This window comes from Rhopalosiphum padi, chromosome 4, assembly GCF_020882245.1.
Source record: "Rhopalosiphum padi isolate XX-2018 chromosome 4, ASM2088224v1, whole genome shotgun sequence".
NCBI classification, from domain to species: Eukaryota; Metazoa; Arthropoda; class Insecta; order Hemiptera; family Aphididae; genus Rhopalosiphum; species Rhopalosiphum padi.
Window position 1 is genome coordinate 38,620,524 of NC_083600.1, and position 72,089 is coordinate 38,692,612.

The following is a 72,089-nucleotide window of genomic DNA, read 5'->3' on the forward strand; positions in this document are numbered from 1 at the left end:
TTTCTATAGAATATTAAAAATCGCTTTAATGAAAACATAGATGGTCAATTTGTAAATGAATCAAAATTAAAAATTAAAATCTGTTCAAGCTAAGTTCTATACAGGTAACACATTTGTCAGGCGACATCATATTTTTTAAGTTACTTGAAAATACTAAATAGTGACATTATTAATATGCCTGATTAGATAGCAAAGTACTGACATATTAATTTGCCTATATTGTTCTCCTTAAAACACAGCTGACTGCAATCAACCTCATGATATAGACGATATAGGTATTATCGATGTCGTACCTTTGTATCAAATACAATTTAACTATACAAATAGTATAATTAGTAAAAATAATCGTTATACTCAAATAGTTCAATCGTTGTCCAATATCTATAGTTAATTTTGTAAGACTGCATGTATTTATATCGATTATAATAAATATAATCGATATAATGTATTTTGGTTACTGATCCATATAAATATATGATTCGAAATCCAATTAATACGAGTATGTTATAATTAACAAATAATGTATACGTCATAATCTTAAATTTATTATAGAGAGCTGAGTTGAGAACTGACTACAGTCTTGGCCCTTGGGTAGTCGCACTCAAAATAAAATACGTACATAGTCAACCTAATCTTGGATTTCTCGAAGCTGCAAAGAGCACACTCACACAAACATACTGATTAGAACCGATGGACTTATAGGAGTATACGAATATAATAATAATATCATAATAAACTCGGTGTACGTTTAGTTTTCCCATATTTTCCACAGTGTCCTCTTCGGATAATAACTTGTGAATTATCCCGATATACATATAATTTATATATTTTTTGAATACATTTTAATCGTAATAGATTCATCGATTGTAGGTACAGCGTATACGCCTGTCGTACGATCAGATAATATATATTGTATAATATGTAAAGTACGGGAAAAGTAATACGAAATGACGCGGTGCGGTCCACGATCATAGACAAGAGACAGCGCATTAGAGCTCGTGCGATGACGACACGCCCATACAATAATAACAATATTATATTATGCGTTTGGAGGACATTTTTCAAAAGTATACGATGCAAATAGTGTCGGCGCGTTGTAGCCAACGACGATGGATTTCGTACGTAAGACACGCGGTGTAGGCATATTATTCTGCGAATAAGGCGTGTACGTATATCATAATATACAATATAATATTATATTATGTGAAATCTCATTACGTTAATAACGACGAAGGCGACATCGTGAAATCGTTGCTTAACGTGGTAGATATTATAGTGGCCATTGACTGCCCGAAGGGCTATACAATTTCTCCCAACTGTGAAACAGTTAGCACCTCAAAACTCACTATGTCGTACTTATCAAATGCGCATGGACACTTGTGATGTTATATATTTATAATTGTTCATAAAATATATCAAAGACAAAAAAAAAAAATATCAAACCTGACATTGTCATAATATAATTATATGCTTGAAAACATAATATCCAAACCGGTTAATATTATTATTATATTATTATTTTTTGTTTATGCAATATATTAAGTTACATACGTGTTTAATACTAGTTATTCGTGTAAATAATAAATTCTATGTAAAAATAGACACAAAACATTCTTCCGTAGACGTCTATCAAGTTTGGATTATGTATATTATGTATATTTTATTCTATTTTAATATTATAGAAACGGATTGTATTTACCATGTTTTTACTGAAACAGTATTGTTAAAATACTCACAAAAATGTTTATAAAGACAAACATTTAAATTTACTTCAGTAAAAATATGGTCTACCTGTTGATGAATATAAATCTTTTGATCTAACGTCCCGAAGCTTTCTCTCGACTCAGTCCCATAATATTATATGACCATATTAGCGTCATGACAATTTGCCTACATCATACGCCTTAAAACACGGAAGACTTCAATCCCCTTGCCGAAATGATAAATACAATATTGTCGATCGTTCGGCGTTCACGATACAAGTCATAATAATAATAATATTATATTATGTTACTATAAATCACCGCAGTGCCCCGTGCAACAAACTACCACACATACTTGGAAATGTATTGTTATTAGGTATCCACTCAAATATAATAATATTATAGTTATTATACACTCTACCCATATATTATATATTTTATGATATTCTTACACATTACACAACAGTCGCACATACGTGATGGTTTATGTATTCATTACTCCGAATCGAATTACTCGGTGACAGCATACAGCAGATCCCGGATCGAACGTCGCAAGAAACGAGACAAATTTAAAAAAAAAAATGTTTAATATACGTTTTTAAAAATAATTTGATGATGCACTAAAATAAATTTACCTTTCTTTTGTACAGTGATTTTAGCATGGCTGTTGGGTACCTACAGATCTGTCGTGGTTGTTGAGCTCTTGACCGTTACTAGTGTATTCCTCGACGAAACTAAAATGTATCATTGAAATTTAAAATATTCGTGAGATAAAATGATGTAATGTTTCAATTTGGTGATTTTTTTCCGATATTATTCGAAAACAGAAAAAACAAAATACGACTTTTAATTAATAGTATTTTAAAGTGCCATTTATCTTTCTAGTATAATATTGTTTCCTATTTTACATTAATTCAAAATTCACTCGTCGTGCTGATATGCAATTTATGTATTATATTGTTGTGCAAACAATCTATTATTATTATTATTTTTATCTTGTACTTGCTATCTTGTAAGCTTATCTTTAACTTATTTCTTATATTAATATCGTCTGTAAGTATATGTATATAATTATATACCAATTAATTGTCGAGCTGTAATAGTCAGTACTGAAAGCTAATAATAATATATATATTATTGTTAAACACGACGTGTCAAGGCGAAAAAAAGCAAATTAAAAAGACATAAAAATGAATCCGACGAAAAAATTAATATTATTTGTACTATGTAAACCTACATGATATTATATATCAGCTCATCGTATAGGCGTATATATTATAATTTATAATGTGCCGCAGCCTTGGTATAATATTATATTACTCACGTAGGTACACGTTGTGCCTACTTACCTATTACTCACACAGCACAGTGGCACAGGTCTTTTGTGAAGGGGAAATATTCAAAAAATGTTGGCGCTTTTCAAAACTTGACGTCGTCGTCATATTATATATTATAATATAGTGTGGGTAATTAAGTTTGATTGCGCGCGCGCCGCGTCTGTCCGACCGCACCGCGGCGGGCAATGTCAAATTAACGACGTTTGTATACGCAGGTCCGTTTACTTATTCATAAAATGCGTTTTGTCCCGAAACGAGTGTAAACGAAATATTATAATAATATTGTAATAAACGAGCATTCATTATATATTATACTCGCTGCGGCGGTGGTATATAAATATGAGCGCTCGCGCTTAACAGAATCCGAGCCGACGTCGTCGCGGCGTGTTTTCGACGAAATGTTCGACCCCACGAACGCCTCTGCGTAAAAATAATATGATGGAATTAGGACGTTGAGTGTGTTTAGAAGATATCGCTGATGGTGGTCGGGCAAGCGCGATTTTACAGTCCAACAAATGATTAGAAAAATAAAACAAATATATATTTATGTGTGTTGCAGATTATTGGAAAACGATATAGCTACTAAAGAAAATAAACAATTATAGATACATTATTACAACTGTTTTGTTGTATGGAATGAATAAAAAACACAACTATAATAATATTCGTATGAATATGAATCTTTATGCGACGTGTTTAAAAATGTACACAGTTTATATTCAGTTTAACAGACAGTAATAACGTATAATCAAAGCAATTGATGATTTTTTTTTTCATGTCGATTTCAGTTTCGTAAATATACATAACTACGTGTCTTCAGTTTTTCACTAACCCAGCTCAACTTGCGCATAAACTCTACGTAACTGAATTACAACAATTTAAAAAACTGAAAGAGAGGGTTAATGGACGAATGGCAACGTATATATTATATCATAGAAATGATTAATAGCACATATTACGCATTGAGCACAAACGTGCACAATTTGGAAAATCGATCGATTTCCATAAAAAGTAATACAATTATATATAATTCTTACCATAAACGCTATATGCATCATAGTTCACGTTAATAATAATATTATGTAATTATTAATATTAAATAATAAAGATAAAATATAATACAATATACCACTTAACATTAAAATAATTTTAACAAGTAATAACTCAAATAAATATTATAATAATAACAATTATTTTTATAGTCAAAACTACAGTGTAATATTATATTGTTTTAAATAACTTGTATGAACTATGATGCTGATTTGATATACTAAAACTAAACCACTAAAGGGCAAAGATTTAGATTTGTTACGCTGTGACAGAAAAAACGAGCATACCTGGTAAACAGTCGAACTTTGGTCGATTTATTTTAAATTATTATCTAAAAGAGAAAATTTGTACTCAAAACTCTGATATTTAAATAAACTTATAATAACGTCAAAAAAATACGTTAAGAAAAAAAATACTCATATATTTTAGCTAGACACTATTTTTATCTCAACGGTTATGGTTAGAGTTAACACGGTATGACAGAGCGTATAATATATATAATATTGAAATTCACAGGTGATCACACGTCCGAGAACTATTATAGGCACTAGCCAGTAGCCGCTAGCTTAACACCATCGCTATCAAGCAACTGGTGCATATACTGAAGATATGTGAAAAACCATGCCCCAATTTATTTTATTATTTATAGACGTTTGTTACAAGTTTTAAAAATTGAAATGAATTCCAAACCTTTATAAATTGGAGTCCAATGCCACCTGTTAAAGTATAAGTCTGTATAATTTAAAGATTTATGATCTGAATATTTCACAAGGCGTAAGTTTTGTTATTTTGAGGCAAGCTTTAAATTTTGTATTAAAAATGCTTCAGCCCCAATGCCCATGAATAATATTTTAAATTTTAATGTTACACATCATCTAAAGGGGTATTGCATAGGCAATTTCAATACAATCCAGTGAATTTTTATTTAAATCTCAACTACTTTAAATACTTATTCAGAAAAATTAAAAATAATACATATTTTATAGAAAAATATAACAAATATTCGGGAAACGAAAATAAACGTGTGGTTTCTGTATTGGTTTTTATCTTATCTTAGAATGGATTTTAAAATAACTAATATTATAATTTTACTTATTTGCCATCCAAAATGTCACAATATTAAGAGTAATAAATACATCGGCTTTAAAAGGGGTTCAATATAGACTATTTTAAATAATTTTAATATTTAAATAAATAAACATTAATTTAAAGTAATGTACAAATGATCCAATGACTATGCTATTATTAATTTGGTGTATAATATAAATATTACAAATCTATACAAAAAAGAAAAGATAGGTTTAGACCTTTAAAAATGCTGCACACTACGGTCGGTCAAATATCGACACACGTGTGTTATTTAAGACGTATCCGTGTCAAAATTATTGCAGTGTCACCTGCCGGGTCCGATGGCGAATCTAAGCCGTACAAGGGTCCACTAAAAGTCTAAAACACACACAAAAAAGTCATCAAAATCGGTTCGACCGTTTAAGCTTAGTGAAATACACACATTTAAGTAATATTATATAATCTTGATCTGTGTATACTATAATTATGGTGCATTTGAGATTTTCGACTGGACGGTGCCATCTATAGCGTTAAAAAAAAAAAATAATCATAAAAATCGTATTGTTTTTACGGACAAGCTATATACAGTCATCGTCTTTATAACACAGCGAATTTCCCACTGTACATGTACATCGAGCAGCTCGTTCGTCGTTTGTTATTATAATGACTATACCTGCCGCTCCGACACACGAGCAATATACACCTCCGGTAAAAGACTGAAAACGCTCGTTTCGAAGGAGGAGGTGGTGGTGGAGAAGGAAAATGGGGGAAAAAAGTAGTGTTGTTATATAGTCGCGCTAATGAGTTATTATTTTTTTGCAATTCGACGATTCATCACATCGTCGTGTGTGTGTGTATAATAATATATACATATGTGTATTATAACATCGCAGGTGTCAGGTATTTATCGTCAACACAGTACCATAACCATATACATTGTCTTATACATATTATATGTACACCGTATATAATATTAACATGTGCATCATAATAATAATAATAATATATAATACGACGACGGGTACGAGACCGCCGCGGCAACGTCAAACTTTCCGAACTTGAAATTACCATTATTATTATTATTATTATTATTATGTATAATATAATATGTATTATTAGGTATATATACGAGAGTACGGCACGAGCTGTATAATATTACAGTTTCCGACCTGTCGTCTTGTTGTTTTTTTTTTGTTTTTCAAACACCACGTACACACAATAAACACAATAATAATACGCACTCGCACACACACACACACACTCCCGTTTGTGTAAGTAGGACGTCGGCGGCGGCGTCGTCAGGCTTTGTAGTGTAAATCAACGAAGGTCGCTCGCGTCTCGCGTCGGCGGCGCGGTCTTTTCGCCCGTTTGTGTTTATGCTAATTGTCTTTGCCGCCGCCTCTACAATATCGTATATTATATAGACGAGCGAGAAATAAACAGTCGCTGCACTATCCGGCGGCTGAACACTGTGTACTATACATAACTACATTATCATATTGTGCGCATATACTCACAAACAGTACTCATCTGTACACTATACAGGGTGTAAACGCTCTTTGTTATTCAATTACGAGACAATATCGTTATTACTGTTATTATTTTAGGTACATTTTTGATCATCATTCGTGTTCCGAGACATTTAAGATATTTTACTGTGAATTTTCTGATTTTTCGTATACGTACGGAAAATAATCAGATTTAGTACGAACACAGTTAAATATAATTACCTTTATACGCGATTAAAGACACGAGAAAGAAAAGTACGAAATTTCGTATGTGCATAATAGTTAAACGCAATAATAATACATTTAAGTTGAAATTATTTAGTTCAAAAACTTTTCGACGAAATTAGGGTTTATCTTGAGACGATTTGTCTGGTTTTGTATAACACACGGAGTCGGAGTGATACATCTCACTGACTATACGTTTATACCAATATCACATGCACATGCCACGCCGGTGTTTGTGTTTTTTAAAAATAAATTTAGTTTAAATATTTCGATATAATAATATATTTTTTTATGTTGCTTGTTATGAAAATACATCTGACGGATTTTTAAAATGTTGAACGCCAACCAAAAATAGGTTTTTTCTTTGAAAAGTTTCTATTCCAAAGTTATGACGAATGTGAAATGGCACGTCAACAATTAGAAATTATTTCAAATTTAACTTTATTCACTTTATAATAAAATATTTATAGTTAACCGTATACCGAAAAATATCGTACTTCTGATGGTGAAATCAAAGTTATAGGCTGTAATAAATTAAAAAAAAACCACTAGGGTAAAAAAAAAAATGATTTCTTTTTTAATTTTGATGCAAATAATACTAATTCAACATAATCGAATTTATTCTAGTCAAAAGTTGATAGGTAAAAACTGTACATTAATCTTCTCATTAATTGATTCTATATTTTCAAATCCAATAAAAAACACCTTGCTTATATTATAATAACACGATAAACATCGATAACTTATTATCTAAATTAACTTATCGAGACCCGTATTATTACATCCCCTCTGGCTCTCCCTAATTAATTATGTCTACCCCGCAAACACGACCAATGTGTGAAAAACATAATTTTTTTTTTCAAAACACAAACATATTATACTTGACGTGCATTATATTATAGTCACACGTCGTAGCATGCATATTGTATTACCTATTATACTGTCATCCGCACAAAAGCCGCACGAGCTATGCCAACTACGTTTTGTCCACGTGCTTTGAATCGTTGATCGATATGATATTATGCGCGCGCGCAACACGCATAGACAGCATCGCGTGTATACTCGACCTGTCTAATATTATTATAATATTGTATAATAATAATATATCGTGAGCGTTATTGCGGGCACTCTCCGGTTGTACACTTCTCGTCGTCGTCTTCGTCAGACTCTCGTGCGATAGATACCACACTATATAATATTATGTAATAATATTGTGTAGGTATACCATGACCTCGCTCTCGTCCAAATATAATAATATATTTCGTTTAGTGTGACGCCGCCGATTCGTAAAGGTATAATGTCGGAGACGCGAAGACCACCACCAAAGCATCACTGCAACCGAGACAGCGACAGCGGTATGAAAATAATATGGCCACTGTTGTACTTACGTCACAATATCATTGTGATCGATACAGTTGCAATGTTTAAATATACCGGTATATTTATTTATTTATTAATTTATATAATTTTTTTTATATTTGAACCAGAATCTTCAACCTCGGGAACCCTTATTTTCTCCGGGGCCGGTATACAATATATAGGTAATGTGGTACATGCTTTTAATATCTTATACGTTTAAATTGTATTTTACTATTGTAACCCGTTTTAAAAACAAATACCCGCACAGTGTATACCTATAATAAATACTAATGTCACGCAGATTATTATAGCTCGGCAATTCTCAACTGTTTGAAAGTGTCATCTCCGGGTTAACATGACTTATTTATGCAATTTGAAAATGTTTTTCTTATTACAAATGCACATATTACTTTATGTGTTGTCGGTCATAATCAATCAGTTGACGGTCACCAAGGGGGTTGAGATCAACGAGCAGAATCTCTGTTATAGCATAATATAATATAATAAGATATAACCGCAGTGTTATTTTAATATTTCAAAACTAACTTTAAGTAAGTATATTAATTGACATGTTGTAGTTATTAGATAAATTATAGGTTTTGAATTTTAACACACAAGACAAAAACTGTAAATCGCGCGTGTAAAGGATGTTACATACTCGCATTTTTAAGGGTTTGATATAGGCAATAATAATGAAATATTTAAATTTTATACATTATAATATTTAAAGCATCTTATAAATGGTCTATTTATTTAGTTATGTCAATTGTCAGTGCTATACTTTAATTGTTGGTTCTTGTGTAATATAATGAGATAAAATAATATAGACAAACAATGTAGCTATTATGGTAAAGTAACCAGAATTTTTTCATACAATGAACTTTATAAGTTGGCTAGTGCAATATGTTTATTCTTTTTTATACGTCATTTATACGAACATTTGAAAACATTGAACTATTAAGGTCAAGTCGTAGGAAAACACATTTCGTTCATTAGATTCACGGCGTGCACTGTGCAGTAAGTACTATAAAATACTATTAAGCACATATTATTGTCTTTGTCTAGATAACGAAATAAAATAGTTTATCAATTACACAGGTAGGTAATTATTTTAGTCTTATTTATCAGTCATTACACAATTGGGAAATAACGTATGCGATAAGCACTTATATTGATAACAATTAAAAAAGTATTTTCCTAATGCATTTTTAAACGATAATTAAAACTCAATCAGTAAAAAAACCAAACAGTAATATATAAGTCAATATAGTCAATGAATCACTTAGTTATTCGTACTATGCTAGAGAAAAATATTACTAGTTACTACCTATTTAGGTATTATGTTCCATATTTTTTGTCCATATAATATCAATCTAATCGGCTATAAATGAGCTTTAAGTTTTCTAAACCTATAATAAGCTATATTATTATTTTATATATACTATAAACTATTTTGTTTATCTTTAAATGTCGAATATTATGAAGTAATTATCTATGTATGTGTTACACATTACAAAGGAGCCAAAAAAGTATTTTGTCTATCACGGAGTAAACACATTCATTAAATATTTTTATCAACCAATACAGTCGAGTAAATATAAAATTCTGTACAATAAATTTGACGATATTATTATTAATTATTACAAATAGTATAATTGATGTCAGTGAATTGAATTTATTTTGGTATACAATTCGATTTGACCTAACAAAATATAAATTAATTACTGTAGTTATAATAGTTTACATTATTATTATGATTATTATTATTACGGGAACAACAACATAAAATCATAAAGTTGAAATTAGTGCACAGGTCCTTCATTAAACGTGGGCATTTTAAATCCTTTACACACAATACCGGTACATCATCTAAAAAAGAAGAAAAAAACAATAGGATTATTTTAAGGAACGTTTTTAAAAAATTTACTTTAAATCATCCTAAGGCTTAATTTTACGTAGTAAGTAATCAAAAACATAGTTAACCGCCCGGCACACAACAGTATGCCGCAATTCAAACAACATGGTTGTACCTTGTGTCGTTTGAACAGCACACTACGCGGCTTGTCATAATATAATAATAAGGGGTGTTCCGGCTAAATGATTCGTAGATCGAGTTTTTGTTTATATGATATGTCAAACATATAAATATTGGAAAGAATAAAAATATTTTGAATGTAATAAGATTCTATAAGACATGTTATTTTTCTACCCAAATTTTAAACATTATATTATATATTTTTATTTTGTATTTACCTCCAAAAACATTGGGACACCCGCAACACGTCCCGTGTATTATTGCTGAATCGTCTTGACACTTCCAGTTCGGACAAGCTCTGTCTGCGCAGTAATTCACTGAAAAAATATTAATTATTGTCGGCATTAAGTATTTGTAATTATATAAGACACACGCCTCACTGGGCCGTGAATCGTAGATTAGTATAAGAATATAACAATTAATAACAATAATAATGTAATACACTCGTATTAAATTGGTTTTCTAGATAAACGAAAAAAAATGTTTCCTTTTTTTTGTACAAATATTATTATATTATATGAATATGCATTGTAATTACATTTTTCAGAAATTAATATTTTAATATTTTTGTGTTTTGACAAGGCGACAAAAATAAATTTCAATAGAAAATTACAAAATCATACAAACGATCGAACACATTAATATTTCAAATTCTCCATGAATAACATTGCCGGATACTTTCATAAAAATGAATTAATCAAAAAAGTATTAATAGATAACTATTCGGTAAGTACTGTCTCAACATTATAGGGGGTCCTCCCTTTTAGCTATTATTTTTTTTTTCAATCACACCTCTGTGTTTTTTGTATTATTTTGTTTTTGAGTGTACATTTATTTTCAATTTAATCCTTGTTCTTTGACATCGATCATAAAAAAACAATCACATTTTTAACCAATAGTCAAGTTAAAATAAGCAAAGTACCTTTAAACTTTATACTTACGTTTTTCAACGCGTACTTTGCTTAGGAAGTTAAAAAAATTAGTTAAATCGCCCACCATTGCAAATTTTTATTTTAATATTATTATATTATAGGACACAATCGCATTACCTCTGTATATATCATCCATGTGTAAAATGCATCGGTTGTCCGGTTGCATGGCTCTGCCGGTGGCGTTGGACGCAGTATACCACGTGTCGGCGGACGATCCGGACGCGTGGAGGACGGCGAAGAGAAAAACGAATGCGAAAAAAGCGCGAACAGCCAACCCGTAGGACCTCATGGTGAAATATGAACGGATCGTGGAATGACGGCGGTGTCTTATATATATCTACACACCGCGGTCTGCAGCTCGTCGTTCGCCCCGTCTGCATGTGAGCCGTGACGTGTCACCGATAATGTGTATAATACGATGACGTTATCATATAACGGCGATTCGGCTGGCGAAAATTCAAGAATTCCGATAAAAGTTTACAATACAGTTTTATGCAGTGAGTCGACGGCAGAATTCGCAAAGCGGAAGATTGATTCGCGGCAGATACTTCCAGCAGAACAATCGCGCGTAGTCCTGTAATAGTTTAAAAAATAAATAATTGACCATCACGCAGTTGCATTTTCTTGTTAAATTTATGGTTTTTAGTGACCTTAGATATTAACATTTTTGAATTTTCGTGATTTTATTAATACAAAAAGAAAGGCCGACGGTCCCTTGTGTACGCCATCACATTTGTGAGAACTTTCAGCGCGTACAGTCTACGTAATAAAAAAAACGTAAAATTAGATTTTTATGGCAAAATCGTCTAAAAGTGACAAAGGCCGATAATATAAAAAAAAAATTTCTAAAATTTTGCGTTTTTTCGCACAAAAACAGTTTCGACAACACATCTAATAATGCGTGTAAAGTTTCGGCGTTTAAAAATAATTCCTTCAACACAGAAGTTAAATTATTAAATAGTGATTATGTCTGTTGCTATTATAGAATATTTTTCGTATTTACACAAACAAAATACATTCTACTAACCACTAGGACCATACTGGAACTCTGGTCATACAAAACACAAATTGTTATTAATATAAAAATTATTACGCAGAACAAGTGGTCGGAGATTTACACACATCGCCGAAGTACCTATTACTAATCATTAGTTAATAATATGACGTGGCTATACGTGCCTCGGCGACTCCGCCGTGTTGTTAGTACAGTATAGTAGTAATCGTAGTAATAATAAATCATTAAGATATCCCGGAACAAACAATATTATAATATTGTATACCTAACAAACAAATGATGCGTCAAATCGGAAACACGTGGTACACACGAACAAATAGATAACGCACAGTCCCTTCCTGTCAAATATACGTATTGTCCGGTATGAATAAATTATTCGTTAAAAATATAATAATAATATGTTTGAGATGTACACAATTTACACTTGTCTATATATCTATCTGATAATCTATATTATAATATCGCATCGTCGGATATGTCTGTGTCCAATCACCATTTACCATCATATCCGGAAAATGCGCGCAGAGTCGGCGGCACCGCAGCTGACGTTTTTACACCGATCAAATCACCCGCCGTACCGTCACCTCCGCGACAATAAATCGCCATCACGCGTTCAAATACGCGACGAGACGACGGACCACAGGCGAGTGTCACGTACATATATTATAGATAGTATTGTATACGCGTAATAAGTACTACACCGATATTACATAAGCCGCTGAAAAGTTCACGCATTGGTATATAATTCTACGCTATACATATTATTATATTGTGTTTTACCAGTGGCGTGAGATCGAAATGTTTTTTTATCATGTCTGTCCGTCACCGTGACATATTATCATACTATTTTATTACTCTGGGCATTTATGAATGGTTTGAATACGTCGATAAATTTCGTAGTGAAATCGTAGATTATCAATATACTTTTATTGTTTTAAAACACTTAGCGACGGTCCTTTAATCGTTCTAACATACTCGCTGAAGTCCATCAAACACCCTACGCACTTAGAAAAACGTAAAAATAATTTTTGTTGAAAAAAACGATTAACAGGTGGCCGCAGTCAATATATTAAGAAGAACAAAATTGACCATTTTTTTTATGCCTAAAATGTTTCAGCAGTACATATTAACGTGTGCGGGAAGGTTCTAGTGTCAAAACTAATTCCTTCAAAACTATTTAATGAATGTGTTTACTCCGCGATAGAAAAAATACTTCTTTGGTTTCTTTGCGATGCATAACACATAAGTAATGATTTCATAATATTCGACATTTAAAGATAAACAAAATAGTGTATAGTTTATATAAAATATTATTATTACTTATTATAGGTTTAGGTAGTCATGGCAAAGTACCCGGTAAATATATTTTTGGTAAACTCCCTTGTTATTTACCCGGTATTTTGGGTAATTTAAACAAAAATTATTTAATAACATTTCGTTCATTTACGAACAAATGTAAACAGTGTGGTGATCCGAGTCAAAATACCCATATTTAATTAAAGACATTTTATCTTTTATGTGGAAAGTTGACAAGAAAATTTTTATCAAATTAATAAAAAAATAAATATTTTTAAACAAGAAAAAATAAAATGTTCATAAGGTTATTACTGTTGTTATATTATCTAAAATAAAATATAAATTAAATTTTACTAAAAAAAACAACAAAATAAACACGAATTATTCGTAGTTAAACTCATTTACTGCCGATTAGATTGATAAATGGAAAAAAATGTGGATTATAATATATAGGTAGTAATATTTTTCTCTTATATATAGTACAAATAACTAAGTGATTCATTGACTATATTAACTTATATATTACTGCTTGGTTTTTTTACTGATTGGGTTTTAATTATCGTTTAATAATGCATTAGAAAAACACAATTTTTATCAATGTATACGTGCTTATCGCAAACGAAAATTCCCAATTATTGTGTAATGGCTGATGAATAAGACTAAAATAGTTATGGTAATACCTATACCTATGAAATTGATAAATTATTTTATTTCGTTCTCCAGATAATACGTCATCTACGATGAAGTCGATTTCCCAAAATTGATCTTCTACTTTCTTCGTGTGGCTAATGAGAAATTCTTCCACACGTCTGCATCTACACGCGTTACAAAAAGATCTGTTCAAACATCACGTTACAGAAATTAAATACATTCTTAAACACATTTTTAGCCTCATTACATTTGTAGTAACTAAAGCAGCAGTTGGTTCACCTAAAGAACTATATCAAGAGCATTCAATCTTTCGTCGCTTTTTAGACACTTTCCGATAATCTATAAATATTATAATATGGCACCGTCAATCATGACTGTGTCCGGTGGCCGCCGATGTCGCACACACTCGCATCACCATATCCGGAAACCGCTTGCAGAGTCGACGACTGCACCGCAGCTGAATTTTTATTTCGATCAACTCACCCGTATCGTCTCCGCCGCGCAAATAAACCGTCATCGTCATTGCGACATGTACAGGGCCCCGTTGTCGCCCATACACGTACCGCTATCGGCTCAATCACTGTCATCCGTCGCTATCAGCGCTTGATCGCGGCCACATGTTGATCGTTTTTTCAATGAAAAAAACTAATTTTACGTCTTTTTCTAAGCGTGTAGGGTGTTTGATAGACTTCTGCTTATAGTATGTTAGAATGATTAAGGGACTGTCGCTAAACGTTTGAAAACCATAAACAAGTTTTAATAATCTATGATTTTACTACGAAATTTATCGGAAAACCGTTTTTTTCACACAATTGCCGCCTAAGAACCGAAGTTTATTAAATTTTATCACGGTGATAGACGGATACTATTTATAGCCTTACGTTTTCACTCGGTACGACACTATAAGTCCTACTAATAAATAATAATTACTCCAATTCCCCACGTGTTTTCGCGATATCCAAATAATCGCTTAACTATAACATCCTAATATGTTTGCATGTCATCATATTTATAGATAAACTTTAATAATATTTATTGTATACGCATTAAAATCATCCATAATTTACGCGCGAGACTAACCAAATAATATAATATGTCACGGTGATTGACAAACACGATAAATACTTCGATCCCACGTCGCCGGTACTACACTATTTATAATAATATGTAGTGTATAGTCGAATTATATATCGTTGCGTGAACTTTTCAGCGGCTTATGGTAAAGAAATAATAACGTGATAATTATGTATAATATCGGTGTAGTGTTACGCGTATAAAATACTATCTATATGTACGTGACACTCGCCTGTGGTCCGTCGTCTCGTCGCATATTTGGACGCGTGATGGCGGAGGTGACGGTACAGCGGGTGATTTGATCGGAATAAAAACGTCAGCTGCAGTGCCGCCGACTCTGCACACAGTTTCCGGATAATATGGTGGTGCAAGTGTGTGCGACATCCGCGGCCACCGTGCACAGACATGACCGACGATGCGATATTATAATATAGATTATCAGATAGATATATAGACAAGTATAAATTGCGTACATCTAAAACATATTATTATATTTAACGAATAATTTATTCACACCGGACAATATACGTCATATTTTACCGGAAGAGACTGTGCGTTATCTTTGTTCGTGTAGTGTATATCCACGTGTTTCCGATTTCACGCATCATTTTGTTTGTTTGGTATATAATATTATAATATTGTTTGATGAGGTATATCTCAATTGGATATTATTATTATTACTACTACTACTACTACTACTACTACTATTACTACTGTAATAGCAACACGGCGGTGTCGTTTAGCCACCTATAGCCACTTATTATTAACTAATGATTAGTAATACTCCGGCGAAGTGTGCGGTAAACCTCCGACCGCTCGTTCTACGTTGTTTTAATAATTTTTTATATTAATAAAAATTGTATTTATAATCGTATGTATGACCAGAGTTCCAGTATGGTCCCAGTAGTTAGTAGTATGTATTTTGTTTGTGTAAATAGGAAAAATGTCAACAGATTCAATCACTATTTAATAATTTAACTTCTGTTTAAAGAGCTTTTCAACCTATCCACACCCTAGTGTCACCAAGTTGCATGCTAAGGTTACATTAGACATATTTATTAGCATAATACCTATATCTTAAAAATATAATATTATGTCATTATGACACGTAACATATTTTTTTTAATCTATCAAAATTAAAAGTGTATGAAAATGTATCGTTCATATTTCAACGCATTTTTTTTTACTTAATATCGTAAGTCTTATTAAATGACGCATACAATTTTTTATGAGTCAAATAAAATTTTAAAAAACAGCGTATAGTTACCTGTAAATTATACTATTTAATTTGATTAATATAATTGTTTATAGTGTTTATACATAAGTCATTTGATGATAATTATACTTCATAAAAATAAGTATATCTTTTTACTATAATATCTATTATTATCAATTGAAAGGTATAATTATCCCCATTATTATAATGATATTATGGAAATATATATTTACTATCACAGCTTTGTGCTATATATAATTTGTAACACATTATTATTATAATATTGACTTGAACTGATGAAAATAATTCCTTTCACGTAGGTACATACCTCGATATCCGTATTGTTTAGACACAGTATTAAAGGTTAAAAACATAAAAAGTTGCAACTTAACATTAATTTAACTGGGGACTGTATAATCTTTTAATTTGTTTAGTAATGGTTATGGTTCCTTTTCTTGAGAATACCTCTTACTGGTTCCTGTATTTGGAAATAAAAAACTTAATTAATCCATTTCAAGAAAAGAACAATTCTGCGAATTGGTTACAGACGTTAAATTGCATATGATTACATACTATACATAAGTTATTCATAGGAAGTGGGTAAATATAAATTTACAGTGAACATTTTACATGGTTGACTATATAACAATTTTTTCTGATGAATAATATATCATTCATAAATTAATTTATGTGTATTATAAGTTGATACAATTTATCATACAAACACTTTAGAAGAAACATAACTGAAGTACCAGAAAATAACAAAATAATAATTAAAATTAATTAAAATACAAATTTGACATTATATTAAAGGTAACAGCGCCTACCATCAACTGAAAGAACATCAATGTTTTTGATCAAAATTATGTAATTGAGTGAAATATTAAATACATGTATTTATATTTTTATACTTAATATTAAAATTAAGCATATTTTATAAGAGTAGGTTACTTACTTAAATATAGTAATAATTTAATAACAATTGCTAATAACAGAATGTTTACATTTAATTTTTATTTTTTTTTAATGTTTTCATTTAAGTCATACAATCGTTATATAATAAATATTATTAACATGTATTTATCTTTTAAGTAACAATGATAAATAATTGATGTTTGTTCTTAATTATTTACAAAATATTAAAATTACAATGTATTAGCATTTACCTATCATTTTTAGTTAATATTACATAATATCTGGTGTGATTTGATTTTGTTTTAAAAGAACAAGTTTTTCAAATAGCTCATCGCAAAGGTTGTAACGTTTAACTGCCATTTCGGACATTCCTGTAGAAAACAATCTTTTAACGTGAGTGCTTGAGGGCATTGGTGTATTATACTCAAAAAAAACCTTCATGACATTTGGGTAATACGGTAACATACTTATATCATTAGATGGACTATTCAGATACATTTGTAACTCATCTTCAGAGAAACTTTTTGGTTTTTTATTTGATGGAAGACAAAAGAAATCTTGGGTTATGTTAAATTCACTGTCAGTAATATCCGCACATGGTGTTTCATTTTTAGCGTTTGCTGTACTATCGAACAAAGCTTTCAAGTTTGCCTCAGCTAAGTACTGATCATATCTATTAAGCCAAATAAGTTTAAATTTTGGAATTAAACATGACGCTAATATTAATTCTTTTTTTTTCCAAATGTATTCGAATCTTTTTTTAATAGACCCTATGATTGTTTGTAGAAGTTGCTCACAGTAAATTAATTTTCCGTTTTCAAATTTTTTCAATTTTTTTTCCAATGCATAAAGACTTGGTAGTAAGTAGCCCATGTACATACACTCTTCTCCTTGTAAAAAGTCTAAGGTATCAGCTATAGGAGACATTACATTACAATACTCATTTATGAGCTGAATTTCTTGTGGTGTGAACCGTTGTATTTCGTAACAGTCCAATACCTGATTGATCTTGTCTAATCCATTTGGTGCATTTATTATATTTTTTAAATGTAATAAAATATCATATATGCATTTCCATCTAGTTGTATTTGGTGTTTTAAAATTAATTCCCGAAGTTTCCCATATATTTTCATTAGTTGAATGTGATATGTTTTGCTTATACCACATTGATGAGCATTTTTCAAGTATTTTACTGTACAAATGTTTAAAACCGGTATTAGAATTTATCATTTTATTGATATCAGAATTCGCGATAAGGTTCAATGTGTAACTAACACATCTATAGTGAAGAGGTAGCTGAACAAATATGTCGGCTTCTTGCTTAATAGCAAAAGTAGAATTTAATATGTCAAATAAGTCAACAAATTTATTTTCATTATCTGAGTCTGTGATATCATTATCCGAATGCAAATTATTAATAGAATATGTACCATATTGCTCAATAAAATTTGAACCATTGTCAGTGGTTGTTGAAACAATTTTATTTTGAATTTTATATATAGTGTAAATTCTATGCAATGCCTTGACAATAACATCATAAGTATGATGACCTTCAAGACGACAGCACGCTAATGAAACCGATTCCCTCTTGAAACTTTTAGAATTTATCCAGTGGCAAGTGACACCGAGATAACTATTTTTTCCATTTGTCCAACAATCGGCTGTTGTGGATACATACAAAACTGACGATAATGTTTTGATTATATTATCTACCATGGACAAATAAAGATTTTCAATTTTTAATTTTAAAGTTCTGCTGGTCATAATTTTTAAATCATTTGGTAAACCTAATCTAACCAGATTCAAAAATGATGGATTATCAACCACACTCAATGGCTGGGTATTATTGACAATAAATTTTAACAGCAAATCGTCTAATTTTTGCTGAGTAACACTTCTCTCTGACCCACAACGTTCGAGAGTCAACTTTTGCAAGGAACTTTTGTTTTGGTTAGTATCTAAACTAAAACTTCTTTTTTTATTAATTGAATTTTGTTTACGTTCGTTTAAATCATTTTCGAAATCATTGTTTTTGTTATCATGAACCTTCTGAAACATAATATTAAATAAAAACAAAATTATTATACAATTTATAACTTATTAATACATCCACACATAATTGTTTATAAGTACAATTAATCTAATAATTATCTATCTTAAAAAACTAAAAAATGTCCAATAGACTATAGTCATAATGAATTTCAGTTGTAAAAACTAAAAATTAACACATAAAACAATATATTATATACATACCAGTAACTACTATATTTTGTATATCATAAATTTAATGGGAAAATTTCCTGAAGTTAAATTTGTTTTTGCCCTTATAATAATAATATTTATATATATATATATATATTAAAATAAACCACAAAAATTAAATATACGTCCTTAAAAATATTATGTTGTTTGTTGGTTATTAATGTTTTTATAATTTACCGATTGATTCATATTATAACAATAAAAAATAATAAGTTTTTATATAATTATTAAATTAAATTTTAGATTTGTTTGTTAAAATATATTTATTTCATTTTCAAATTATAATTGTATGTTATCGAAACTAATTAATGACATTTATTTAAATCAAGTATAAAAAAAAAATGATGATAATATGTATTTTATTTATTTGTGCATGGTGCACTATCGTAGTATGTAAGTACTTATATTGTAGCACTTGCTAATGTATATAGTATATTATTTATGATAATGAAAAAAGTATTCACAATATTTGAAGAAATAAAATATATTATTTATTTAGTGTGCATCATGGACGCACATCGAAGATCAATCTATTTGTTTATGTACATATGTATTTTTAATTATACACAAGGAATATACTAAATATTATTTAGATGATGATTTAAGATAATGATAGATGTTATATATTTATAAGAAACAAAAATAAAAGTATCACAATAGTTTTAAAATTCTCTACATTTGTATATTTTATGTATTAAAAATAGCTAGCCATCAAGTGAAATAAGTTCAAAAATACTAATTCCATTAAATTATTATAATATAAATATTTCTTTAAAAATAAAGTCAGAATTATTTATGCGTGGGGTATTAGCTGTGCAATTTTTATTGTTGTGTAAATGAGGTTTTCGAAAACGTGATTATTAGAATTGATTTATAAGAAATATAAAATAAGTAGTCAATAAAATAAAAGTTTTCCGCTTTTATTATTATGATTTGTACATCACAGGTCGTTTAGGATGTAAAGGCCTTAATAAAACTATAATATATGCTTTTTAGCTTTTGCTTATAGTACGATTACTGATTTATGATTAGTAAATCCAAGCATCCACTAGTAAACGGGCTTTATCGGTAACATACACATTTTTCAAAAATATTAACTGATTACGGTTAATCATGGGCGTAGGTAGGAAATATTTTCGTAGGGGGTTTTTGTCTAAATCTATATAAATATTATAAAATTATGAATAATTTATTTGTACGTATTAAATAATACAATTGTTTTATTTAATTTCGGGGGTGTTTGAACACCCAAACCCCCCCCCCTTACCTACTCCCATGCGGTTAATAGTAAATGTTTCATAACATACTTTGATGTGTCGTTTGAGGTTTGACGGTGAGGTTTTTGATACACTGAGTAATTTAGACGAAGGTCTGCATAACACACATTGTACAAGAAAATTATTTCCTCTATTGCCTTTACATACAAAGTACTTTTCTATTCCTGGCCAGGGCATGGTCGGCATCACTACAATACAAATTATAAATCAAATTATTAAATAATGATTATTGGATTCAATACCGTTATATTAGCTTATTACAAATTAAGCTTGTAAGTATGTAAGGTACCTAAACAAAGTACAAATGCAGTATAACATATGCCATTATATTTATTGCTCATTTAAGTTATTTTATCTATAGTTCGAAATTTTAAGCCGAATAAATTATAAACTAAATATGTTGTAATTGTTTAAGTAACAATATTACAAATTATAAGTTTTCACTATGATACTTACTAGGCTCAGATATATTGCTTATGTTATTAGCTATTACAGGACGAAGGCGATCAACAACATTAAAGCTTGAAACAGTGGTTCGGTCGTTGCCCTCATAGGATCCTATAAACATTTTTTTTTTATAAGTCTTATTTCGTTTAAGTTTAAAACATATTTGAATTTAATTAAATGTTTATACTTTTATGGGAATTTGAAGAAGTACTATACATTTTTCTTTGTAATAATGGATCATACACGTCTTTTTCGACTTCGACAAAATATTCCGCTTTTTCTTTGCATGGCTTTAAATAATTGTTCATATCTGATTAAACATTAGCGTTAAGTTAAGAGAAAACTAAAATATCAAATTCTCGACAAACAAAACATTCCGATCGTCAAACTATAACTGAGCGCCTATTGTATCTTCTAGTTCGGCTTAAATTGGATTGTTCAAATTTGTCACGTGAAAATGAAACATTGATACTTGTCTTGACAATATTCGGTATCATTAACAAGTATAATAGAATGATGTCATTTTTGTATAGGCTTAATTTTTAGTCGTTATCCGCAATCCTATACTGCTCACCGACGAGTGTTGACTGTTGAGTGTTGCTGTTTATTATTACGATTAATTATCATTTATCACTCAAACGTTATGATTATCAAGTATCCGTGTCAACAATTTTTTATATCGTTATTATTCTGCGATATTAGGTTTAAGATATGAAAGCATATATTTCATACGAACATATGGCTGTGATGTTGTATGTGTCAATAAGATATATTATATTATATTTCAATATATACAGAATATACCTACTATTTTACGTTGCATCTATATAGTATGATATACGATTCCTAATTGTTATCTGCGTATATAGTATTATGTTTGGTAGATAATAAATGCTAAATTGTATCTCTAGAGACTGAGCTTATTTAGTATTATGTATTTATATGTACGAGTTTTTTTTTTGTACTGTAACGTTTATTGTTAATATCAAACGGTTTTGTTGTTTTAAGTTTGTTCAAATGCAATATTTAATGATGTGTATACAATATATTATATTTATATATATCTAATAATGTTCTACGCGTGTGAAATAAAACGTGTTTATAATACAAAAGTATCGTCGGCGAAAATGTAAATAGTTAAGTACAAGTATCAATACAATATTATACTATGATATAATATAATATGATAACTCGCTCGTTCTTGAGAGATCCCTTGCCGCTAAGATTCAGAGGACGGCGGTCACTTATACAACCGGCTCTTACGCAGTATCATTGGCCACAGACGGACCAGTGAAAACCTTCATAACGTGGATTCGCATCGTGGGAATGTTGTAACGGTTATGTTTAAATGCAATATTATATTAAGTGTAGTAAGTAATTTTATTAATTAAATTTATATTACTTGAAACTAGTGATGGGTCGAACTGTTCGAATCTTGAACCGAACCGAACCGAACCCTTGATGTTCGGTTTGATTCGAAATTCGAACTCGGCACGAAAAAAATTCGAACCGAACTATCAAACATCTTTTACTGTTCGAAAATCGAACTTGAAAATATTTGTCGAACCTGACTTACTGACCACGATAGTTCAGAGACCAAATATTTGTACAATTCTTCAAAATTTATTTAAAAAAAATAAAAATTGATAATCATTTTTTAGAAATAATTAGACTATTGGCGATAGAAAGTTATAAACTGTAACATTCACCTTATGTATCATTTATAATAATAATGATAAAAAATATTGAGTTCGAGTTCGAGTTCGACTTAAAATGATTCTAGGTTTGTTTCGGTTCGGTTCGGTAGAAAATATGAAGGTTCGGTTCGGTTCGAGTTCGAAAAAATAATTTAAAGTTCGGTTCAAGTTCGGTTCGATTTAAAAAATCGGAGTTCGACCCATCACTACTTGAAACATTAGATATTATTTATTTTACTCAATGATTTTTTTTATTTAATAAAAATAAAATATTTATATATATTTAAAGAGAAAAAAAAATTTTTTTTTATTATAGCCTTACTATGAAAAGAAAAGTAATTACAAAATATCAGCGTATGAATACGTCGGGAACCGGAATGATTGAAATCGAGAGATTTAAAAAATGTTCAAAAAAAAAATGGCTTGAGGCGGATAGTCCCGCTTGATTTTTTAAAATCTCCCTGCCCAAAAGTGCTCAGAACATACATTATGGTTTTTGAAAAAACAGTGTTTTTCGTGTTACAGGGAAAAAAAAAATGGCTTGAGGCGGATAGTCCCCCTTAAACTTTTAAAATCTCCCTGCCCAAAAGTGCTCAGAACATACATTATGGTTTTTGAAAAAACAGTGTTTTTCGTGTTACAGGGAAAAAAAAAATGGCTTGAGGGGGAAAGTCCCCCTTAAACTTTTAAAATCTCCCTGCCCAAAAGTGCTCAGAACATACAAATACATACTACTGCCTCACTCGTTTATCTGACTATCGAGTAACGATCTTTTTCTATTGTAGTATTGTCAGACACGAGACATAGAAAAATGAGGCTGAGAACCGAACAAACAAACATGCCGATGTGCAGCCAGTATTCGTCTGAAAAATAAACACAGAAAATACAAAATACAACTGTACATTTCTCGTAAATAATAGGAACACTGGACAAAACGAGTGAAGCTTTAAATATTATACAGTCTTAAGAGAGCGTTTTACCCGCATCGGTTGTCTTATTTGTCTTCCTAACATATTATATCATAATAAATACGTATGCGTTCAGCGGAACACGTGTTATGTTGTAAGTTTTAATATTGGAGTCAATTTACGACTTGCCTATTCTACGACCAAACTTAAAGGTAAGAATATTATTTAGGACATGTCGTATGCTCTAATAATGATATTATCATATTTAATTGATTTATTGCTATTTAGAACACCACGACTTTCAAATGACAATAATGATAATATCAATAAAAGCATATTATGACGTGTCCTAAATAATAATATTCTTAACATTAAGTTTGATATTAGGCAATTTGCCTCCAACATTAAATATAACAACACAATATGCTATTATGATGTAATTTAATAAAGCAGAGACAACACATGCGAGTATAACGTCGTGATATTTCTGTGCCCGGCGTAAGATTATAATGCGCGAGCAGCATAAACTTTCGAATGTGGCGCAAACGCGATCGGTCGTGTTTTTAGTGCTTTTCCAGTATACCGTTTGGAAAAAATCAATAATCTTTACCGAAATGAGGAAAAAAATATAACGCTAAATAAACAAAATCAATGAACAGGTTGTTCATGACCGTCATGTATCCCGCGATGAAAGATTCGGGCAACGGGTACATCAATTCGGCGCCCATCTCGTAAAATAGGGGCTGGCAACCCCACGTATACGGAAACGCTACCAATATCACGCATTCCAAAACAGCTGAAAACACACATAGAATTCGGTCAGAGTTAAAAATAAAATATTGTGACCGTTATCGCGGAATCTTTTATGTGCTCGAGGACACGTACTTAACGTGAGCTTGGTATTGAAGCTAAACATCATCATCAGCCAAAAGACGGAGAACGTCGATATGAAATGGCAGCCCAGCATGATCCTTTTTTTATATTCGGGGGACCGGTCCGCCAACCTGCTGAACGCCAAGTTCAAGGCAAACACGTGTATGATCATGTAGAAACTGCACTGGATGGCGTATTCCTTGGGGGAAAAAAAAATTAGTCGTATAGCCGACAGACTTTAAAAATAATAAAACAAAAAAAAATCAATTTTAAAAAACGACGGATTACGGGTGGTGCGCGAAGTCTGTGGAAATTCGGCGGCATAAGCGACGCCCAAGGAACCGACATCGTGCTGGACAAAGTGAACGCCAACACGAGATACAAGGCGTTGCGATTCCTATATTATAAACAACAGATATGAGAATACAAAACAAAATCATCACGAATCGCCGTCGCCGTGTGGTTAAAGCACCGCGACCGGAGACGACCGACGTACGTGACGAGCGTTTTAATCGCGTCCAGAAGTTTTGCGTTCCGCCGCGAATTCGTCGACCGGTCGCATTCGTAGTACGACGAATGGTTGTGTTTGTGATTTCTGGGAGGGAAGAATAAGTACACCAAGACCGTCATCAGACCGTTCAAAATCAGACCTGTAATCATCACGCGTATTATGGACGTGAAACTATAATATTATATAATATTATTAACATGCTTTGGTAGTATTCCGAATACTTTTTGAATACTTTTTTTTGAAAGTATTCAATACAGTATTTTGAATACTTTTTACAAATATTCTTATAGAATACTGTTTTACCATCTAATCACACTAAAAATAATTTCATTACTTCTTCTGCCATAGAAATTGCATATGTACTTGTATATATAACCATATAAGCACTGTGTATATTTACATTCAAAATATTTTATAGTAATATATTATTTTGTTTTATACTATTTTTAGTGGGTAATGTTATTTCAAATTTGAAACATTGAATTTGTAATTATTATTATTATTATTTAAGCCACAGCAACTTGGCTATTGGCTTAAATTAGATGATTATTGTACTACTTTTTATAATTAAGTATTAATTAATAGTTTTATTTTCGTGAAGATTATTATGTTCCTTTATTAGGTTTTACTAAAAAAGTTACCCACTTTATTACTTAAATGAATCATAAAATATTAAAATTTGAATATAATTTATAACGAATAGATTGGACAATGTTCACTTATAAACACTGAAGTGAAAAAATTATATACTATTTTTGTTATTGAAATCTAAATCTACTGAAAAAAGTATTTGAAAAATATTCGAAATACTTTCTATGAAGTATTCCAAATACTTGGGAATAATACTATTATCATAAAGTATTTTTTCCAAGTCTGAATTTATTTAGTAGTAATTATCTTACAGGCGTACAACATTTGCATTATGCGGATCTTCATAATGAAAGCTTTTTCCGGTCCGTCCCTGGCCACTGACACTACGTAGGGACCGATCACATAAGTGGCCGCCGATCCCAGCATCCTGACGGCGAGACAGACACCTTTAAACAAGCAGACGACCCGCCCGGTCAGTGACACCGTAAAACATTTAATTCCAAGTATGTAGGTGGGTATATTATATATTAAATGAATGCGCCGCCGCCGCCGCCACTAACCTGTAGCCATGTTCCTCTCGTTCTTGGGGAACCACAACGCCGACATGGTGATTATGAGAGGCGTCATCAACACGCCGCCCACGGACAAGAATATCGCCGACATGTGCAGACACCTACAATGACACGATAATATTGTTACGATATTCAGTGCGATGAATGGTTGTAATCGTCTTAATAGCTGTGCCTACGCGTTACGAAGGGAGCGCGCTACTGTCCATACACATTACATAATATAATATCGTGTACTTCGTCGGTTGTACAGATTTAGCACGCGTTAACGCTCCCTACTATATAGATGTACCGATTGTATAATGATAAAGTAAAATTGTAATTGATTTTTTGTTCGACGGTTATAATAATAAAATCTGAAAACTCGTTATCGATAAGTGCGATTGTTTAAATTTCAAATAAACCTCGAAATACATGAGTAAATATTTATTCCACAATGGTATGTATACATCATAGTGACTGTACTACTGTAGTTACTTTAGAATCAGTCAATTAATTTTATAATCACGTCAAGTTCTATTTTTTCCCAACAAGAATACCATAGACTGAAAACTATAGTTTTTATTAAGAAAAAAATAATAATATAATCATAAACATTATTAATATTTGTTATAAGTATTAATTTAAACCTACCTTGTATTTTAAATAATCGAATTGTATAATGTACTATTCCTGAATTTTAACTGTGATCAAATAATGATTAAAAAATTTATATAAATAAAATTTTTTATAAATATTTTTATTGAAAATGTTACAGCCTCGCTCAAACACATGTTATATAATTTAAAATCTTTGAAAATATTCATAACACTATATCAATACCAAAAAAGTAAAGGACTTTTATTTGTAGGGTCTATAATTTGATGCCCTCCCTTTTTATCAATCACTCATATTAAATATATTACTTTTATAAATAATATTTCTGTTTTTTTTTTTTTTTTGTATAATATACTTTTATGAAATTCATTAATCGTTATTTGCATGAATTGTAAACATTCAGCTTAAAAATAAAATTTATCTAAATTATAAGTTATTCTTTTATTTTATTCAACTATAGTAACTGTTACAAGTGAAAAATAAATGAAGTAACCCTTAACATTAAATTTGACTTATATTTTCTATATTAACTTAACTCGACTAGTCAAAAAAAAATAGTTGACTTGCTCAAACTTTCACACTTATATTATTCAATACATATTATATATTATAAGTAATTTGCATTTCGTCGTACAGTTTAAAATCTAGATGTCACAATCTATCGGTTTTTTCACAACTATACAATTGTCAATATTGACAATAAAACGGTTGATACTTAAGCGACAAAGAAACTATCTTAAACAGACGTACACGAATCAAATATGACAGACTGCGACCTAAATTTATTTAAAAAAATATTTTTGAATGTTTTCCAAGTATGATTCTTCCCGACAATTTTACGTACATATACAAATTGAAAAAAATGCGAAGTATGCACAAATATGCTAAACATTGCTCAAATATGCATTTTTCCTAAAATATACAAAAATATGCAAATTTAAACTGAATATTTAGTTTTGCCATTACATAAAACAAATTTATAAACAATAATTTTCGACCACAACAAAAAAACATTCAAATGCAAGAAGTCCCGAACCCTGATTATAACATATACCTACTGCACATAATCCTACTATATTACATTCGTACGACTAAATTTTAATATAAATATTACGTGATACAAACTTACAAGGTACATGAGTACATGGACGGCATGCATCTTATTGCCGAGCCCAACGTGTAAAAGCAGCACGAACACAACAGGCTCAATCTCAACCCTGTGGTGATAATATAATAGTGATATTATATTTAGTTATTCGTGATAACGATAATAATAGCAAACGTCCAAACGGACGATAATATCTAATATTATTATACATATTTATACATATAATAATATGTATTACGTTTACTTACCGCATTTATTTATTGCCACACATGCCGGAATTATCAATATTGCAGTAATTACAGTGCCCCATATGGGCAATAACGAAATAGATCTTCTCGTCCAATTGGGAAACGCCAACAACGCCGATTCGTGTATGGCACCCCAGATGGACTGAGAAAATACCTAAAACGGAAGTAAATAAATCAAACTTTATGGTCTGCAGAGCATCTATTACATTATTTATTAAAATATATTTTAAAGTTCTACTGCGTTTTTTTTTCGAATGACACGCGACCGGTACTTACGTATTTAGTAATATAATAATATAATAAAATCACGTTTTTGTATGCTACGAATAAGTTGACGTGTCTATTTGTCTATTAAAAATATACCTATCGTTTATATATATATATATAATATATATATATATAGATTTTATGGTAATAATAATACGCCTCATTTTGAAACGCGTATGGTACATATTGTCATACAACTGAATCAAAAGAACGTATTGGAAGTGATCCCGCGTATTATAATAACTATAATATTATAGTTGAGCGTATGCGTTATTTTATAGTATTTGATATTTCGATAATATCTCACTACGTGTTATGGACATCGCGCGGCGTTAAATGTTTTCTTACTTGAATTAAAATCGGTATGGCCATCAAACTGATGACGAAAAATCGCATAGATCCATCCTGCTTGCAAACTGTAGACGTTGAAACCGGATAGTCCGATAGTTCCGAAGGGATAAAAATCGTCGTTTCGGAATAGGACCCATTCTTGAAAAAAAAAAATAAGACACAAAACAAAAAAAAAATATTGATTAATACTGTTCATAAATTCTATACTAAATACCAATTCAAATATTGTAAATTGGTCACTGCAGCTATGATTTTATGTAGCTTTTGCGGTGAAGAAGTTAAGTGGGTTTTCACTAAAATATACCTACATAGTCGTTTGTGTAACCACTATTTATTTAACTAACTTACTTCTAGTTAATCTTATTATTTACCTTAAGGTCGTCATCAACGTTTAAAAACGTCGTCATTAAATGAATTGATTGATCTGACTCGTGCAAGAAGTTTTTACGACCTTTCTGGTTGTGTGTAACAGAACTGTTAACCATTTGATATAATCGTATTCAAATGATTAAATTATTATATATGAACATGAAATAAACTATAAGCAATAAATAACAATAATATATAGAATGTTTCAATGAATAAATCTTAGTGCGAAAACGAATGTTTAACATTTGTTTATATTGTGTGTGCTCATGACAACATGTGGTGGTCAATTCAACAGTGTGTATCAATGTACCATGTACATTAAATATGAATACACTTGAGGTAACAAAATATGTTTGATTATGATAATATTTTTGTTTATGAGTAAAAAGGATTGAAAATTAAATCATCCGTAATGGTTCCACATAATTTTTTATAACTCTAATTTAAAAGCATCAAAAATACACAGTCATGATTTTTTTCATTAGCGTTTAATTTCAAATTTTGAATGTATTTTTCATCGTGTAAATTCATGCATTTTTTTATGGTTACATTTTAAAATTTTTAATAAGTTTAAACATGTTATACAAGTTTTCTCATAAATTAAAATTTTAAGAATTTAAAAATAGTTAAGCTTATTAAAGACACATTTATCTTTAAAAAAATTGTCAAAATTACTAATTATTTTAAGAACATAATATTGGAAGACTAGAACACAGTGGATATATAAATTAACTACAATATTTAATTTTATGTTTTTAATGTATTACAAACATAGTTTTAAATATGTAAATATAATATATATATTCATGTTATACCCACATAAATAATGTTTTTCAATTATTACAAAATAAGTAACATCGTTATTTAGCATTAAAATAATATGTAATTTCATTAAAATTAAAATTAAAAATATATATAAAAAATAATTGTAGGTAATTGTATATTTTTTAAATTTCATAGTTCAAGCATAAACTAATTAAGAAAAAAAATTGACTTACAAACCTAAAATATGGAAATTGAAAATTTTAAACATTATTTATTACAAATATCTGTATCCTGTAAAGTTTTGTCATTTTGAAGAAATTTGTAAAAAATTGATATTTAAAATGCTTTACATACGAAATTAGACCTATGTAATTTTGATAAAAATTTAAGAGCATTTTCGCAAGTGAACAACTTAATGAGAAATCTCGTTTTCAATTTTTAAACATAAAAAATAATATGTAAAATAAAATTATTGTACCCCTAAATTGCCTACACAAAGCGCCGTCTTACCCTAATATGTTACGATAATAAACTATAGAATAATATTATTACACCGGTAAATCTATCAACAGCTTTTTTACAAAACTTGAAATTAAATATTTGATATTGATTATATAAAAACATATGAACATTAAAATCATACATATTAATATTTTAATAAATGAGTGCGCGTGGATTTAAATTATAATTAAACTAAAAAACAACTTAGTAACTTTGTAACTAAATAACAAATTTATTTATTATAATACTACTCAAAGTTTCCATACCCTTATTATTATTATTATTATTATTATACAGCATGTCTGCAAAATTAATCGAGTTTTTCGTGCATTGATTAAATTTGTGATGACGTCTTCTAAATATTCCGGGAAAAAAATTAATTGTTTTATATGTTACAAAAATGTTTTAACGTTTTTCATACATCATAATATTTATTACATAAAATATATAAATTATTTACTGAATATTGGAGGTGGTGCGTCAGGAGAAACTTTGATACGGCGTCTCCCCAATAATTATAACACAGGAAAATAAAAATTTGTTTTAATTTTTGAAAAATTATTTTCAACAATAACACATTGTAAACTATATTTTCTATGTACGTCTAAATAAAATTTGATTAATACATTTTAATGTAATAAAACAAATTATGTAAAAAGTGTTTATAGTGTTTATCCACAAGAAACTATGCTCATATTAAATATAACATATTATTTTCTGAGCTATTCTTGAAATTGGCGGACGGACGACGCAATAGTGCTACTACGAATCATGATATAGATATTAGAGGTAGACAAACAGATGAGATGATTGAACCACAGTATTATTTCTTATAGATAGGAAGTAAAAACAAAGTGTTTTTTTTTGGGGGGGGAGGGTCACCATGATAATGGTTTTATACGGAGTCCGAGAGACTATAGTCTCAGTTACCAGGTGATACATTAATAGTACACAATGATAGCCCATTAAAAAGGGATTATCAAGTAGATACAAAATGTGGGATTAAACATTTTCAAAAAAATTATTTAATTTTTCACAGTTAAAAAAATAGTTATTTTTTGCTAGATTTTCAAAAACGCTTTCCAATTCAGAGATCGGCATGTAAACTTTCTTGATTTTTTGAAATCAAAAAATTTCTAAAAAATTTTTAGAAATTTATTAATTGTATACAATATGAATATATAATGTATTTTATTTCATTTTCATTTAGTGAGATAGATTTTCGAAAACGGAGAGCGGATTTTGTTATTTGGGGTCTTGTTAGATTCACATTGGCTAGAAGAATTGCAATGAAGATTTTCAGAACTTTATCTTCAATCGTTAACTCTTTACAAAGCTATAAAGCTGAAAACATAAAAAAAAAAACGCCCCATAAAATGTGTTTTAATTTTTTTTTGAAGCTATTTAGTGAATCAACTATAAAAGGTAAAGTTCTGCAAATCTTTACTGCACTTCTCCTAGCAAATGTGAATGTAACAAAACTCCAAATAACAAAATCCACTCTCCGGTTTCGAAAATCTATCTCACTAAATGAAAATAAAAATAAAATACATTATACATTCATATTGCATACAATTAATAAATTTCTAAAAATTGAAAATCAAGAAAGTTTACATGCCAATGACTTGGCAAGCGTTTTTATTTGTACAATTATTATATTGATAGTAAATTTATGCATTATATCGAGACGTTATGCTTATATTGTTTTAATGTCATATAATATTGCAAGTTAAAAACAAAATTACTATTGTGAGTTGTGACACGCTTTTACGAGTATAAAATGCGTTTCCCTACAACAAGCCAAATACACTGTTTACAGATTAAATATATTATATAGACAATTCAAAACTGCGATTTATTCGGAGACCAGCTATATAAATTGAAATCGAAGTTAGGAATGAACAACAGAAGTAGTATACCAAAAAAATTGCTCAAACATCATACAACGGGTAATAAAATAATATATGAAATGCGGAACAGTTATGTTCAGTCGTGTTGAGTCGTAAGTTGTTCACGGTCAGTGTTATTCTTGTATATAATATACGGTATAAGATGTTCGAGTGAATCCGGCAGGCGTGATCTATAGGCAACTCAAGATGTCTCGTAGTAGTGTGAGAATCGGCCAAGTTCCTCGTAGTAAGTGATCAGACTCGCTCAAATGTCACTTATAAAAAAAAACCATCCAAACATTCATCGACCGTTCAGAGTTTTGTGCTGTAAAAATATTTTAAAAATAACTTCACTTTGTCCACGAGCAAAATAAAATGTATTAATAAATAAATCCTTTGAACATTAGTTTTCATGTATCTGCATTTTAATTTACATAATAATATTTTCCAATCACTTACGACTTACCTATCCGTTTTAAACAAATATATTTAGACCACTATAGATAAGATTAAACAAATATTTGTAACGGAAAAAAATGTTTGTATTTTTTGTGTAGGTACATACTTCTATTTAATTTTGTAAGAATATAAAAGTTATATAATAATTAAAAATTATTTTGTTAAACATATCCATATCACATTCATAAATAAAATAAAATAAAATATAATATTATTTTTCTCTTACATTATAGGTATATTAATATATTATATTATATAAAATCTTGACATAGTAAGTATATTCATAGTTCTACTTTCGAACTTTAGCTATACATGGTATCGGAAAATTTCGGAGATCAGTAATATAAAACAAACATATTTTAGGAAAACATCCTATTTTTAATTTATTAATAAAATTATTTAATTATACCTACGTCCTACACTATAAAAATAATTGTATTTTTTAATGAATTTTTTTTTTGACAATTTAATTTATTTTTAAATGTAATAATTCAACCATTAGATAATAAGATAACTAAATAAAAGATAAATATTATATAAAAATGTCTAATTCGTTTCTATCATAGTACGAAACTTCGTGAATTTATAAACCTCGCGGCTGCTCGTATAAAAAATAATTTGCTTGGTACTTATTGCACTGGTTAATGTTCGTTACACATTTTGAATCAAATAATTAATAATTAATTATTATTAGTATGTAATTATTTATAATAGAGTATCAATATTATGTGATAAATAGTAAGCTGGCGAGGGATAATTCATATTTCATTGCATTTATTAAAATATTAGTAAATAATACAAAACATACGTCTTATTCGTCTTAAACGTTGTTGTTCTTGTATTTTTTTTTTGTTTTTAATCGTGTTCTAAACAGTTTATAATATATTTATATTAAATAAAAAATAAATTTATAAGATTTGTTTTAAGTGTAATATATGTAGATACACAATATTAAGTGTGTAAATAACACATCAGTATTTTAGTATTTTCGCCATTGTTGAATATACCGTCTAGAATATACTATCAACATTTTTTTTTCGATCATAACCACTTGTTTAAAACAAATTCTGACCCCGATTGACACGTATCGAATTTTTCTTCTTTAAATCTTGAGTTGCTATTATATGCTGTAACCAGTAATTTGCTGTACTTTTTTGTACAATGTCAGACGCACGTCAACTATATTATAATACGCACTTGTGTACGGTGTATTATAACGATGTCTTACGATAAAAATATTATGATATCGTTACGCGTACATATATTACACAATAATCAATAACGAGATTGTACATCGCATTGTGTCTATATACTGTCTATTATTATTATATTACGGTCTAGCCGCAGACGCGTACGTTTCACACATGAATTACACATGAACTACACACGTATTTACTGGACGTCGTGGATATAAAAAAACGTAAAAAATAAAACGATAACATAATATAATGTTATTATATAACGTAATCACACGACGACGACGACGACGACGACGACCGAAGAAAAAAATCGATTACGAATTAAGTCGGCGCAACCGGACCGCGTCGAGTTCACCGGGGGGGCGGAAAACGAGCCGAAAAACCACCACACGTACCGACGACGGTCGTTTCGAACGGGCTCGTTCGTTGAAAATAATAATATACATCACAATGATATATTACAATATATATAAATAATATGTTGTAATGACATATTACGCTGTGCACACACGCAGGCCGGCGGGCGGAGAGCTGCACTGGCTGCGGTGTACGATAAAGTCACGTCTTGTGAATGGAAACGTGCCGTTCATTGATCAGAACTATGAGGTACAACTATATACACACCAAATCGGTCTTCGCTCGTATATTATTCGAGTACAGGGTGATTCGTCCGCGAACACGATCGTCGCACCAACCACCCACCTCCACGAGTTATCCGTTTGACGGATGGCATTTATTCGAATTCCGCGAATTGTTGAAGTATTCACGAGGAGGGCATTGTAGTCGTCTCCGAATGGCAGCAATATTTACGACATCGTTATTTCGGTAGTTGGCAATACTAAACTTGTTAAATGAAAACCACACTTTTCCACCGGCAATTCGTTAAGCAGATGTAATAATATATATTTATTTGTTTTTAGTTTTAACTAATTCGTGATCAACGCCAGTTATTTATTAATTATTTAATTTCGTGTGTGCCTGTACTGATGATAATTATTTCCATATCTTCCATATATTAAATAACAGGAAAATAGGCTTGAAAGATGTGTATGTTTAGCACCAAGCAGAATGCATCAAAATGTTAATAGCTGGTTTAACGATTGACTGCAAGGGCTTTTTTCCTGTGCATTTCCTTGGCACCCCACCTTGGAATTTCGGAACGCGTATTTAAGCGCCTTTTTTTGTGCTATGTTTTTTACTTTTGTTGTGCCTGAATTTGACCGTCTGTGCAACAAACTCTGATTTTAAATACATTTTTTAAGGTGAACGTATACCAAGGAAATTCATTTAAAGGGCATGGTTATCATTTAAAGTAATATTATTTAAAAATAGTATGGTTTGAATATTATAATAAAAGTATAGTAATAACTAATAAGTATGAGCATTTATAAGTATCAAACTCAAAAGAAATTCTAAAAATCGAAAATCGAATAAACATTTCTATCCAGACAAAAAACAAAATGAAGACGATCATGACTGGTGCGAAACACCCTGTATAATATACTAAGTGTATTATATATAGTGATAAATATTATATTTATGTGTGTACAACGCAGTAAAACGTATACTCGCGCAGTAGTTAAGTCAGACGACTTATATCTATATAGTATAATATTGAATATATTATAATACAGAGAACCGTATACGGAAAATCGACGTGCAGCGGTTACAACTGAGAGAAACATTGAAAAAAAAAACTGAATAATTCGATACGAAACCGCATTTTACAAACCGCGATTTATCGATTCCACACATACACACACATGGGATTAACGTAATATCGAATATTGAATTATAGAGCACTGCACACGACGTACGCGCGACCGGGGCACGTTCTGAGTATAAACCGCTATCGCGGCCAACAGGTGTCCATCGACGACGGAAACGAAACGAGCTCTCGGCACACACACACACGTCATTATCGCCAGTAACCCGGTAACCGACAACATATCGGTGAGCTGCATATCGATGAACTTTCTAATATCATATAGTACTACCTGAATGATGTTCTCGATCACTTGCGTTTTCGAATCATGTGAAGAGGTAGGCATCGTTGATATATTTTGGTCCGAGAAACAGTCTCTTATCGTTACAATATATTATTAAAAATAATTACATCATTCTAAGTACCTATCTACATTCTACACAAAAAAAAATAAATATATTTTTAAGCGATTAATTTTCACTCAATTTCAATACTCTTTTTTAAATTATAAATTTAAAATCCTAAATTTTTACATTAAAAAAAATTCTCTTTATCTAAGTAAGGTACTAAATTTAAAATATTTATTTATTTTATTTGAACACCCCATTTATGGAAGTATAAATGGTGAGCGATTTAAACAATAATGATGATTCAGACAGAAATTACCGACTTATAAATAGAATGATTCACAAAACATCTACATATTATATAATATTATAAACATAAAAACAACAGTAAAAGCTCAATTATATAATTTTTATTATTGTTTAAAGTGAACGCAATAATAATATATAATTACACATTTTTAAAAATTGGGGGGAGGGAAGCATCGCTCCCGAAAACCTATCTTTATATCCGCGTCAGAGTATGCTTGTAATGTAACACAAAATAAACAACCACAAAACACGATGTCGAGTAATTTATGTTGCCTATCGAGATATTATCGTGAGTAATTGCGTGCTATTATAATATTTTTATTGAATTTAGTTTATTAATAGTTGTCGTTTAATACTCGTAAATGATACGATGAAAATCCATAAAATATATTATAACATGCAGATAATGATAATTCTTTATTTTCAGTTATCGTTTAAAAAATATAATTATTGTAAAAAAAATTGTACTGTCTAACATAATATATTTAATATACCTAAGTAAAACGGTAATGTAAGATGCATAAAATAAGAACTGTACCGCAAATATGAAAATCCATCACACTGTATAAGTATGATATTATAAATAATAACAATTATACATCATAACTATTGTGTAAAAGATCATAATGTCAACATTTTAAATTTAAATATTATTAAATCTTGAAATTGTTGTTCTTCTAGTGTTTCTAACTATTACAGTGACTATTATATAAAACATATTATTTTGAAATCAAAACTAAGACTATATCGAATACAATAACAACAAAATATATTTTTAAATACGACTTTCTATGAATATATCGATTGAAAAACAGAATAATATCATTATTTTATCAAGTCATAATAATATCATTTGTTACATTTTTCATGCAGAAAATACCAATAATGATATTATAAGACCGACGGTCAATGCCCTACGGTGTTTTTAAAAGTTCAATTTTAAGAATTCACGAAAATAAATACGATAAACAGTCTTCCGAACATAACTTTACACTTATTGGAGCTTTTCGTGCAATCCATATATTATGTTAGGGACTTACTAAAGAAGTTATACACAAATTCGTTTTATTATACACCCAACACTAATTTGACATTTTGTGTTGTAAATTTTACCAAATTTAAGTGTTTCCGTTTATCTGAAGGTTTTGTATTATTATATTAACTAATAAACAAAGAAAATTACAATTATAAAATTAATTTAATTTAAAAATAAAGAACATTCACGCACCTCCGTATTATAATCAATTATATTTTAAGTCATCACACACTATAGACTTCATATAGTAATTTTATATTGTATTTATATATAATATTAATATTGCAAGTTTAAATTAAACACGTAAAACATGCGTTGTCTCAATAGTAATAAGATATTGTTTTACATAATATTATAATATGCGTGCAATGTGCATATCATTATAGTTTTTGAGTAATTATGCATTTGTCGAGGTTTATTTCTATGAAAATGCACAAACGATAAGAAAATAATAATAACTACACATTAAACTGCATATTATTTAAGATTTTTTTAACGCATATGTATGCATATATGCACATAGTTCTTGCTTTTTTATCGCATGCAGATTCGAGCCATGGTTATGACACTTGAACGCATTATCGCCGTAACAACACATCACAATATTGGTGGGTACAACGCGTATAACAATACACGCACAAGTACGTGGAAAATATTATAATATCGTATCTATATATTATTATAATATTATTATTATTATAGCTATAATCTCGGGACTGCCACTTGACCGCGACCTGTTAGTAAGTATACGATATAATAATAATAATAATATATTATAAACAATATCATAACAACCGCCGTGATGGAACGTGATCGAATCTCCGTTCAAGTATATACATTATCCGAGACACCAGATGTGTGCTGTATTATAATAATAGTGTGATATCGTAGACGAACATCACACCTTTTGGAGAAAAAAAAATGATGACTATGGTAATAATAATAAATAAATAAAGAGAACACTCGTAACGATATTATCAGTGGTCAGTGTGGTTTACCGCATCGCTCCGTACACACATTTTGTTATATGTATTATGTATAATATTGTTATGATTGAGGCTGAGGACTTGTAGCGCTTATACATTTCATAATATATACGACGTACGTACTGTACTTAAATGTACTAAAAAACGAGAAACACGCACTTCGAAATACATACTGTAAGAAAAAAAATTGTATTCGAAGTCATGATCGTCATCGTGATCAGTGACTGGAAAGTCTAATTCATTTTTTACATGAGTATTCGAAGTTCGAATGTTTATGAAATCAGTACTTCTGTGTTCACCTGAACAATACACGAAAACGGGCAAACGGCCATCATCAATAGGACTCGCCAGCAAACTTTGACAGTAAAATTTAATTTTTTAAATTTTTTTTGTGTATATAAAGCACTTCATTTACGTGATCATGTAAAACAATTAAAAACGATCGAAACTTCTTGCTGCACTAAATAAAAATTACAATATCCAAAACTACATTATTCCGTTACTTTCTTATTATTCCAGACATCCAGTACAGCGATTACAGTGACTCACTCAGTCACTCGACAGTCGACACATATAACTGTACAGCAGAGCGGTACACACTTGACACTTGCCTTCCTTTTTAAAATATATAATTACTTTAACTTTATTATTTATATTTACATCAATAACAGCACTGTATTAATGGTAGTATTTTTTTAAAATATTAAGAATACATTTAAATTTAAATTTTTATGTTATTGAAAATAACTATAGTTTAATAAATACGTGAAAATACAATTTTTCAAGTTAGAAATTAGTAATTACAGACTATATCAGACCGAAGTATTTTCTAATTACTTGACTTCTAACTTCTAATTAATCAATGGCCGTGCTCGATAATGAAAGATCACTCGCATTGTTCTATGATCCATATATGACGTGATCGAATATATGTAGCCCTATAATAGTAATATGATATTATAAGATCTACACAATATATACCTATACGAAACGCGTATAAACGGGTTTATAATCATAAAATAATATACGCTGGCGAGTAAACGAGGCGATACGATTAACGACTCGTAGGTAGGTCGTAGACACCTCACATACATATAATAGTAATAATAATAATATTATTATTAATTTGATATATTATCGTGATTATTATTGTGTACGGTCAGGCGTGTAATTCGACGTGTTTGTCCGACGCCGTACGTGGCTCAGGCGAACCGTGGCCGGACGTGCGTCTGATTTTCGGACCGCAACGATGACGAAGACGACGCACACTTCGTTCGGTAATCCGTTCCCGTGATCTATGCTTTATAATGTCGATATGACATGCCGCTAGACCACTGCCGAACGGCGAGACAGGTAGTGTTGGACAAAACTTATTAAAAAAAAAAACATGCTAATGATAAAATGAAAGATAAAAGTACCTAGACATCTGTAAATTTGACTTAAAGTGCTGTAGTATTTATTTTGTAAACTTACTACACGTGAATATCGCATTTCCTATTAAATTTAACTTTAGGTCGTTCACAAATGAAATGAAATTACTTATCAGAGTTTAATTTTAATATTATTATCATGTTTTTGTATAGACATATAATAACATGAAGTTATTAAACAATATATTATTTTAAGATTTTTTCCTAAATGTTTATACAGTTTTAAAAAGAAATTGGCGTGTATAAATTTGGTATTTATTTTTGTAAATACAATTTATTATTTAGTTATTGTAATATATACTTAAAAAAGCACAGAGTTCTATTAAAATTATTTATAGCTCACTCAAAATAGTCAACATTTTATCTAAAGATTTATAAATTGATAATTAAAATGAACTACCAGATTAACTTTTTCGTGAATCCGAAATGTTGTAAAAAAATTGTTCTTTAATTAATTTTACCTAGATGTAGATGTATGATCGATGGCTCTTTTGCCCAAGTTCTGGATCGAAATCAACAGCCAGATTCTATTATACCTGTTTAAAATACAATCGATAAGCACAAAAACATTAGTTTCATTTCAACAACACGAACCCATAAATTGAATATACCGTCTTCAACTTTTTTGAGTGGTGATAACTGTAGTCCAAAAAATGGTATAGCCACTGCCCACGTCCCCAAATCGTCTTCAAATAATTATTTTTCGCATTTTGACGTAACATTGTTTTGATTGCAATTCTTACATTATTGGATGTATTTTTATAATACTATAACTGTACTATGTGAACTGAACGGTAGTCGGTCAACTAATAAAATCCACAGCACTATAAAAGAAACTTTATATACGATAAGCATTGTAATGATAATAATAATAATTATAATAATAAGATATAAATAAATGTTGTACATTATGTGGTTTCCCAGCATAGCAACGTTGGACGAAAACAACGTACACATTCGTGTAATGAAAAAGGTACAATCGATAAGTAGTGTACATGATGTTAATCTACCCATATAATTTATGTAAAAGTGCATTTTACTAATATTTTCAAAATTATAAGTAATTTCATACTCAATATTATGTGAATATTGAAAATTACTATTTTTTGGGAGCTAAATACCATATTTTATCTCACCATGCGCCTGCTCAAACACCTATTATTGTGTCTATCGGACTGCAGCACGCGCGACTTTACAATTTGGCAAATGCGGACAAGGTAACGAGAACAACCGAGGACACCACAAACCCGCTATTTAAGGGGTTTGATATAGGCAATTTTAATAGATTTAAAAAGAATTTATTATTACCATATTTTAATACCTAATGTTCTTCAAAGTATGATTTTTTGAATTTTTAAATAGTTACATCTACTTAAAAACCATATTTTCGAATACTTTATATTTTTTGTGAAATTTGTCATACGTGACGATTCAAACTATTTCAAATAAAACCCACCCTTTTCACTTTGCATTATTAAAAAAATAACTTTTTGAGGATTTTGATGTTTTTATCTAAATAAAAAAATCAAACTATTAAATATTATGTAACAAATACGATAAGCAGGCTCATGACGATTTGAAAAATATAATATTAGGTAATGTATACACGTTTTTTTGGTATAATTTATAAAAATTATAAGTTAAATATGATGTTTATTTTATAATTTTTGTAAAAGCATTTTTAAGGGCTATAGCTATATTATAATATTATTGTCTTTAAATCTTTAGTACATACTTTTATAGTTTTAATTACTCAGAAACTACTAAGTCAATTTTCAAATTAGATGAATGCAATTCTAACTGCATTGTTTAAGTAAAAAGCTGTCGTTGGTACACGTCGACATCGATTAACCTCAATACTATAATATAATTTCGATATCACACACACATACCGAAGAACCGATGCTTCTATAACATTATTGTAATATTATATTGTACGCAATACGTGTGCAGCGATGTCGATGGTGTACACATTCTAAACTAATACTTCACGAGTTACGGTGAAATAAACACAAACACAATCCAACTGTATATAATAGTGATAATATATATATATTTTATATAATATATACTATATAATATCATAGGTAGGCGCACTTATTGTTATTATAATATCATTATACACACAAACCGTCTCGTTTCTGTACAGCATAATATGTATCTATACTATACGAGACAGTTAGGTGCGGATATCGTTTTAACCTCCAAGGACAATTATTGTAAGTACTGAGGACTCGCACAGAAAAATATAAATATATATATATATATGTGCGTGTATTATTCTATTTTATGTTGTACGTCTTAATAATAATAATAATAATGATATTATAATATTATTATGTGTTCCGTACGTTGGAATAAAACAACGATACAATTCGAAACACTACGTACTATAATAAAAATATAATATTTACAGTCGAAATTCGTTACCTCGACGTTTCCGACACGGTTAACAAAATAAAAATAAGTCGAGTAATACTCCTCTATTCGTATTAAATCAATGCGCGAGCGATCGGGTATTGTATCGCGATAATATAACATTATATTACGATATCGGAGTTTTAATTTTATATACTCGCCGATCGATTTGTAACGTCGTCGATGAGATCATCATTAAAGCACAATATTTTCTATTATCGAGTATAGGCTGTTGATATATTATACTATACACAACCGGATCGAAACCGACACGTACATATTATACAAACACTCGTGAACACAATACAATAATATTAATAACATAAAATAAAATCAAGCATAATATTATAATATATACGTTTCAATAACGTATAATGGTACTCATAAAATAATTATAATAATAATAATAATATAATAATAAAACTTAAAATAATAGTAGTGATAATAAAAATAATAAATAATGTCTATATTTACAAAAGCTAAAAACATAATAAATTACCGAATGATATCGCGCCAAATCAAACGACATAATATATATACTTCGTACTTTTAACAAATTCTCCCACCCCCCAGATAAAAAAAAAAAAAATTCTTAAAAATCAAAAAAAGTTAGTGAAACGTTATCCCCGAGTAGACTCGAAAACAGTTGTTGCGACAGACTTATTGTACAATAATATTATATAATTATAATATATGTGATTGTCGAGAGACACGAAACAATATATAATAACGAATAAACGAAAAACCACGAAACTCGTAAGCACTGTTGCGGCTCTAACACGTAGGTGGTTATTGGATATTTGAGGGGGGGGGGGGTAACTCGTGAGATCCCAAGTCACCCGCTTCCCACCCGAATCCAAAAAAAAAAAAAAACATATAAATGTTCGAGTGCACGTACGCGGTGTATTCCCCTCTCCCCCCCCCCCCAAACACACACATTTACACGATGTTTACAGAACAGTATAAATTATAATATCATATAACGTTAAATATAGGTATAAACAACGGCTGACGATTTGCATTAGCTTCTGCACTTTATGTATATAGGCAGTCGTCGCCACTGAATCGTTGGCGGCGCCGGTGCGTCGATATCACCACGGCCGCCACATGGGGTCGCGTAGTGCAGCGACCGCGGCGGCTGCTGCGGCCGCGGCGTCTTGCTGCAGAATCGGCGGCGACCGGCCGAACGCGGGCCTAGTGGGTTTTGGCCTGACGACCATGTGCTGCGGCGGGCCCCGGTTGGACGCGTTCAGGGCCACGGGTTTCAGCGTCGGCGAGGCGGCGGCGATGGCCGCGAAGTGGACGGCGGTGCCGGCGGCCGCGGTGTCTGCAGCCGTGGCGGTGTGGCCGGCCGTCTGGCACGGAGGCGCGAACACCGTCGAGGTCGCGGCCGACGGTGGCGGCGTCGGCGGCGCGTTGTCGGGCTGCTGCGGCGGCGTCCGGTCGTCGCTCGCGGTGATGGCGACCGGCCGCTTGTCAGTGGCGGCCATCGCCGCGGCTGCGGCTGCGGTGGCGGCTGCTGCGGCGGCCGGCAGTTGAGATTCGAGCGCGCGCGACACCGATTTGGCCAGGTACTCGACCAACCGTCGGCCGACCACCGAGTCCAGGCCGGGCAGCGACAACAGGAAACTGCACGCTTCGCTGGCACAGTGGCTGAATCCTTCCTGCGGACAGATGAGAGAATATTATTAACACAATTCGACGAACTCTCGGCGTTATATCATTACGGCGTAATCTTAGCCTACTTTTGTGCGTGAAACGAAATCCGCGATTATGTAGCAGACTCATTACGGAATAATATTTACCGATCAATATTATTGTAAATGGAATGAATTCTTATTATTATTTTAATAAATAACAAATAATTGCGATTTGTAAATATTGTTTTTTTATTATTATAATTTTTTTACTCGATAACATAAATTTAATAATAATTGAATAGCGCTGTACCGACTTAATAAAAAAAGTTAACGTATCCGATAGTTAACTCGACTAACACGTACATGTTATAATATGTAAATTAACTCTACAGGTTAAAAATCACATGTTTTTGTTTCAAAGTCAGAGCCCCCACGTGTGTTTGGGTATTGTACCTACTATAAACTGCGTGTCTAACATGAAAAATTACCAAAAAAATACTCCCTTAGTGTGATGTCATAACAATGGGGCGGCAAACGCGTAATGCGTACTTTACGCACGTGTACCTACACGATGATATTATAAAATCGTATAAAATGCCACTGCCGCAGTGGAGATAACTCTCCTACACAATAGTGATATTGTAATGCGTATACTGTATACGCATATGATATTATAATCGTAATTTCGTCATAAATGTGTACATAAACGTCATAAACTATCGTCGGAGTAACCGAAACAATTTCCAAAGTCGTTCTAAACTGTACTTAGGGGGGAGGGGGCAATTTTTTTTGCAGATATGTTATTACTGTTATTAGTAATAAACAATTAACTAGTAGATACAAACATGAAAATGACCTTGACCTAATGAAATATGACATTTATTGTTAAACTCTACATTATGCGGATGTCCCCGATGCGCTCCGGGAACTTGGAAATGTGTTAGAAATACTTAATTCGCACGTGTTTTATTCTAATAAAATAACTGTTACGCCGTGCTGGCTAAATAACGAATACATAAGTAATATTAGGTATGTTATACAAATTATATATGTTATTTGTTTTGTGAGCATCAACTTTTTTCAAATTAATCATATTAAAATTTATGAGAATATATGATAATATTATGGTATATTTCTTTGCGTATATATATTTTGATATGATAAACTATTTCTATGACATTTTTAGATACTAATTTTCACTTTTATTACTACATTAAATATTTTAATAAACAATGATTTGTTTGTATTTTAAATTTTATTTATAAGATTAAATTAAATGGCGGTTAAAATATTTTTAAATTTGAACAATAAGTAAGTAGGCACCTAATACCTAATACCTTTTTTTATATTGAGTGAAAGTGTATTTAATATAGTATAATAATATGCTAAAAGAATATTATTACAATTACATTCTTGTAATTTTTTATTTCATCACGTTAAATGTTCTCTGATTTGAATTACTTACTTGAAAATTAAATTAATATATTTTAAATTTCATTTAACCTTTTCTACATTAACCCAGCAGACAATAAAATTGTATAATATTTTGATTGTTAACACGCAATCAGAAAATAAAAATGAATACGCATAATTACGAATGAAAGTGACTTCAACTTTTATATAATTTGTACGATACTTAATGTCGTCAAACGATAATGAACCGTAATAATAGTCTTGGAACATCAAAAACATAATTATTTTAAACTTACTTGAAATTTATAAGCTTCTTCTACGGGATCTCTTCTAGTAATTTTTTGCAGATGTTTGACAGTAAATTCCAAAATATCTGCCTTTTCGAGTTTATCAACATTTTCACCTTCAGCCTATAAATAAAACCAAAATGTCATTCAATAATTTTTTAAATAAAATAATTATTATAAAATATCTTCTCACCTCTAAAGCAGAAAACATTAGATCCTTCAATTCGTCCAAGCACCGATTGATGCGAGCACGTCGTTTTCGTTCCAATAACGGTTTTGTTATCTGTTAAACACAATAATATTATATAGTTATTATTGTGATGATAACTTTGTTAACTTGAAAACAAAAATCCATTACTATAATAAAACATAAATAGTATAAATGTATGTTGAAAAAAAGTTTCAAAATAATAAAACACACCTATACTCGTATTTCCTCGAGCATTTTAGTCGATTAGCCAAGAAATTTAGTCAGCATAATTATATACCTGCTACCAGCTACAAAATACTCTATGAAACACGTGACTGTTTGTCATTTATTATTACCAAACTACAAAATACATACTATAAACACGATTTAAAATCTACACAAATCACATTGATCGTCTCAATATCACAAAACGGATTCTAATCTAAAAACACAAACTCCAATATAGTATACTATTATATAGATTTACCTATTTATTTATACAAAACCTTATATTTTCACTTCTCTCCCGGTCAACACACCAAATATGTAAAACTAAAAAAAAAATTATAAAATCGTTGTTTGTACTATAATATAGTATATATAGCCACTGATGAATCATATAATATAATAATATATATTAGAAACGTGAACAGTAAAATAAATGTTATTTCCATACGTTTAATAAATATTCAAAATTTGTGCGGCTGCGCAGTTTTCGTAAAGTGTGATATGAAAATAACGGAATTTAACGTACGGAGGATATTATAGAAATAATGCTTAAATACGATGTGGAAAATCACTTAGTTCGAAAATTACGATACAATGCAAACATTATTCGATCAATATAGTTTTATAATATATTCGTATACAAACAATATTTTATTTTACTATTCACCGTGATATGGTGGTATATTATTGGGCGTAATATCACGCGCATCGATGGTATAAATTTCTTATAATATTATTAAAACAATAAATAACGGCACTATATTATAGCCTTATACTACATAATGGATATATTAGGGTATGATGGTCGTAGGGATGGGTTGTCTTGTAAGTTAGTGAAGGAGAAATTGATTTAAAAAATATTCATATGTTAACAAAAAAAACAATATTCTAAATCAAATTGTTTAACATAAATAGTTATAATATACTTAAATACACATAATATAATATTATGAAATTTATAACATAGTCCATGTATTCATACCTCATTATCTAAACCATCCAATATAATTTGGAAATTTTATAAAAATTCCAAAATGTTCTATATACTCTGCCCGTAATAAAATATAATATTAAACAATAAAAACGCATCATCGCGGAATCATGTATAGCATGAAGTGCACAACCATAACCGCGTGAATAAAAGTGATGATGGTTATGAAAAAAAAAAAAAAATGATAACTTACCTTTCTGTAGGTTACGGTCCGAGAAATCGGCGACGGAGTAGGCGAAAACATGATGTACAGTGGATGAGCCGGTTAAAAAAAAAAATAAACAAACCCGACGGCCGTAAACGGACGCGAATACAAACAACAACAATGTTATACCGTCGCGAAAACACGTAAATAATAAACCATTCGAATCAACGATTATAACGAATAATATATCGACAATCGGCGAACGCGCGCACGCGAAATGCTCGCCGGATGACGGTGGGTATCAGACTGAACGGACGGCATGCCTGTTGCCCGTCTCACTCTACCGCCACCGCCGCTGCCGCCGACGCGCTTCTTCCTCTTCCGCCGCCGCCGCCGCCGTTACTCCCCTTCTAAGAATACGCGCACCCCTCCGCCGCCGCCACCATGGGGGATGATCGGCTCGCGCGTCACCGCCGACACACGATCTCAGGTCGCGTACCCTTCGCGTGCGTAACCCCCTCGGGAGAGCTCTAGTTTGGTTCCCACGGATACCGTTCGTACCCACCTCCCCCCCACAATTCACCGTGCATCCGAGATCGCGCGCGCGCGTAATTATTTTGTTCCGTTCGTACGCACGCACGTATAGGTAGGTCTGGTATGTGTCTGGTAAGGTGGCGCGCGCGTCCCCTACAGCTTCCTATACTCCCCGCGACAGCACGTTCGGATACCGATGGGGACACCGCAGTCGGGGCCACGCGCTCTGTGCCCCGGAAATTCGGAAACGCCATCGAACAGCGACCTTACATTAATAATATAATGTATTATTATAACGCGGAAGACGCGTCGTCGTATTGTTATACTGTTACTATTATCGTTTATAAACTATTATAATATGACGTGTATTATTATATATTATATACATTTATACCTGACGGAAATGATTTACGTATTGCCTTCTATCGTCATGATAATATTATTTGTATATGATGTAATGCAGTTTATTATTATTAATTATTAATTATTATTATATAGTATACAATATTATGTCAGCTCTGGAAAGAGCGTTGTTAGATTTTAGTAAATACAATATTCCTAATAACTGTATTCATTTTGAAATTATTTTCATTTCTACACATACTTATATGACTATTAACTTATTTGGGGTCAAGTAAAAACTTATCGATGTATATCTATATACTTTTCTGACACGAATATAAATAATAGAAATTTATAGTTATTTACTTAAAAAACGAGATTTTTACAAACTGCATGAAAAGATTGTGTGATTTTTTTGAAAGTTATAGATTTTTCAAAATAAAAGAAAAATAATAAAAAAAAATAATTTAGAACTCTCGGTTTATTGGTGTGGATGTGTGGAAAATCCTTAAATTGTGATTATCACCTGTTGCTAATTATATCATCATTTGATTTTCTGATTTGTAAATATAGAGGATAAAAATTAACTTTAAATTTAACGTTATACCTGAAACATACAAAATATTATAGTAAAACATTTTTGTAGTATACTTGTAAGTTGTTTTTTAAAACGAGAAACTATTTTCTAGGCTTGAAGATTATCTAATGCCTTAATTATTATAGCGTCATAATAATATTATGTTCACTTCTTTGCTCGTATAAATGGACAAATTTAAATCGCATCTATCAACATTTTTTATGTATACATAAGAGTATAAGACTGTGACTCAAGAAAATTATACTTTTAGATTTTTTTTTTAAAATACTTGTACTGTATACGATGTACATAACATTAAATTGTATTCAACTGTTAATCGCTTTATTATACGTAATTATTATACTACACATATACAATATACATACATGCTATGGGAATCGCTAATAAAATTTAATTCAAGTGCAATAAACTAATTAACATGTAAAATGTAAAACGTATTCAAATCAACTTCACCGTGTTATTATTTTACTCGACCACAATGATGTCCCATCTTGTTATTAAATGTATGATTGAATAAATGCATAAAAGCGTATACAGTCTTTCGCAATAAACGGATTTGGATTAGATTTTTTAAAATATAAATGTTTACTTTTATTATGTTATTATTTATTTTGAGTAAATACGAACAAACTACTTAACTTAAATTCGTACAAATAGGTCAATTCCTTCTTATATATATATTAACGATAACCCTACAAAATTACAAAAAATATTTTAATACGTTCTATGTTTGTGTGCTGTTCTCTTATATATTTATGGCCTATGGGTTATGACAATACACGATGTCATGATGATATGATAATTATTAATAACTATAATTACTATTATATTGTATACAATAGAATATCGATTTCTTCACATCATTATATATGTATCAATTACTCTGCAGAGATTGAGAGATTATACAGAATAAATCATTGGGATTAGTCGCTTCTTTAATATAAAATACATAACAACCCTTATAATAGATTTAGGGTAAATTGTTAAATAAGGGGCAGCGCAGATGTAAAAAAAAAAAGGTATAATAAAATATGATATGTTTTTCATCTTGCAATACGTATTATATAAAATCGTTTTTTACGTTTGACCCAAGTCTTATGTTTCGACGAATTGGTCGTCATTGTCGAATTATGCAGTAACCACTAACCAGCTGCAGAAGTATATAGGTATGACGAAATGACGTTATTATTTATACACATAATTTAATGGTTTAAACTTTTGAAATTGGCGTATAACATATTATATTAGGACACAGATATTATTGTAATAATAATACATTATGCAGCCATTATCTGATATTTTTATGGTATCGAAAATAAGTCTCGTCCGGCGGAAACGGTCTGCTGCGGGACAAATCGGTAGAGAAAAAATAAATCGGAACACGTTTTACGGACGTTTAAAATATATGAAACAGCCGCCGCTCCACCAATAATACATCATAAGGCAAGGCGACATCATCACTTTATATATTATATATTATACACTTACAACGACAATACTCGCGGTGATGTACGATAAATATAATATATTGTCGTGTACGGTGGTAGGTTCGGGGTTCGCGGTGAAATAATTTAATTTAATGGGAAGAAACGAATTTAATACGATGTGTACAAGAAAGAACGCGATGAGTGGGAAATTGAGAAAAACACGTGAATTTTTTTATACAATATAAATACTATATACATTATACCCCATAGCAGTGCCTCTCTCTATGTAGTATGTATTATCTTATATATATATATATAAATACATATAATATTATTAAAAACTTAGCCGACGGTGAAGAGGAGGCGCGCGCGAAGGACACGGTCAAATGGAGTGGACGCGGAATTATCGCGGACATAATCCGGTAATGTACCTACGATGATACATATATATATATATATATACCTATATAGGTATATATTATTATTATGTACACGAAATAATAAAATGTAATATAATATAATACAATGTACCTATATTATAATAATGGTGCGGGCCGTCACGAATCGCGTCCATTCATCCGTCAAAGTCGTCCGTGGCAAGGGGGGATAAAAAAAAAGGAAACGAAAATAAAAGTGACTTGGTCGTCGGCCGCGGATCGCGTGCGATCGCTGTGGGAAATAATATAGGTACATCGAGATACCGTGATGATGCGACACGCTTTATGCCTACCTGTATATAACATCGTATACAAAGCGATTTTTCATCCTAATTCAAAGCTGCGGGACTGCTTATCAATAATAATATTATGATATATTAAACGATTTAATTAGAGTTTATATAGATATAGGATTTTAAATATTATGATAAATAGAACAGGTCATATTATAGTATCTTATTAAAGTAATATGATATATGATGCGAAAAACGTTTACTGATGCTGCCTCTCTCTGTCTAAAACCAAAAACCGTTATACGTATACGCCCCCAATAAACCAAATTATAATATAAAATAATATTGTTTATGCCTATGCGCGACATTTTGTCAGACGTCTGATTTATTACTACATGGACACGAGTTATGTATGTGTAGAGACAGAGCGCCGCGATGTCGATAGTCGAAATCGTACGTAATATATAAGCAACGCAGAGTATACGCCTACAATATTATATATATTTAAAATTTTAAACTCGTTTGAGTCATGAATAAATTCAAAATCGAACCGCGGGCGCCTGCCCGGCGTTTACGCGGTGTTTGTGAAAAACTACAGTCGGAGCTACGGGGCACAGCAGTGTACGCAGTGGAACTATTTGAGTCTGATTGAAGGGATGCCAAAATTCAAGCATTCCAAATTTTTCTCGTCATAGTAAATACACGTATTTCATGTATGCGGTGTTGAAGAGCTATATTTTTACTATTTCAATAGAAAATTAAAAAATTAAAAAGTTAGAAATAGCTTTTGTCGGGCACGTCAATAATCTAATTTATCACGCGATAACAATTATATACAACTTTATTTATGTGTAAATAATAAGTATGTATTACCTAATGCATCGGCTGTCGGCCACACGTTTAGACACATTTTATGGTATCGGTCCACCGTTATATAAAACGCGGAAAAATACGAGGGGCGCCAAAGTACGCCCTGCAGTAAGCCCCCCTCCCACAAATGGCGCCTCTGACCGGTAGTGCTCGCGGACAGCGAAGTCGATTTTCGTTTTATGTTACGCCGAATGTCAAGCATCATATTATCATACACACGATATGCGAGCGAGCGAGCGCGCGGAAAGGAATAGCAATATGATAATACGATACATTATATTATGCTTAACGCGTGCATAAGACGGAGAACGGACGACGACGACGTCGACGACTATAGTAATAATAATAATAATAAAAAAATCCAAGACGAATATAAAAAAAAAAAAAATAATAAAACGAAATAAAAATAAAATAAAAATAAAACGACGACGATAATAAAACACTCGTCGTGAAACGGACTTCTCAGGAAGCGTGGGAACGGCGCGCGAGTGTAGCAACACAAGACGGTTCGCCGTGTACATAGCTATATATACATGTATATACACCACTATGTATATATATATATATATATTATGCGAGAGTGGGCTCGCGCGCGCGCTCGCGCGTGGTGAGACCGACTGCGGCGGCCGCCCGCCGAGACTACTTAAATACAACTACACACACACACACACACGCACATATATATGTATATATAATAATTATAATACGTCGACGACGTATGAGTATGGCGTGTTTATACACGTATATATGTGTATGACTGGTGTGTGTGTGTATGTGTGTGTGTTATTGTATATGCGTATTGCGTACGGAGCCTCCGCGCACCATCCCCGCGTTCCCGCGCACGCGTCCGTAATATAATTATATATACCGTTCCTGCACGTTTGTAATAGCAATAATAATAATAATAATAATATATGATAATGATAATAACGTCGTTTACATATATTATTGTTACTGTAGTTGTCGTCGTCGTGTAGTATGTATATTATACGTATATATACCTATATAGGTGCACAGGGTATACACTCGACAGTCATCTCCGAAATTTTCAGGGAAATCTAAAAGCGCTTCGAATGTTCTGCGCGAACGTCGTATTACTGCGCACGATATTATCATTAGACGCGTATACAACACTTATAAAATCTTAATTTTCACGAAGGTCGCTGCAAAAGTCTAAAATGCTTTACACACACCTCACGACTTATAGAACACCCTATAGAACGAATTATTAGTCTTTCTCTCGCCGAAATGAAATCCTGTCGAGTAGAGTGGGTAGACCTAGTTGTATAGATCTCGTCCCACAGATTTCCGGAAGAGTTTAAGGGGTGATGAATAGTGTGAACGTGTGATGTATAATACGAGAATGTATATTGTATGTATATCAGCGGACTTCGGAACAGTGTACATCGATCAACCGCGATGGCTATCGTTGAGCCTCGCAAAGACTTATCGATGATAATAGGGGTGACCAACATCGTAAAATATTTAATCTGGTTCATCAGAACCAAAATAATATACTATAATAATAGTATATTATTGTGTCTGCGGGTTTTGAGCCATACGAATTCAGATCGGAGAAGTCTAATGACTGTTATTTTTTAAAAACAGATTTATGATTGTTTCGATTAACCAATCGAAAATACAATAAAATATGTCAAACGTTAAGGCCAATTTAACCATTGTCCACGAATAAATAATACTCGTTATTGCACGATCTACTTTGTGAAATCTATAAACAGTTATGGCCGTCTGTCTTGTAGTGGTTAATTTTTTTTTTAATCGATTTAAGCATTTGGAACGATTGAAAAGAATTCTCGCGAGCTTAGTATTGGGTGTATATAATATTATGTAATATATATGATATATGTATGTCATTTAAGTATAGATTGAATATGAATTATATTATTATACGTAGGTTCATACGCATAACATATATATGTATTTAGTTTTTTTATGCGAGTAAAAGGGAAATAATATCTGTAGTACAAGTATACCTAATAGATTTTTCATTTTTCACAGATAATAAAATATAAATATAAATTATTTTTATTATACGTAGAATATATTTTCAATAATATAACGTATAAAATATAATAATCAAAAAAATACAAAATACTTATTCCTGGAATCATCCTTTGGTCGTAATGCGCTGGAAGTCGTGGGCAGGAAATGAGAATTGTATACCCGTGCGATGCCTCGAGTTCCTGCGAGAAGTGGTTTGACCTTAAAGGTGCCTAGCCTAACTTAACCTTATCTTATATAGGTACACTACCTACACTACCGACATATGTCGTGCTGTATATTATCGAGGGGTGGTGCAGTTATATATTATAATATTATATACACCGAATATTATTTCCCGTATTCCGTATAGGCTGATGTACAACTACAGTCATTTAATGAAATCCTTCTTTATTATCGTGTCGAAATTCATTTCGTTCAACGACTCACAAACAATTAAATAGAAGATTGATGGAATATTTATTTCATCAAATAATAATTAACAAAAAATAAAAGCATAAAATAAGTGTATCATGATACTCCTACAATGTACACTTGTACATTATATTGGTTAGGAGTGAATGTGGAATATTTTCCTCAGTCACTGTTCTCGAATCGATTTACCCGTTTGGGATACAAACGAGAACAACTTCCAGTGTACAAATTGTGATTATAATGTTACATAAACCAGCAGGGAAGTCGACGCTAAAATATTTTTCATGAAACATTTTGCAAATATAGTATTTTATATATTTATTGCGTATCGATGCATCTACATAAAATTGTGCTTTAACTTTAAAAATGATATCAAATAATAATGGATAAATAGACTGTCCGTCGATCTCACAAACTGTTTGTACTTAGCCCGTCCGAATTGGTTTTCAATGCCAAAATACAGTTATTATCAATCCAACGTACTGCAATAACGAGTTTTTTCTTCTGTAATCCGACTGCTGTAGTAATAATTTGTTTGATACATTTTTTCCCGCCACAAATCGGATTAAAAACGACGATTTTTTTTTGCATTCGTAAGCATAGTACAAACTAGCTGTTCATAAATACGGGTGTAGTTATTTCGCATAATGCGGTTAATATATGAAACTTGGTTTTGCAAGCAAACACGTACACATTTGTAATGCCGACCAAACAATAGATTTTTTTGAATATGGAATCAGATTTTAAAAATTATATTTTTTGTGTTCATATTCAATTTCGAGTTCTTATTATTCAAATGAACGTTACTGTACTTGTTAGAGTCTAACAGTTAGACAATAATTTGGTATTTTAAAGTGTAAATAAGAATATCAATTAAGTGATTAAACAAAATTTAAAGTTATCATAAAAGTTACCACTGTAGTTGTATAGAATTTTTTATTACTCTTATAAATTTTAAATTTTTAAAACCGGAGAAGTTGTTATGTTGTTATAGATATGTTGTTATAAATTTCAATTTTCAAGTTTGTCTCGTCATTGAATAGGTTACTAAACAGTTAATGGACGTGTTATATTATTATTTGAATTTAATGATAAATCATTATTCATTACACATACAAAAAAGGATTTTGAGTAGGAATAGTGTGTCATATTATTATTATATAGATAAAATATAGGTAATTAAATATACAGTGAAATCTCTGAATAACAGACACATTCGGTCATCGAAATTTCGTCTGCTATTCAGAAGGGTTAAATTTTTTAAATTCATAAATGGTAAATGTTTTAAACGAAAAAATATGCACTATGTTAATTTGAGTTATAGTGTTTTAAGAAATTGATAAATTAGTCAAATAAAATATATAGAAATATTAACATTTGAAATACCATATAATAATATAATACCAATTCAACACCAAGTTTCCTTTTAAAGAAATTGAAAGATAAAAAGGGCGAGCAAGTGTCTAGTGAACCATTGTAATGGATGTGTTCAATTTAAATTTATTTTTACATCATTTTTTTTATGTATGAAATTGTAGTAAATTAACAACTTATAAGGAAACTTATATTCAACTTTCAAGTATCTTAAGCCAGAAAAATGTTATCAAAATTTAAAAAAAGAATATTGAAAACCACGAATGTCTATATACGAGTAATAGCTGAAAAAGAAAATATTTAGAAAATTATTTCATGTTGGAAATACTATCATAAATATTTTGTGAAAATGTCAAGTACTTACCCACGCCACCTACGGTTCGTTTTAGAGTGATACTAAAAAAGAGAAAATTGATTTTGTCAAAATATACTGGTTTTGTGTGAAAATTATCATTATTCTTGATAATGAAAATAACATCTCCGTCCCCAAGATATTTGCCCACTAATGGGAGGTGTTCGATAGGCGAGGTTTCACTGTACATATATTATATTAATGCCTGAGCACTTTATTTTAAGTTAAAATTTAAGAAAAACAAAGAAATCAATAAACAATAATAAGGCTTTTATAGTATTTACTATTATTTATATTTTAGTTATTATAAAATATATGTCAAAATACCTATAATCGTGGAGTAGGTATAAGCTATACACTTTTGAATCAAGGATACCAAGTAGGAATAAAATTTCAAGTTGTATATTTTAAGCTTTTTAGAATTTTAGTGCTATTTTATCAGTTTGATGGTATTTTTTACTAGTATATATGCGTTAAATTTGTTTTATTTTTATTTTTAATTAATTTTGGGATTTTAATGAAAATATTATAGGAAAAGATTAATAATGTTTAGTATACTAGCTCGTATTGGGTAGATAATATATATAGCGACTAACTAATCAAATGAAATACATGAACGTCAAGACTCTCTACTTTCTTCAAATAATCCTTAGAACGGACACCACTTCTACAATCAAACTATTCAAATTCATAAAAATGATCAATATCTACCGAGAAATATAAAACAATAATTTATCTATACTAATTTAATTTTAAGCACACGTCTGTACTTTTTATAATCTTGAATGACTGTTGATGCTGTGGATACATATATATTCGATAAAAAAAAATAATAAATCGTGTAGTTTGAGTATAAATCAACTGATAATAGTGCGATTAATATTAATTTTAATCATGTAGATTTTAAAGAAAATTTGTTATTTAGCGTAGACATTATAAATATATTGGCAGATACAAAAAATAACAAGCGACCTGATTGTTACCATAATTTACATAAACAACGAGATTACACGATATTTTATAAACTCATTACAATTTATCGACGACTTAAGATATATTTTAAAATAGTCGATGCATAGACTATTATAGACGTATATATTATTATTTTACAAGACATTGATTAAACGAGTTTTTATTATATACAACTTTTTCCCATAACATGGTCTATAATTTGTTTCTGATATTTCGTTTAGCCCTAAGTCATCAGTCTTTTATACTTCATTACTAACATATTTTCAGGAAATTAGTGTGGTCATTAGATCGAGATCTGCTATAGTTTGGAATGTTAAATGACCTCCGAAAAACCTAAACATTGGAATATTTAACACAAAATTTAGCTGACTCACAAAAATGTGTGTATACACGACATTACAAAATGCTCAGAGGCACACATGATATATTTTCATTTGAAAATTGATTAGTTCAAAATTACAAGACATGTAAAAAAAAAAATTAGAAAAAAACATAACCTCATAGTTATAAATTGGAACGTTTATGTTTTTAATATGGCTATTACGAACTAATAACACGTCTTTTTTCAGTCGATTGTTAAATATACATATTTTATTGAAATATAGCTGTACAGTGTACAAATAATATTATGATGTCTCAATAAGTATAATTTATTTAAAACTAACACACGATAAATACCCGTATTAAGTAAATATCCTGTGATATCAGACTAACAACGAAACACATTCCAACAGAATGCTAATAACGATATCGTCGAATCAATCTTGACTCATCGCTTGTACTAATTCCAGACTAAAATAATATTTTAATTGCCATTAAGTTTTTAAAATAAAAACGATAATTATTGTAAAAAATTCAAAAACGTAAAATTGAAACCCAATGAAAATTTATATCTACTACTTATATACATACTGCAGTTGTACCTTATAATTTACTCAACAACCGCTACTATTAAAATAATCTGTAAACACAAAAATGTGAATAACTGATTCCTATTATTGCCGAAGTAGTTTAAGAATATCAATAATAAAAATAAAATGTATTTATCAAAATTTTGGTCTGGACGTGTATACTAAACAATATATTAATATATTCGCTTAGCTAAGAACGTCGACCGCGTTGGAATAGGTATTATACATCAGCGGGCAGATTTATCTGTATGTCGTATTATACTCAAAATGTATGCTCAAAAATATTATACTTTCAATGCCCACCTATTATACCCATTCGTTACGGATTCATGCGTAGATTCCATTTATACGTTATTATCTATTATTTATACGGCCCATCCAATAACTCTTTTACACAATACATAATAATAATGCGTAATATTAGTGTCCCGATAATCTCCGGAACCCGACGACAACTGCAGACCCATATAATACCACCGTCATAGAAATACTCTGTCCATATCATATTATATAATATAATATTATTGGTCGGTATATTATATTATACAACACGATAGTGATAGTTTTCAGAGGTGATGTGTAGTCACACACTCATTTACGTGTAAAACGCGCGCATTTGAATGAAATATTTGAGGTATTAAAACAATATTTGGTTGAAATCGACGTTAAATATTATTATTATTTTATTATAATATTGAAATTCGTATTTTATGTACTGTGTAGACGGTGATTCGATACAAATTCTGTACATGTACTTGCACTATTGTCCTACTTATTATAATATTAGATTTGTGAGTTGTAGAATACATTATCAAACCCTTAAAAGTGCAGTAGTTTAAAACACAATAAACAAGAATAATATGAACACAAACTATACGAAAAGAAATTTATAGGAATTAAAAATCGTTATAAATCATTCATTCATTTTTTTTAAATACAGCTGATGCGTTTTACAATAAGCTATAAAAAAAAAGCATAAATATATTTTTATATATTTAATACATCGCCAGGGGTGGCAAGTACCAACCTATAGAACATTGGCACCCGATGTTTTTTTTTCATTATTGTTTGAGCTTGTGTTTAGCGAAAAACAAATAGTGAACGAAATTATTTATTATTACTAAAAAAAAAATAGAATCATCAATTATAAAACTTTAGAATTCAATGCTTCCTCTTACATAATACTTTTTAATTCGAAAAAATAATTGGTTAACTTCAAATAAAATCATAGGAATAATACAATGTTGGATAAAGCTAATAATATTGCTCGTTTTAGTTAAAACATTGAAAACCAATAAAATACATCATAACTAATGTAAAAGCAAACACGCTGAAATCAACCAGAGAAAAAATTGTGTATAGGTACCTATATACGAACATACATTATTGGCACGTGAATATTTTTCAAGACTGGTTGTACGATTTTGGCACGTGACTCGATAAAGGTGCACCACCCCTGCGGTGGTATACACTATATCTCACGCACACGTAATCGTATATATTATTAATGACTTGGTTTTGTCTCACATTATATTTTTGTATGACTGTTTTTTTCTTTTCAATCTTTATAATGTTATTGATCAACGTGCGGTAGACGGTTATAGTCGTATAGGTAGGTAGTATAATATTATTATTAAAGTGTTACTGCTGTATACTGGGCGATTTTTTTTTTTTTTTTTGACGCGAGGCACTTATTCCTCGATTATTAATTGACATTTAAAATGAAGAGTGTTTCGCGCGATAAACAAGAATAGCACACTGTGCATTCGCATTTGCCGGTCAGTGTATTATGATAATGTTATACGGACAACATGACATGGGTACACGCGTATTTATCGTGATAAATATTATTCACGGTAGGTATATAATTGCGCCCGTTTAGTCGACCTGATCGGACCACTGCCGAAATCTAAATTGGAAAAAAAAATATGCGTACGAGCAGGTACCCATCATATCACATAACTTACTATATGCATATAATAATATATACGTTTAATATTTATGTGTACCGCGGCGGCGGCGGCGGCGGCGGCGGCGGCGGAGGATTGACGAGCACGTTTTTCCGGATGAATTTTGCTGGTGCTGCGTATGAGCCGTATTATGATTTATAATATTACGTTTTTATATACATAAAAAATATATACTTCAATCGCGATACATTAAAATATCATATTATAAATAGGTATATAACATGTACGACTTGCTTCATTCGCACGCGCGCACGCACACACGCACATCACTCGTATTAATTATTTATGTACATCGATTACGCGTTTGTTACGGGTTTAATTATTGTTATTATGTAGTTATAAATTATCATAGTGTGGGGTCTCAGCGCGTGCGTGTGTGCCTGCCGAGGCGGATGGCCGTTTTACAAGCCAACGATCCGGTCGGCATAGCTTCTGTCTGACATAAATGAGTATGTGTGCATGTGATCAATAATTCTGTTGGGTCTTTTTATTTTTATTTTATCGTGTAATTATTTTTTTTTCTTTTCCGTTTGCACCGCTCCGCGTAACCGATACGAATATATACGTTGGGTACTTATACGCACCGCGCACCGGGCAATGGGCTGCGGGTCGTATACGTAGGTATATATACGCATATATACGGTTTCGCGTGACACGAAACCTTACAGATAACATCGGTATATTATAAGCGACTTCACAGTACAATGGGTCGCAAATATGTTATATTATAATGGTCATCTGCGCGGATCGCGCGCAGAAGAATAATACGCAATAATAATATGTAAATTCGTCTGAAATGACTTTACGCACGTCACTGCGTCTAGCGAGAATAGTCGATTTGATAAATAATATAATTTTTGAAAATGTGACGCTAGATTTTATTGTTTGCGTCTCGAGTCCGTGGTATGGAGATTATATATGCGCTTCAGCGAAAACCCAGGAAATTGTAAATACTCATTATATGATTTAGGCTCTGTTCCGGTTTCATTTCCGGCTCTTCAAAATTAAAATTGTCTGTTCCTGTAATAGCTTTTTTGAGTGGTTCCAATGTTCCAATATAGTATTTGAAAAAGTACATATAAAGTGATAATAATCTAATCAAAAAAATAAAATAAAAATTATAAGGAGCAAATCCCTAAACATGAAAAAAGACTTACTGTCAACAGTGTCAACATATCGGTTCCGGTGTATAAATAAATAAGTGTTGCAGTAAATTTCCTGTTATAGAACCGGTTCATAATATCAGTATATATCGTCTCCGAAGAAGCCCAAGTTCAATCGTCTTGGAAATACTAAATAAATAATATGGTGTTTGCACCACGGGAAATTCGCGCTAATAGTATGTTCCGAGTGAAATGTGTGGATTTTTCACGTTTAACATATTTTTTTTATGGTTTCGATCATTCGTTCCCTTAAAATAAGTGTATATAAATATACATACATTACAATAGATTCGGAAGAATGAAAGAGCTGAGAGCGCATGATAACGCATGTATTCATTGAAATACTATTCAAAAATACAAAAAGAATCACATAATAAACAAAAGACAGTTAAAAAGTTAAATTTTTACACTTGCGGAACGGAAATGCATATAATACTGCTGCAGCATAAACAATCGTCGTTCAAACACATAATAATAAGAGATGATTTTTTTTCAAGTCCTTAAAAAACACATTCAAGTCTTATGCATCACCGTGTATTGCACAACCGCGCGTAATATATATAATTTCCAAAAATATACACTTCACGCGTTCACACTTACCGCTACAGCAGTGACACGCCTTTAATATTTTAGGTACCTATAGTACCTAAACGCGTTTTGTCGATTTCACAAAATAAATTAATTTTTTATGGGAAGCAGATAGGTTTTCTTAATTTTTTTTTTTTAATGTCGAAAGTGCAATCGTTTTGCGAACATTTACATTTTTATTCAATCCGACATATAAACTTCTAAATATTATAATGCAATATTAGTAATAAATATATTAAATAATAATACTATATTGTAGACAAACTGACGTAGATCGAGATCGAGGCGCATAGCTATACATATAAACAATCAACGTTACATCTGTAACACTGCTGTTACGCACACTGTTTAAGTATAGGTCGAAGCGTAATTGGTAAAATGAACAAAAAAAAAAAACTATCCTGTAAAATGTAAAACAATTATTTCACCATAATCGTGTTACATTACGTACGATATATAATGACATATAATTGACGCACCGCAACGCAAGTTATACTCTTATATCATCGTAGATATAGTTTATCATAACGCATAGTCGGCAAAGATTAAAAAAACAACATATTATATTTTATTTTTGTACACCGCGGGTACCTGTGTGTTACCCGCAGCGAGGAAGGAATACGACATTAACGACATCACTCTTACTTTAATGATAACATTCGGTATACGCGTTAGCGCACTAATCGTTTAAGTCTCCAACACACAGGAAACTGCGGAGGAAACTTGCAATTGATCCGCTTTGACGTTATAATGGTCAGTGCCGAATTTAAAGGTCTCAGGGCCCCAATAATTAATAAAGAAGGGGCTTTTTTTTGGTATTTAACCGGGGGCCTGTAGAGCCCCGGGAATATAAGGGCTTTTAGGAAGCTGCCTAGTTTGCCTAGATGGAAGTTCGGCACTGATAATAGAACACACGGATGAAGTTTATAAATATTCTATTCAACTTAGATAATCTCACGTGGAAGATTAATGTACATATATATATTATATGTTTTTAAGTCTGCAATTGTCGTTTTGGAGCAGAAGAAATTTGCTTTAATTTTCAACTCTGAGGGTGGTTTCTGAAAGTTAAATATAAATTGGATATAATTGATACTTATGCTGGTCGAAATTATCGAAAACTAAATAAATACTAACAAAGCTTGGCAGACAAATTGTATTACATACTTTAAATGTATTTACTAATACTATTGCTGCAGAATAAACAATCGTCGTCCAAACACATAATAATAAGAGATAATTTTATTTTGTGATATTGATTCGAAAACTAGTAACTTTTGACATTTAAATGTTTCCAAATATGTAAATATCATAACTTTCTATACCTATAATACAATATTCAAAATAATTTTAAATTCTCACTTTTTTGGTTTTTTATTTTATGTGGATAATATTTTTAAGACAAAAAAATTAAAATTAAATTAAATTAGTTGTTCTTATAGTAATTAAAAAACATAAACTAATATGTTGCCACATTTTTTGTACAATAAGCGTTTGAAGTCCAAATTTTGACGAAATTCATCAAAACCATTTAAATTTCAAATTTATTTTGTAGTTGAAAATATTCATTTTTAGTACATTGGGCTTAAAAAATTTGATTTGTTGTAATTGGAATTAAAATGCTAGCTTATAATATGGCTTATATATTATATCGAATAAGCCAAGTACCTATAATGTATAAATACAAGGTACCTAAAAGATATTATAATGGTAATGTTTGTGGAAAAGGACGTGTCGTCCTATAAATAAATACAAGGTACCGAAAAGATATTATAATGGTAGTGTTTGTGGAAAAGGACGTGTCGGAAATAGATTTAAAAGGGAAAAAATAAAAGTGTTCCATCTGCCAAAACCGGATCGGTGCACGTACCAGCTACATACTCTCGAAGGACGTAGCGTAGAGTATAATATTATTATATATAAAAAACGAGAGAAATCGTTTCAGACCCGATTTCAAGGAAGTTTGCAAATTCCTGACGTGTCGGGATAAAAATAACGGTACAGATATAGTATTGTCGATAATAAAACGATGTGTCTCATAGTATAAACTGTGCTGTAAAAAAAGAAGAATTAAGGTAAATAATGTCACAATTATTTATATCAGTCCGAATTTCTCGACCACATGCAGTGCGGCGCGTCCTGGCAGCTGACGTCGAGGTAAATGCAATAAAAATATAATAGACATTATGGTAAAATACGAGGGATGACATATATCATTGTACAATTCATCGCTGTAGGGCGACGTCCCACCGCATCATCGCGGTGATTCGTACGTATAGTTTTTTTTTTTAATTTCTACAGTGCAGACTTACACCGTGTCCACTGGTACCCGAGAATAATACTACGACCTTTATCGAATATCACCTAAATCGTATAATTTAACACTATGGGTAAATTCAAAATTAAATTTTAAACTTTGCAAATTGCAGTTTGCATTTCGTACCGTTTGCTGCACCCGATGTGTGACGCATATGCATTGTAAATGTGTAATTGGTATTATACGCATATTAAACAGGTACATTAAAAAAAATCATAATTTTTTGGTCAATTATAATATTATATTACAGTCGCCTATATAATCATCTGAGCACAACGGCGTCCTGCAGTGTTGCAATCACAAGTCTCCCGGACTATCCTGCAGATTTAATACGACGTATACATTACGCGTATATTGCCGCGGTAATGTGTTTCGACCGCGCGGAACGGAAAAATTTCATGAAATTTCTCGTCGGTGCTCGTGCCGCGGTCTGTCGGGTGGGGGGTGGAAAGGGGGTGCTACACGACAGCTCGTCGATCGTTGACCCCCCGTAGGTATATAATATAATATAATATATAAATTATTATTCGGTGACGACTGGGTAATTAGTGGCGGCGTCGGTGGTGTTGGCAGTGGCAGTGGCGACCGCGTTAACGGCTCCGGCGGCGAGATAAGTAGCGGCGTAGGTGGGGGGTTGGGTGCGGGTCGACGCGGAGTAGTCATCGTCACATCGCGTCGGAATTTAACGACGTCCGTGGGAACGTGCGCGCTTCCCGTGTAAAACAATTAGCCGACGGCGGCGGTGGCGGTGAGAGGATAACATAATAATAATAGTAATAAAATACAATAATATTATATTATTATTATTACCGTGACGCGCCGCTCCCCACCGAAAAGATAAAAAAAATAAAAACACATCAACGCGACGGCCGCGTCGTTAGCCGCTGCTGTTGTTGCGCCGCCGTCCCGTGGCCGTCCGACCGTCACGGGTTGACCGCCTGTCGCCGCCGCCGCCGCCTCTACCGTGCGAAATGTGCGCGCAACACACGCGACACGACAACTCGGGGAAAACCGCGGACGCGCCGGTACTCCCGACGCGACGCGCGCGCCGTATCGTTTCGTCCGTTTTATTGGCACACGGACGCGGTTCGGATATAGTCGCGGGGCCGCGGCCGCACGCGTGCGCGTATATATGCGCATATAACCTCATCGCCGCGGCCGTGCCCACGATCGATGCCACCGCCAACTGTGTATAATATACACATATACTATTACATTACGACCATACAAAATGATAATAATATCATGTGCTACCCGTTCGTCGTTTTGTCACAATATCATATACTGCACGGCGATTCTGGTGCACCGTCAAACGTGTCCCTCGCCCCTTTTTTCCAAATTTTGACATCACGTTTTTAAAAGCGCAGCAAAGTCTGAAAATTGATGAATTGATAGATTTTTAGGCCATTTATGAAGGAGCGTGTCCCCCGGCGATACGAACTTTATTTCGTTTAATGAACACTTACCCATTTTTACTGTAAGAAATATTGCATAATATTAGATTATAAAATAGATAAAATATAGACGTATATTTATAATATACTAAGTAAAATCTTACAAATTGTTATAAACTTAGCAGAGAGATTCATATATTTATTACACTCAAATACTCCATAACATCAGATTTTTAATTTTATTTATTATCACAGTCCTCATATCTTCCAAACTCATTCGTTTGATGCCTATTATTCTTAGTACACTATTAGTAGTAAAAAAATAATTCACAAACTATAACCTCTCGTTTGAGTTTAAATAAATGTAGTATTTAGATACACGATACATCTAAATAATGTACAAAGAAAAAAGTCAATTTAAAAGAAAAAAAGGTAATTTGAATAATAGAAGTTGGTTTAGCCACAGAACATTTCTAAAATAGTATAAGAATTGAAATATTTATGAATGTGGTCAAAATAAGTATAAACACTAAAAAATTTCCAAAAATCAAAAGTTGAATAAATGTATTATTAAAAGAAAAAACCAGGCGAGATTTACTTAGTGAATCACTAAGTAATACACTGTGTATTATACACATTTACTTGACTTGATCCGGGAATAGATGAACAACTATAAATTACAGCTCTTTTCGGTTTGAGTATTCGTCAGCACTCACGAGCAAGTCTATGCGTTGTACTTCACATTATACTATGTAGACAAATCTAATTCCGAATTGGGCAATCTGCCTGCAGTTGGTGTATATCGATTTAACCGTTAATAACTTAAACAGCAAATCCGGTTTGAATTCAAAACAGAATGACGCGTTTTTAAAAGGACTATTTCTTGACCATGATAAGCAAATTAAATAATAATAATTATAACTGTTTTTTATTCATATACCAATGGTCACCTGAAATTATTCGTATTTAAGTTTTAAAGCACATAATATATGTACGTGACTATAAAGGGGATTAAATTTCAGGATAGAAAGAAGCAAAAGACGCTCTTCGAGTCCCAATAACTCCTTGTTAGTATAAATTGTATTAAAATCAGTTAATTTTAGATTGAATATACATAGTTTCAAAGAAAAGCTGTAGCTATTTAGCTTACCGAAAAATACCTGTTATCTAAATCCATTAATACTGTAACATTTCGAAGGCCCACACGTAGACTTTATCATTAAAAGATATTATAAATTATAATAATATAATAGTTTTTATAGTACATTTGTAAATGTTATCAAAATCGTAACTTCTAAAATGATTTAATAATGTATTAAGTTTCATAATTCGGAACAATAAAAAAGCTACGAGGCCCTCGAAAACATTATTATACCTCGACGATGACGAATGATGACGAATGACGATGATAATGATGATGATGATAATAATATTGGAAAAACCCGCGGATCTGGTATGATATATCATAATAATATTATTATTGCAGCGTTCGTGTTTAGAATATATAATAATATGTACAACGAGCGCTACGCTAAAAGTACGTGGACAATATATTATTATTGTACGCCCGAAGGCCGAACGTTTATAATTTTTTTTTAAATATTATTACTATTATTATTATTAAAATATGACAGCGTGTAAAAAACTTAGATTCTAACCAGTTAACCAGAAACAATGATTTATCTTATAAATTTTCTTTCAATCAAAACACAATAATAATTATTTGTTACACTCCACAATAAATAATTTAATCTCACTATGTAGACGTGGCAAACTTGCAACTCTATTATAGGTGTGCACTATAAAAATGTGTTCGAAAATGTGAATTGCTAGTTATTATTTTTTTATTTATGTTTTTAAATGTCCAAGAAATACTATACAGATTGCCGTCAATTAAATAAATATCAAATGAACGTTATATGTATAGTAGCAGTTTACCGGTAGCCAGTTAAGTAAGGCGTATATTGTTGTTTAAATTATTTGTACTCTGTAGTATTTCTCATAAATCTACGTAATATATAGACTATATATTAAACGGTGTTAACCGATAAGTGAAGTGAAATCTATATAATGATTGTTTGTATAATCAATAATCCATAAATTATAATAAATTCACATCTATTGAAGTTGTCAATACCTATATGTTATTATATTATATTATTAACTATTTAGATCAATACTCTATACTATATGCTATATTTAAGATATAATTTTATAAAGTTAAAGTTAAACACAATTAATCGTCAAGGATAATGCGTTTGCTATCGATTTTTCATTCATGCAATTCATGAGTGTATGCGATTAATTTCATCAAATAGTTTTTTTTTTCACACTAAAATCTTATTTATAATATAATAATAATATAAATAATATTTACATAAAATATAAATGATTTATCGTGTTAATACTTTGGTGTTAACGAATTCAACCAATCTATAAAAACATATCAATTTTAAATTATAAAAGATTTATAATCTTGTCATTGTCATTGTTAGTTAACCGAAGAGTTGTTATATAATACACTGCAGGCTGTAAGTATTCAAGTAAATTTAAATACATCGTATATGACATTATGAACAACTGTGCATTTACATAGATTATCTATCTTTTTAATATGGCTTGAGGCTTCACTCATTTCTTTAATCAATTTTTATATTAATAATATAAAATAAAATAGTTTTACATATTAATGTTAATATTAATTAATTATTTTGTATCTAATAAATTGTTTTAACGTTCAAACAGTTATTTAGTTAAAATTATATAAACATATTAATCGTTGTAATAAATGAACAAGTAATCTATATACAACATACAAATAAAAATGTAAGTACTTCAAATTGTGTAGTATTATAATTTATAAAACCATTTTTTTATTTTTCCAAAAACTTAAAAAATGATTATACTCGTATAGCCGGTTAAATATATTATACCTTTTATCATGTATATCGACACCGCCGTTTAATATGTTCTATACATTATACTTGTTAAATACCCAACTATGTATACGTATATATTATAAGTTATAAGTGTTATAAGTGTTATAACCATAATGATGAATTGATAATAAACGCTTGTGCATTTCCGCCACCGTCTATTTTCATCACCGTACGTCGTCACTCGTCAATCGAATTTCGGACGAGGCGTTTTTTTCGCGCACGAGATCCATACTTACCGGCTATCATGTGTATATAATATATCGATGATGATGATAATAATGGTAATAATTTATAATGATAATAGTATAATTATAGACACGAAACCGCATTTAACCGCTTGCTATAAACGTAACTTAAGGCGCACCATATTATTAACATAACATTGTACCAAGATCGGTAAATTCTTCTTCTCGAACTCGAGGAAAACGCCATAAATATGTACAGGTAATAGTGTATTCCGTAATGTCGATTGAACGTTATGTATTTCTGTTACTTCGGTATGATACGCCTTTATCGTTTTAATATTGTCGCACCATTTATATTATTTTATTATTGTGATGCCGCTTGATTAAAAAACGACGAGGAAAAATAAGATCGAAACTATATAATATATAAAATAATGCGTACCCGTATTATTTTGATTCGAATATATTTCATTATATAGGTAGCGGAGATGAGAAATAAAGATCCATTAGGAAAAGTAAAAGGTACCGACGCGATAATAATAATAATAATACATATTATTATATTATATAGGTATGATATACCCCTGCAGCAGCAGCACGCGCTTGTTAATGAGGGGCCCGAGAACTGGTCCTTTTGTCTTTTTTTTTAGATCGAAAGCGATAATAAGATTACACGATGGTCTCGCCCGTGTTCCTATATAATATTCTATCGAAATTATCAATCGACCAATATATTATAATATATAGGAATTGATTAAGACACGTTAAATAGGATAGATATATGTTTGTACATTGTATATACGCTTTAAATTTTAATCTTATAGGACGAAAAGAAGTATTGTTTTAATTGTGTAGTTATCTATAAATACGACCTAAACATGAGGAGTGTTTAATGTTTATACGTTTTTTGTTGTTTAATATGTAAAAAACAAAAACAATCACCACATCGATCCGTTTAGATGGGTTTGGTATAAAAGAAATTTTAACATCATCCGTGTATTATAGGTACTACAGTTATAGTAATAAAATTATTTTATTGGTATATACCTATACGTATTATATATAAAAATGTAGTATTGGTGCGGTGGACCTAAAATTATATGTTGCTTATAATATTATGTTTAATTTAATTTACATAATGTAAAGCTATACTACACACATTTTAATATATTATTAAAAGTACATTTTGAATCCGGAACCGAGCAAACGAGCTATAATGGTTAATATACGATTATGTACGTTTTTAATTTATTATTACATATTTACGATTTAAGTAATATTCGAGTTTTTAAACATTTTATATACACATTTTTTTATAAGTTAGGTTAATGGATTGATTTAAGGAAAAACATTAATTTATTTTATAATAGTCAAAATTGCAATAATGCATAAATTGTTATTTTTTGGGAAACAGTCAATAATTGCTGCGAAAAAAAAAAATCTCACAATTTTTTCAATTTTGAATATATTAGAAGTTTTTATTCGTAAATCGAGTTAATATCCAGTAAAATGTTCGCACCCCTTACTCTGTAATTGCGTTTGCATAATTATTTTAGCTGAACTTCAAACGTTACGGAACTCGCGGAAGTCAAAGTGGCTACATAATCCCAAATAATTTTTATCTGTGGCGTTTATCAAGACAATTTTAATGAGTATTTAGGTAGCTCTATATTTTGTTGATGAAAACGCTTAATACATGAATTTATTTTCATAATATCGTTGGTTGAAACTCAATCCATTTCCCTTAAGTCGTTTGTATATGATATATTATAATATAAATTATAGTTATGCTACTTACGTCAATATAATATGTCCCACCCACTTCTGCAGCAGTGTTGTGGTCTATACTATAAACAATAAAAAAAAATAGTCTGTGGTTGATGTTGTTTGCTTATAACAGTATATTATACTGTCTTGTTCGATTTGTTTTCAGTTCGTGTTACTGTTATTAAACTATGCGTGTATTATTGTATTCAATTATAAACAATAACATTCTTATCGATAAACCAATTGAATATTCATGAAATCATTAATATTACTGCACGCATGTTCTATAATATTATATGTGAAAAATGTTTATATGAACCGTACACGATTAGCATTCATATGTAAATTATTTTTAAATAATATTTACGATTCGTTTATCACAAAATTAATATAAAAAAATTAATCACATTACACCGGTGTTGAATTATTTATTATTGTTTTAACGCACAATATATTCAGCGCGTAATGCGTTCTACAATAATAAAACAGTACCTACACAAAATATAATAATTATACAATAATAGGTATGTTATTAGTATAAAGGTACGTAAAATTACCCCGAAAAATTGTATCTATTTTCTATACACAAATGATTTGATTGGTGATTTTTGTATGAAAATTTAATAAAAGATAAATATACGTGAGGAAAATACCTGCTGGAAAAGGATTTATGTTAAATATTGTATTATTCGATGACACTAATTACTATAAATTATTATATTTTTGAGATTTGAATGACAGGTGAACACCGCACAATTAATATAAGCTCGACCATTGCCGTACATACATACATATTATTATACATCACCGGAAATGGACAACGGCGGAAACGTAAACCAAAATTATTAACTATATGCTTAGCCATAAAATATAACGATAATTACGAGTATTATACAGTGGCAGTGCGTCATTAAAATAGTTTATCAAGTCCGCAGTATAGCAATAATAATGCCGCAGTAGTAGGTTTAATATTAAAGGTACCTATACGCACTATTTATCGGAGAAAATATTATGGAAATCGTGGTCACATTATTACCACGCGTACATTTATATGACGATGAACTGACAGACACATTATGTTGCCTGCAGTTGGGCGGTTTAATGCATTTTATAACTACCTCACCGAACGTTTGCTTCGAAGATTCGTTAGGACATTAGTCGATGAATAATCACCGTATGTTTTTAATCTGTTGTAAACACTGTACAGAAAAATATAATATTATAATCGCATTGTCGAACGCATTACATGCGTGTACAATACATTGTTATATTGCACAGTGATATGGCAATTTATAATATAACGTGTTGTATAAATGTAATTATTAAGAATTAGAAAATATATAATAATATTTTATAAAAATCGTGATTAATATTAAAAACAATGTTTAGCAGTCGTATAGGACGAAATAAAAAATTAGTTGAATAGAGAACTTTTTTTTATCAATACGTGGCCATACGATCGTATTATCATGAAGTGTATAACTAGAACCTCGGTACATGATTACTGGGATGACATAGGAATACAGGATGACTGAGTACCTAAACTAAATTTATATAGGATGCGTACTTGATTTTTTACAAAAAAATGTACCCCACACGATTATATAATTATTATTAGGTATATTAATAACTAATAAGCAATAAGGGGCGCCACTTTTTTTAAACTTTATATCCGGAGTACTTCCGATACATTTTAATTTCTAAGCCAAGCACTGTGTGCCTGTGTTTATCAAACTTAATAACAATTAACAGTACTTATATACATGTATATTTCAATCGATATACTAGGGCTAAAATAATTCAGATTTTAAGTCACGGTTTTAACAACATTTTCTAGTGCTCGTACACACGTTTTTACCCGGTCACACAAAACTATAAAACTA

At 30.8% G+C, this 72,089-nt stretch overlaps 3 protein-coding genes and 1 long non-coding RNA gene across 5 annotated transcripts; 1 reads left to right on the plus strand and 3 right to left on the minus strand.

The window, feature by feature from the left end:
- Positions 1 to 9,904: 9,904 nt before the first annotated feature.
- On the minus strand, positions 9,905 to 11,534 carry LOC132930651 (uncharacterized). The gene is made up of 3 exons (XM_060996632.1): positions 11,335 to 11,534; positions 10,504 to 10,602; positions 9,905 to 10,119 (listed from the first exon to the last, which is right to left on the minus strand). The coding sequence occupies exons 1-3, from the start codon at positions 11,504 to 11,506 to the stop codon at positions 9,968 to 9,970; spliced, it is 423 nt and encodes a 140-aa protein (XP_060852615.1). The 5' UTR covers positions 11,507 to 11,534; the 3' UTR covers positions 9,905 to 9,967.
- A 5,612-nt stretch (positions 11,535 to 17,146) lies between these two features.
- On the minus strand, positions 17,147 to 21,952 carry LOC132930428 (uncharacterized). Of its 2 annotated transcripts, none has more exons than XM_060996302.1 (4): positions 21,558 to 21,952; positions 21,380 to 21,481; positions 20,954 to 21,111; positions 17,147 to 19,430 (listed from the first exon to the last, which is right to left on the minus strand). In XM_060996302.1, the coding sequence occupies exons 1-4, from the start codon at positions 21,676 to 21,678 to the stop codon at positions 17,655 to 17,657; spliced, it is 2,157 nt and encodes a 718-aa protein (XP_060852285.1). In that variant the 5' UTR covers positions 21,679 to 21,952; the 3' UTR covers positions 17,147 to 17,654. The 2 variants fall into 2 exon arrangements, with proteins under 2 accessions (XP_060852285.1, XP_060852284.1); XM_060996301.1 differs by having other exon boundaries at positions 17,147 to 19,433.
- A 366-nt stretch (positions 21,953 to 22,318) lies between these two features.
- Positions 22,319 to 26,942, plus strand: LOC132930778 (uncharacterized). Its single transcript, XR_009662276.1, has 2 exons — positions 22,319 to 22,740; positions 26,264 to 26,942. It is a non-coding gene; the product is annotated as an uncharacterized LOC132930778 (long non-coding RNA).
- Positions 26,943 to 42,711: 15,769 nt separating this feature from the next.
- LOC132930456 (enhancer of split mbeta protein-like) lies at positions 42,712 to 47,854 on the minus strand. The gene is made up of 4 exons (XM_060996339.1): positions 47,446 to 47,854; positions 46,037 to 46,126; positions 45,853 to 45,966; positions 42,712 to 44,167 (listed from the first exon to the last, which is right to left on the minus strand). The coding sequence occupies exons 1-4, from the start codon at positions 47,494 to 47,496 to the stop codon at positions 43,595 to 43,597; spliced, it is 828 nt and encodes a 275-aa protein (XP_060852322.1). The 5' UTR covers positions 47,497 to 47,854; the 3' UTR covers positions 42,712 to 43,594.
- Between the last annotated feature and the right edge of the window lie 24,235 nt (positions 47,855 to 72,089).

Bases quoted from the DNA above. Each gene is read 5' to 3' on its own strand.
- LOC132930651 (XM_060996632.1), bottom strand. From the start codon at position 11,506: ATGAGGTCCTACGGGTTGGCTGTTCGCGCTTTTTTCGCATTCGTTTTT. The intron at 10,603-11,334 runs GTAATGCGATTG...ATATTTTTTCAG, and splicing joins CATGGATGATATATACAGAG to TGAATTACTGCGCAGACAGA. The intron at 10,120-10,503 runs GTAAATACAAAA...CTTCTTTTTTAG, and splicing joins GTGTCCCAATGTTTTTGGAG to ATGATGTACCGGTATTGTGT.
- LOC132930428 (XM_060996301.1), bottom strand. From the start codon at position 21,678: ATGAACAATTATTTAAAGCCATGCAAAGAAAAAGCGGAATATTTTGTC. The intron at 21,482-21,557 runs GTATAAACATTT...AAATGTTTATAG, and splicing joins TTCTTCAAATTCCCATAAAA to GATCCTATGAGGGCAACGAC. The intron at 21,112-21,379 runs GTAAGTATCATA...TTTGTATTGTAG, and splicing joins AAGCAATATATCTGAGCCTA to TGATGCCGACCATGCCCTGG.
- LOC132930456 (XM_060996339.1), bottom strand. From the start codon at position 47,496: ATGTTTTCGCCTACTCCGTCGCCGATTTCTCGGACCGTAACCTACAGA. The intron at 46,127-47,445 runs GTAAGTTATCAT...TGTGTTTAACAG, and splicing joins GGACCGTAACCTACAGAAAG to ATAACAAAACCGTTATTGGA. The intron at 44,168-45,852 runs GTAAGTTTAAAA...ATCTGTCCGCAG, and splicing joins AAGAAGCTTATAAATTTCAA to GAAGGATTCAGCCACTGTGC.